Source organism: Cryptomeria japonica, chromosome 7, assembly GCF_030272615.1.
Source record: "Cryptomeria japonica chromosome 7, Sugi_1.0, whole genome shotgun sequence".
NCBI classification, from domain to species: domain Eukaryota; kingdom Viridiplantae; phylum Streptophyta; class Pinopsida; order Cupressales; family Cupressaceae; genus Cryptomeria; species Cryptomeria japonica.
Window position 1 is genome coordinate 278,487,754 of NC_081411.1, and position 72,089 is coordinate 278,559,842.

The following is a 72,089-nucleotide window of genomic DNA, read 5'->3' on the forward strand; positions in this document are numbered from 1 at the left end:
CTACAATGGTGATCCTGTATCAGACTCTCGAGGTTAATTGAAAAGTGAGTCCCATCACTTGATCTGGTTTGACAATCTGTTAGTAGGTACTTGCAACTGTCTCAGGGTTTGGGGATCTGACTACAGCTTCTGGTTGTGTCTCCTCGATGATCTATCGGTCCACTCTCCAGCCTGCCTCAATTGATGATCTGTTCAAGTCTCCACCCACTAACTGCCTCAAGCTCAAGCTCTAGGATTTACGGTCTACCTACGAACCTTGCTCTGCCTCACGTTTAGCGATCTGAATAAGTCCACAAGTTGCCTCAATATTCTCTCCAACCAACTGGTGCACAAACAACACTCTATCCAACAATAGGTTCACAAACCAACTCTGATACCACTTGATGTAGTCAAAGCAAGGAGATCCAATGAAGGATAGCCCAACCTTGCAGCTAAACACATAAATCATTCAAAACATACCGGTAACCAGTAACTATTGGTATTTTGGATATGTTGATATGGTTTTGTCATTGATGTCAACACTTATCAACACTTATCAGGACTTGGAGATCTTTGGTTATGTTCACTAGCATGTTCAGTGACTTATGCACAACCACCAGTATTTGGTTCACCGACAGGTTGTATTGTTCACCGACACTTGGAATGACTTGAAGATTACTTGGTTATGTCGAAGACATTGTTTGGACACTTTGTTTTGGTGATTTGTTCATTGGTTTATTCGGGTTTGCATATTTGTTATTACCAGCAAATAGGTCCAAGTTATGCATCGACAAGCATATCTATTCCAGATCCAAACGATACGTCATGAAGATGATTTGTTTTTATTGTAAATGCATTGAGCTAACATCATGCATCACATATTGATTCATTTGTAATTGATTTTATTGTAATATCCTTAGTGAGTCGACCTACTCATTTGGTCTTAGGTTATGGTATAAATGTAAGATCTCATTTGTGAGATTGATATAGGATTGGGAAAAGGATTATAAAAAGGCATATGTGAATATAAGAAGAGCTATACATGCAGACATCATTCAAGATTGAAGGAAGGTTTGAAGAAGGAATATCAGAGCTAAACCGGTACTGAATCCAACATATGAAGATGCTATTTTGAGCAGTACATTATCATTGGATTTAACCATCCAATTGTAGTCAGTGTGACTCCCATTTTGTGATTGAGCAGTGAGCTCTAGGCAGTTGGCCTTTCTGCATGTGCAGACTCCATATTGTACATACATACTATCTATAGTAGTATCATCTGATTGTGGGTAAGGTTTCCCATCGTGGTTTTTCCCCTTACAGGGTTTCCATGTACAAATATTTGTCTTATGTGTTGTGGATGTTATTGCTTTTCTGTTTCATGCATTAAACTTTACCGCTACTGCAATTAAATGTTAAAAATGTCTACTAGCATAAAGTTTGGTTATGTTAGTTTTGGTTTGAATTTATTGGACAACTGATTCACCTCCCCGCTCTTAGCTGTCTCTGGGACCTAACAGTAACAAGATACCAAAAACAACATAAAGAACAACCGATAACATACCAAAATACATAACCGGTAAATAATTTGAATAAATCTTATTACAGTCTGGAGGGTTACAAATGTCATATGCTGGAACACAGTCCAGGATACAAATAATGCTTACAATACAAACATCAGATCCATAGATCATCCACATATTAAATCGGCTTCTGGGAACAGTCTGTCGGTTCTACCCTAATCCAAACCTTAGTCTTCCGGCCTCAGTCCTACTGGTTCAGAATCTCGTTGGATCTACATATTTGCTCAATCTCATAACTTTGTCTTCTATCTTTTGACCTCCCTCAAATGATTCACAAGCTTCCATTTATACCATCCGCAAATAATTACAACTCAATAAATTCTGCCCAAAGACCAATTGGTTCATGAAATATGCAATGGTAACATGTCCACTCAAATCACTAAGAACAATCTCTAAACACAAAACAATGTGCAGACCTCCAGAAATATCAGCCAAGAGCCAAAGCAACACCTCTAACGATCTGCAAGTCACAGATATCAACTGCAACTCGATCCAACCTCGCTAAACACATTTCCAGACCAACCGGTAAGGACATATCAACCAGGCCAATACCAGAATCCACATCTCACCAGAAACAAGGCCAAATGTTATGAAACGCGAACATGGAAAACATTGTAAACATAAGGGAATAAACCCAAAACCATAATACTAAACACTCAAACAGGAATAAATGCCACGATCTCAAACAATTCCACTGGTAACTGCTCAACCGGTGCTCCTACATCAGAAACAAAGATTTGAATCCTCTGATACTTTGACACCGGGTCAGAAGGGATTGCTGGGCATCATGATAAAATAGGAAATGAAGTTGATGTGAGCTTCTGATTATCACTAGATGAAAATTGACTCCTCTTCAAGTATTGCAACATCGGGTAAAATAGGAACACGATTATCCCAACACAAGGTTTTGATATATCAAGGCTTTACTGATAAGGTTTAACTGATAAAAGGAAAGGAAAAGAAAATGATAAGACAAATTAATTTATTTTAATTTTTGGATAGGGGATGGTATCTTTGAAAAACAACATGGAGGCTAACATTTTGTAAAAAGAGTATGTCCATACATTAAAAGTCTAACCTCTATACAAATATTATAAAACTCAATACGCAAGCTCATTCACTCCTTTGCATCATATTTAAAGTTAAAACTTTGTGCATTGTTTTAGAAACCCTTGTCACCAATACTTGGAGCAAGCATTTGTATTTGATTTATCATGTTCTATTTATACCTATAGAGAAAACCCAACTCTCCTTATATAAAAAGAGCATTTTTTTAAGGTAAAAATGGTATGTAGAAAAGCAAGTTGAAACCGCTCCATTGCACTCTTCAAACATATATATTTTACTTTCTTCAGAATATAGAGTTCAATGTCATAAAGAATAGTTTTAATCATTTTTATATGTAAACTATGAATGGTAACAAAATAACAAGTTTCAAATTATTAGCAATGTTTTTTTTGGGATAAAAGGTGAGAGTTCACCTAAACGAAAATATATTAGTTATTAATTATATGAAATGATGTATAATTATTGTGGTGAGAAATTCAAGTGAGTAGATAATTTATTTATAAACATTAAAGAGAAGAAGCCAAACAAAAAGAACTAAATTATAAATTATACAGAGTTACTAGAGGAAGAAGTAAAATTGATAAAAGGTTTTGAAGGAGTCATTGGTTCCTAAGAGGAAATGGAAGCAATAAAAATATTAAGGGGTCGAGGAGGAGCATTCCTATACAAGAATATAAGCATTGTGAATACCTCTAAGATCTTTAATGATATATTCTCCCCAGATAGGTACTATATGTATGCAAAGCATGCATGGATATGAATTTATAGTTGTTAGTTAGTCTGATCTATAGATCATTGTAAGAACATGACACTACATCACACTCTTTCAATATTTCACCAAAGACTAGTGTAGTGCAGAAACCAAAGACCAACAAACACTGGGCACTGAACGTCACATGAAGAGGCAAGCCCTCATACACAAAGGCAGAGGTTTCATGACATATCATAAACCATGGGGAGCAATACTGAACCCAAAAGGAAATATTTGTATCATTTACCAGTCCAACAACTTCTAAGATCTGTATAACCTAGCAGGTTGTAATGAGTTGTCACCAATCCAAATCATGCTGAGTAGAGAACTCAAAGGAATGATGGGTGTTGTGTCATCTCATCTCCAAAGGCAAGTGCAACAACTCACTGATTGTTTCTGGAGAGATCCCTTATATTCTATGACTAATAGTCCTCAACATGACAAGCTGAGTTCACAATCCAAGTAATATGATAAAACCAAAACTACTTGCATAGAAATCCCCCAAAATAGGAAAGGAAGATCATCAAGGGCATACAAGGACAATGCTAATGTAATAGGATGAGTGACGTATGTATTACACATAAATTTATAAAATGGTTGCATCTATAGATCAGTAAGATTATTTTGATCCCCATCCATAGTTGTAGCCTTGTCTGTAGAGCTCCATTTTCTATCCAATAGAGAAGACAATGGCCTTGATTTTTCACCACCACATCAATTAACATATTTCTTGTTGTTGAATTCTCCTCTGCAAAAAAATAGGCATTTACCAACAATCTATTTATGTGTGGCCACCTCCATGCATATCTATAACTAGTCTTTTCATGAAAAGGTTATAGTTGGCAGGTTTTATGGCACTTTAGTTACAACATATTTGGAATTCTCAATGAAAAATCTATTGGCATGCACTTATGTGTCTTATTTTGATACCCTTTGCATCTAAAATGTTATGAAGCCCAAGGGGTTGAGCTTAGTTGGTTAAAGCATTGAGTTCTTAATGTGGAGACCCAAGTTCAACTCCCATGAGGGGCACCTTTATGTAGACTCTTGGTCTTCCTAAGTGGATTTCTAAGTTGTGACCCTTGGTCTTCCACTTGTTGTTAGTTTGCTCGAAAGGAGCTGATATTTGTAATAAGTTGGATGCTCGAATGAGCTGATATGTAATGATTATATGATATCTAATCCAAAAAAAAAAAATGTTATGAAACCCATTGCCTCCTCCTCTAGTAGGTACACAGTTTAATGCCAGTTCTTCCATCTTCCAAATTCTCTGAAGTTTGTTTTAGAGCACAAATAGAGAAAAAGATTCAGTTAATTAGTCTTATCAAGCCACTTTTGCATAACCTTTAAGACTTCCATAGAAAAGCCATCACCAAATAGAACTTTGATGATGTACACCACCCAAAGAAGGATCTCTGCTCAAAATCTCCCAAGAGAATGGTCTGAACGAAGATATTCCCACCTCCAAGCTGGGAAAATGAATTTGGAAGATCACACATTGTATTGTAGCATCCCTAGAAATTAAATCAAGTGGATCACATAATCTACACACTTGGACAAATAAAGACAAAATTAAACATAAGTTAGAAGAGAAAATCACCCCAACATAGGCGAAATGGCTACCAAAATCACAATAGGCTATTCCTCAGCATGCTAGTTTTAAGAAATATGTTTGACAATAAAATGGGCCTATTGACTAATGTTTTAACACACTCATCAAGAGGTAGGTAGAAAATGAATGCACATACCACCTCTCCTAAAAATAAATCTATCTCAAAGGACTAAAAACTCCAAGGTCTTTGTAGTTGAGTCATGACCATGTTGAGTAACTCGGTGGTTGATGTAGCTATACCTATAAGGGGCCTATTGATTCAAATATTTTTGATTTATCTGCATAAGTTAGAAAACAAAACTAACCAGCGAGAAACAAATAGCAAAAGGGAAATGAAAATGCAAGAGGATGATAAACATTCAACACACATTCAATCCAATAATATCAACTAAACCTAGAGGAAATTGGAACATTCATACATTAGCATGCAAATATGAAACTAGATTCAATGGAAGGAAATACCAAACCACATTAACATTAATCACTCTAAACATATGTAGATTAAAGCAATGCAAACACAACTCTCTCTAGATTCAAGAAGTTGAATTGAATAGAATGAACATTAAACTACATCATATGATGGAAAACAACTAAAGTAAACATGAGATTGTATTAAAATTCATAAATTTGTCTTCGAATGAGGATAATTATTCAACACATTTGTCACATTAAATGTGTGATCTTTGTTTCATCAAATTGTTCCCAGCTATACTAACATGAAAATGTAAAGGGAAGAAATCTAGAATAACCTTCACCTAAGTTACAAAAGTTTTCCAACTCCTAAAATCTCTATAAATCTAAGCTCCTAATTAAAAAAAGTCTATTTTCAGAATGGCTAACCCCTTACAATGGGCATAGAGCTCCATTTTATATAAAATTTTCCTAAAATACCCCTTTTGGAAACATCATATCAATCCCTAAATTTGTGCATGCAAACATAAAGTTTCCTTTTGCAACTCAAAATCAACTTTAGTCATTCATGGAAACTTCTCTCTATAATAGTAGCTTTCTAATTTTAACATTGAGTCTGTCTCCAGTTCGACTCTAGTTCAACATTCATTCCATCTTGGGATCAACTTGGACTCCAATCTTGGCAACATTACATTTGAACTCTAGTTTTACTTTTCACTCCCATTTGAATTAATTTTGAATCTACATATTAAAATTAATAACAAATCAATTCCAAATTATCGAAAATATACCTATTCATTTGATAAGTTCACGAATCTAAAATAAAATACATTTTTTTTCCTTAATGTGAACTTAATCAAAACTATTTAGACCCCTATGTAAATATCATTAATAATTTGTCTAAATCATTATAAGATATAGATAAAGTTTACTAAATTTTAAATAAATCAAAATTTAATAATACTCCTTTTATCGACTTTCATGTTTGGTAATTCTCCTTTGGCCTACAAAAAATACCTAAAAGAACGAATACTTTATAAATCAAAACATTAAATTTACAAATCAATCCATTTAAGGCCATTAACATACTTTCACAATAAAAATTATTATAACTCAAAGTAAAATTGGTTCTTCTTATGATATGTTGGTAAAGTTGTGGTTGTGTTATTGTGGCCACTAAGATTCAAACCACCCACTAGACCATTGCTAAAATGTTATTAAAAAAAAAAATTAAATTATAATAACTTTAACCATTAGATGAACAAAAGTATATATTTTTTTAAAACCATTGGATTATAGTGACATTAAAAGACTAACATTTCATTAAGCCAGTCATATTTCCCATATCTTTCCTTCCTCATAGAATTTTGATCTTTAATTAAGCTTAAGATATTTTAACTATTGGGTTGGAGGCATAGGACTCATAATTCCATATTCAGTCCTCCTTTTCATATTTTGCCTTTACTTCGGTTTTCCAAGAATGATGAATGACATGGTTTTCATTTAGGATCTATGTGTCCTCCAGAGTTCGAAACTCCGAAGTGACTCCTACATATTTGTTGGCTCACAAAATTTTAGGCTTCTCTTCTTTATTTCTTTACCCTACTACTAGCATATATAACTTAAATTTTAATTTAATCTATATAAAATCCATCGAGAGATATCCTTCTCGAGGCGTCTATTTGACTTTAGGGTGTAAAAGTCATTAAAAATAGGTGCCTTGAGAAGGATATCTCTCAGCGTATTTTATATAGATTAAATTAAAATTTAAGGTATATATGCTAGTGGCAATCGTGTGGTGCCACATGGAAAACATTTAAATAAATCAATATATAATTATATATTCGAGATATATGAAATTTAATATATCTATTTAGACTGTTTTTTATAATATATATGTGTTGCAAGATCAAAGCAAATACTAAAATCTAATATATATTAAACTTTTCTTTAATGATAATATAAAAATTTAAATCATGGTTAGGGTTAGCTTTATGGTTCGGGATAGGATTTAGGATTAGGATTACAATCATAGTTAGGGTTTACATCATTGTTAGGATTAGGATTAGTTTTAGGGTTATGGTTATGGTTAGGTTTAAGGTTATAATAATGGTTATTGTTAGGTTTTGTATTTGCATCTTGATTACGGTTAGGGTTAGTCTTAGGGTTTGGGTTAAAGTTAGGTTTAGGGTTATAATTATGGTTATTTTTAGGGTTTGGATTTACATATTGATTAGAGTTAGGATTACAGTTAGCATTACAATTTATTTAGGGTTTTATTACGTTTAAGGATAAATCATTGTGTGAGGGTTATGATTATATAATAAAGCTTGATTTTAATTAGGGTTATTGTTAGGACAAGGAAAGGTGATGGTGAGGGTTAAATATTAAATTAGTATTAGGATTCAATAAGGGTTAGGGTTCATATTACGGTTATATTAAGGTTGGAGTTGTAGGTAGGGTTTAATTCTATGGTTAGAGTTAACTTTAGGGCTAGGTTAGGGTTAGCATTCAATTAGAGGGATTAGAGTTAAGGGTTAAGGTTATAGTTAATTAGAGTTAGGGTTCAATTATGATTAGAGTTTGACTGTGGTAAGGGTATAATCTTGTTTAGGGTTAGGATTAAAGTTCAATTAGGATAAGGGTTTGGTGTATATTAGGGTTAGGGTTAGATTAGATTAGAGTTCAATTACTATTAGAGTTTGATTAAGGTTACGATTAAGTTTAGGCTAGGATTTAGTTATGGTTAGATTAGGGTTAAAGTTTTAGGTAGGACTTAATTGTAGGGTTATATTTAAATTTAGGGTTACATTATGGTTAGATTTCAATTATGTTTAGATTAAGGTTGAAGTTTAGGATTAGATTATGGTTTAGGGTTCAATTAGTTCTAGATTAGGGATACTATCAAGGTTAGGGTTTGATTATGGTAAGGTTTTAATTATAGTTAGGGTCCATATAAGAGTTCAACTAGGGTTAGAATTAGCCTTACAATTCAATAAAATTAGGTTTACAATTAAATTAGGATTAGAGTTTAATTAGGGTTAGGGTTTGGGCTAGAATTCAATTAGGATCATGGTTCAATAAGTGTTAGGGTTCATATTAGGTAAGGGTTCAATTAGAATTAGGGTTAGGGTTAGGATTTGCATCATGCTTAGGGTTAATATTAGGATTATTGTTAGGGTTAGGGCTTAAGATTGAGGTTAGGGTTAGGATCATTGCTTGGGTTAGGGTTTAGGGTCTAGGTTATAATTAGATTTAGGATTATAATTATGGTTAGGGTTAGGGTTAGGATATACATCATGGTTAGGATTATTGATAGGGTTAGGGTGACATCATGGTTAGGGTTACTTGTAGGGTTATTTTTAAGGAAATGGCTATCCAACCCTTAGGATGCACCAAGATATTAATATGAGCTTCATATATATTATTAATACATTTTAATAAATGTTTGGTGTATCCTAAGGGTTGTACAACCTTTCCCTATTTTTAGGGTTAGGGTTTAGGGTTATTATTAGGTTAGGTTGGGGTTAGGTTTAGGATTATTATTAGGTTAGGTTAGGGTGAGGCTTAGGATTATGATTAGGCTAATGGTTTAGAGTTATAGTTAGGAGTATGGTAAATTTTATGGTTTACATCATGGTTTGGGTTAAGGTTAGAATTATAGCTAGGGTTATGGTTTACATCATGGTTAGGATTAGGGTTAAGGGTTAGTGTTAGGATTAATTTTAGTGTTTACATCACAGTTAGGGTTAGGGTTATGGCTAGGATTTAGACCATGGTTAGGGTTATTATTAGGATTATAAATATGGTTAGGATCTAGGATTATTGTTAGGTGTAGGGTTCAAATCATGGTTAGGTTTAGGGTTATGGTTTAGGATAGGGTTTAGGATTAGGAATACAATCATACTTAGGGTTTACATCATTGTTAGGATTAGGGTTAGTTTTAGGGTTTGGGTAATGGTAAGGTTTAAGGTTATAATTATTGTTATTGTTAGGTTTTGTGTTTACATCTTGATTAGGGTCAGGGTCAGTCTTAGGGTTTGGGTTAAATTTAGGTTTAGGGTTATAATTCTGGTTATTTTTAGGATTTGGATTTACATATTGATTAGAGTTAGGATTAGGGTTAGTATTACAATTTATTTAGGGTTTAATTACGTTTAAGGATAAATAATGGTGTGAAAGTTAGGATTATATAATAAAGCTTGATTTTAAGGTCAAAGTTAAGGTTTAAATAGGGTTATTGTTAGGATAAGAAAAGGGGAGGGTGAGGGTTATTATTAAGTTAGGATTAGGATTCAATAAGGGTTAGGGTTCATATTAGGGTTATATTAAGGTTGGAGTTGTTGGTAGGGTTTAAATCTATGGTTAGAGTTAACTTTAGGGTGAGGTTAGGGTTATGACTCAATTAGAGGGATTAGAGTTAAGGGTTAAGGTTATAGTTAATTAGAGTTAGGGTTCAATTATGGTTAGGGTTTGATTGTGGTAAGGGTATAATCCTATTTAGGGTTAGGATTAAAGTTCAATTAGGATCAAGGTTTGGTGTATATTAGGGTGAGGGTTAGATTAAGATTAGAGTTGGATTAGGGTTAGGATTAAGTTTAGGCTAGGATTTAGTTATGGTTAGATTAGGGATCAAGTTGTAGGTAGGGCTTAATTGTAGGGTTATATTTAAATTTAGGGTTAGGTTATGGTTAGGTTTCAATTATGTTTATATTAAGGTTGAACTTTAGGATTAAGTTATGGTTTAGGGTTCAATTAGGTCTAGATTAGGGATATTGTCAAGGTTAGGGTGTGATTATGGTAAGGTTTTAATTATATTTAGGGTCCATATAAGAGCTTAGTTAGGGTTAGAATTAGCCTTACAATTCAATTACATTAGGGTTATAGTTAAATTATGATTAAAGTTTAATTAGGGTTAGGGTTTGGGCTAGAATTCAATTAGGATCAGGGTTCAATAAGTGTTAGGGTTCATATTAGGTTAGGGTTCAATTAGGGTTAGATTAACGTTGAAGTTGTAGGTAGGGTTTAATTCTCTACTTAGATTTATGGTTAGGGTTTGAATTCAATTAAGGTTATATTTAATTTTAGGGTTGGGTTATGGATTACGGTTTAATTAGGTCTAGATTATGGATATTGTCAAGGTTAGTGTTTCATTATGGTAGAGTTTTAAATATAGTTAGGGTTCATATTAGAGTTCAATTAGGGTTATAATTAGGCTTATAATTCAATAAAATTAGGGTTAGGGTTCATATTAGATTTCATTTAGGGTTAGAATTAGGCTTATGATTGAATAACATTAGGGTTGGGGATAAATTAGGACTAAAGTACAATTAGGGTTAAGGTTTGTGCTAGAATTTAGTTAATATTAGGGAACAATAAGGGTTAAGGTTCAATTAAGGCTACATCAAAGTTTAATTCCATGGTTAGAGTTGAGTTTAGGGTTGGATTAGGGGTTTAGGGTTGGATTAGGGTTGGTACTCCATTAGATGGTTTAGGGTTAATGTTATAGTAAATTATAGTTTAGGGTTAAGGTTAGGATATAATTAGGCTACTATTACAAGATAATGCATTCATAACATGAATTATCATTTTTTTATAAAATATTAAAACAAAGGTTGATTATTATGTACTTTTCTTATGAATAATTTTCTTTATTTCAATATTTTTATGAAATAAAATAACCTCAAAATTTTCTATAATAAATTAAAGAAATTTTAAAATATCTTAAACTTTATTTTAATTCAAAATTAACATAAATTTAAAATAGTTTAAATTTTCTTTAAATTAAAATTATCTTACTTGTAACCATTATCCTAAACCTAAAAATTAAATCCCAAGTATATCCATAATACAACCCTAATTCTAATTGTAATTGTAGTCACATAAATCTGTCCACTTAATTAAAATGAATATTTAGTATTTATTTGATTATTTAACCATCAATCTAAAATTAATTAAATTAATATATTTAATTAATTCATCTTAACCCTCTTCTCTTATTAATTAAATAAATTATTCAATTTATTTGATTTAATTCACTTAACCAAATTCAGACCATTAATTAAATAAATAAATCATATATATTTAATTAAATCTTCTCTCACATTTAAATAAATTAATATTTATTTAAATTCCCCCAAAATCCCACCTCTCACATTTAAATAAATTAACATTTATTTAAATCACCTTTATCCTCCACCCACTTGTATTTTCCTACAAATGCAGGCTGCACAACTATTTTAAATAAATCATTTATTTAAATCACCTTTATCCTCCACCCACTTGCATTTTCCTACAAATGCAAGTTGCACAACTATTTTAAATAAATTATTTAAAATCCTATTTATCCTCACCCACTTGAAACCTTTAATGGTTTCCCTTAAAGTCTTCAAACTTAATGGCTTTAAAGTCTTCAAACTTGATGGTTTCCTTCTATAGTCTTCTTAAGCCTTTAATGGCTTCCCTTAAAGTCTTCAAACTTAATGGCTTCCCTTAAAGTCTTCTTAAGACTTTAATTGCTTCCCTTAAAGTCTTCAAGCCTTTAATGGTTTCCCTCAAAGTCTTCAAGCATTTTAATGCTTTATCTTCCTTTTTCTCATTTAAATAAATTAATATTTATTTGAATATTTATCCAAATGCAAATTACACCATTTAATTGAAATAAATGATTTCATTTTAATTGAAAATACCAAAATTCCTTCCACTTGCATTTTCCTACAAAATCCACTTGCATGCCTAAACCCCTTCTAGATTCTTCTAAACCTTTCCTAATTAACCTAATCCATCCCCTAAATATTGTCACATTCCTAAGCAAATTGGAGTCACTTCTCAAAGACTCCAAAGTCTTTGAAAAACAATTAATGCTTTGTGTGTTCAACAAATTAACCTCTAAAGTCTTCCAAACCACTTATGGCTCTTACATGACCATTAATGGTTAATTCCACTTGCACCCATGGTTAAGGACTTTGACCCCTAATTTAACCCTCATGTAACCCATGTGTCTCTTCAAAGCATTTATTTCTTTGACTAGGGTAACCATCATGTCCCTTCAAGCATTTAATGCTCCTTATCTATCCTCTCAAGCCTCCTCATGGTGACACTTGTCAACATGGGATTGGGTTGAATGTCTCACATAGATTGAATATCTTTCAATCCTAACCCTTGTTAAGATTACTCAATCTTAACCCTTCATTTCCCCATTTCTTCTATAAATAGAACCCTTCTCCTCAAGCAAAAAAGGAAGCATTAGAGTATTGTTGTTATACTGGTATTAGCATAGAGCTTTTTCATAGCATCACTATCTACACTTGCATAGCATTTGCTTATCATATTCAACCATCTTGAATCTCCATATGGCATCCATGGCTAGTGCTAAAAGCTGAGAGCTACACTCATGTGGAACTTGGAGAGGAGAGGAACAAGGGAGGAGCAACTATGAGCATCTTGATTAGCTATTTTATTCTATGTTTATATGCTTTCTATTTCATGCTTAATATCTCTCTTGATATGCCTGTTTAGGATAATCTTCTGTTGCTAACACTAACGTTTGTTTTTTGTGCTCTTGTGTGTGTTGCCATCAAACAGATTTTCTAATCCTTTTTGTAGAGCATCAGTAATTAAACTAAAATATTAATTGAGTGCTTAAACCCTAAGCTTAATTAAATCAAAAACTTAATTGATTGTTTAAACTTTATGAAATAATTTGAAACATTTAATAATTTTTTAAAAATTATTTGAATGATAATAAAAACAACAAAACCTAAATCAATACATATTTTATTAATAAATATATTTGATAATTGTTAAATAAATCAAGAGCTCGTTTAAGATTAAATTTAAAACAAAAAAATACATATAAATTAAAATTTTCCAAAATACTTTATTGAAATATAAGTAAAATTTCTATTTTATTTTCTCTTTTTACATGCAAGTCATTTCAAATACTAAAATCAAACAAAATTCTATTTTTTTTAATTTTTAAATAAATCATCATTTTAGAATAAATTTAAAAGAAAAATCTATTTATAAATAGAATCTTTCTATATTTTCTATATATATATATGAAAATTTCTATTTTATTCTCCTTTTGCATGAAAATCAGTTCAAATTATAATATTAAAATAATTTCTTTTTTATAATTTTTAAATGAACTAATAATTAATTTTAAAATAAATCTGATTTTGCAATTGATTTTTTAGATTTATAATTATCAAATAGAAAAAATAAAAACACTATAATTTGATTAAAACCTCATTAAAAATTTTCATATTAGATATAGATAGGAGAAATCAAACATAGCATGTAGTTTTGATTTGATTAAATTTGTTAAAATACTAACAAATTTACACATAAATTAAGCATAGAAAATTTATTGCAATTTTAATGTAATGTCAGTTGCTATAAGGTTGTAAAAAGATGCATAAAAATGAAGGCTAAAAATTCATTGCAAACTTATATGAAAATATTGTCTCCTTGTGTGCATGAAAATACTTGTTGCTTGCACAAAGTTGTATAAATATTCATAAATTTGAAAAAAAAATTAAAATGAGGCATTGTTTGTTGCAAGCAAAGAAGTACATTTATAGAGAAATTTAATTCATTCCATTGTTACCATCATCATTTTTTCCCAAGCATGAATCTATTGCTGTCATGTCCAAAACAGAGTACAAAGTCTAACAAAGCAAGGCAAACAGTATGGATAGTAAACAAAATTATTAGAAAAGACATGCATCCACAACACCATAAAATGTAAACCTAAAATATCTTGCTTCCAATACTACCATTGATAAGCACACCTGAGCAAAGCCAATATAGCCATTGATAAGCACAATTGAGCAAAGAAAATAATTTCCAAAACAAATTATAGTATATTATTAATAAGGGTTTTGTTTGTTGAACAAATCAATGAAAAATGCAGGGAAAAATGAAAATGAAATATATAAAGAGAGTTGAGAATGAAATATATAAAGAGAGTAGCTGGTAAAGAGGGAGCAAAGGCCATGAAAGAATTGGAGTGGTCTAACCTTAATTGAACTAAGAAATTTCGGCATTATATTAGTTTGAATCTAAATTTGATGCAGGTTCACATTCACGAGTTTGGAAAAAGAAAACTACATGATTCATTTTTTCTCCCATCACCTGCGATGACTTCCTTCTCGGATTTGCAGAGCACACCAGCCCACATTTTTTTTAAATGTCTTTAATTCATTTCTGGTTCTCACAGATTCTAATTTTTTTGTAAGAGTTCATCCATGATGAACTTGGTTCAGATTCTACAGAATTTGAGTCAAATAACAACACCTAGTGCAATCTTAGGCTGGATCAACCTGGAATCCAAATTGGGTTCGAATTAGACCCGGATTCTAGCCTGCAAGTAGAGAAGCAATAATAGAGCATCGAAGGGACAATGCAGAAAGTAATAAAAAATAGTCATTTCGGGCAAATATAGGTGCCAAATCAGTCAAGAATTTCTCTAGAATATTTCCCAATGCCAATCAAATACAGAGTATTGGATTATCAAAATTTAATAATAGCTGATATGAAGTGAATACAAATAGGAACAACAACCTAATTTATATATTTATAGAGTGATCTTCATTCTTAACTCTGCAACAATAGATATTGCAATTCACTACTAAATTTACAGAAATCCAATAAATGTACTTACCACATCTCTTAGTTGGTCACAAATTGCAGCTACATTAAGGAAAACAATAGAGGTATCCAAGCTGCATTAAACCTTTCTACAAAATCTAATAATAAATATCGATATTTGAACCAATAATATACTTTACCAAACATTCTTGGTTTTTAAGGCAAGCTAGTCATGAATTTTATCGAATCTCACTCATTTAGCTCAAAATCACTCCACAAACACAAAATAATAACCCCATTTTTCTCTGAGCAATTCGAAAGCAATAACTCCAGTTCAACATAAATGTGTAGAAATCCCAATGTTCGAGTTGATCTATATATCTCAATCCAAATAGTAAATTAGTATATCAAAATAACAAAACTAAATGGGGTACTCAAGGAGTCGAGCTTGGATGAGGTGTAATGACCTGAATTTTAAGCCACAAGATAATGAACATCATCAGAATGCCCATCATCAACCTCTGCATCATTAGCAGAAGGGAATTTGGCACTATACCACGACATACAATTCTATGCTACAACATATTCAAACCATCACCCATTTTTAAGTAGTATCAAAGGATGAGACTAGCAAATGATCTAAATATTCTCGATATAAAGAAAACAACTCTTACACTTCCCACATGCAAGATGTAATACCCCTACCCTAGTCAGCTTTGTAAAACCGGGTTTGACCTTGGTTGACTTTTTATGTGGCAATCTTGAATGGTTGAATTACCATGAGGTAATGTTGTAGTTAGATATTATGATTATTGTGCATATTTGTTAATGTGCTTTCACATCGATTCTTATGTAAGTTTAAATTGTCCTCTTGATTCTTGTTATTAATCTCGAGCTAACATCTTCATTATATATATATATATATATATATATATATATATATATATATATATATATATATATATATATATATATATATATATGCTTGTGTGACTCTTGGTTGCAGGAGATTGCAGGTACAGTACTGCCTAGGTGCGAGGTTCGTCTTCACCTGGATTCACAGGGTTGAGTATACCTCTTTCGTCCTTAGAATTTGGGTTAGATGGTTGTAAAACCCTCAGTTTACCCTAGTCATTCTCAAGTAAGTGTCGTTTGTGATCCGTCGGTTTCCCTTTTTATTTGGGTTTGCAGGTCGGGTAATTGGTTGGCTTACTTGGTTTGCATGCTTGGCGTGTGGTAAATGGAGTATTTAACCCTAAGTATTTGTTTTGATTTAATTTGTTCATTTACGCATTAGTAATTGAGGAATTAAAATAAATAGGTTTCTTTTATGTGATTAATCATTAATTAAAAAATCACTCTATTTATGTTTGTAGCGAGTTTAATTTAATGGTTAATTTTAAATAATGAATTTATTCAGTTTATGCATTTTAAAAAGGAAAGATTTAGATTTATTCGAAATAGAAATAATTTAATCTCTTTTGCTTTTTGGAATAGAAAGATTAATTTTAATTATTTAAGAAAATCAATTTTGATTAGAAAAGTGAGTTTTATTCATATTTATTTTATATAGTGTGTAAGATTGATTTTGAGAATTTAATTTAATTAAAAATATTTTACCCTCATTAATATTGTGAAATGCAACTATTAGCTTTGTTAATTAAAAATTAAATGAGGGAGAAAAGCATTTCTTTTAATTAACTAAATTTATAATCTCAATGCATAAACAATTCAACTATGAGATAATTCCATAAACTTAATTAATTAATTAATTAAATTAAGTTGCAAGCTGCATGATATTAGAAATATATTTTTATTTAAATTTTAGTGGAAAAATAAATTAGATTAATTATATTTATTGTGCCTAGAATTTTAAATAAATAAATAAAAGAATAAATTAAAAAAAAAATGAATAAAAGAATTAATTGGAATTAAAGTATTGTTTTAATTCTTTATTTAAAAAATTAATTAATTTGCATGAGAAAAAAAAAGAAAGAATAATGATATTTCAATTATTGCATGTTAGCTTATCTTTTGTTATAAAATTAGAAAATAAAATAAAATTACTTTTATTCTGAATTTAAGTTTTTGAGAAAAAGCCATTGAACCTAGAATTTTAGTTTAAATAGGGAATAGGTCTTTATTTTAGGGACATAGGAAACAGATCAGGAATTTAGGTGAAGAAATTTATTGGAAGCTTATTGAAAAGATTAGGGCTCTTCTACAGATTTCTTCCAGGAAAGCTATACCAGGTTGGGTGGCTTCTTTGATTTGTTGGTTTTTAAGAAAATAATTCTATTTTTCTCTGAATGGTGTGTGTGTAAATTATTTGTCAGATCCAAAACCCTCTTTTGGTTAATTCAGGTTTTGATTTAAAATTTTTGCCTGATGTTAATTTTCTAGTTAATGGGAGTAATTTAATTTTGAGAAAATTAGGGAAATTATTATGGAAAAATTATTCTCTCTTGTTGATTTGTTCTGATAATCCTTTAAATAAATCTCTGTGAATTTAATTGATTTCTTTATAAATAAATTTAACTGTGAATTAAATTTATTGGATTATCTAATTAAAAAAAACGTAATTGGAATAAAATTATGTGAATGAATTTTATTGAGTTGGGAACTTTATTTCTATGTAAATTCTGTCGAAGGGTTTTTTTTTTATGAATTTGGAATTTATTTTCATGTTTTAAAAAAAAATAAAAATAAAATAAATAATAATATGTAACTTTGGGTAGGGAGCTACCTACGGTAGCATCCGCTATTGGCAGTAGTACATAGTACTACCGACGGTAGCAATGCTACCGGTGGTAGCAAGGGCTACCGGCGGTAGCAAGGGCTACCATGCCAGGGCCGAAATATTAATTTTTTTTTTTATTATTATTCTTTTACCCTGTGCGTACTACGACGTGGTTATTTTGGGTTTTGTGCCCAGGGGTTGGGTAATCAGAATAATTTATGATATATATATATATATATATATATATATGTATGTATGTATGTATGTATGTATGTATGTATGTATTAGATGTGTTTTCATTAGGGTGGGTATTATATTATTTTATTGTTATTTAAATACAGGTTATGAGTTGATATATATATTTGTAATATAATTATAAGTATATTATATATATATGATGTATATATATAGGTATGCATACAATTATATTATAGTTATAAAATCAGTTTATAGTTTGAATGTTTCAGAAAAGCTTATAATTTTTTTTTATAATTGATAATTATGTTAAAATACATTAGAATAATTATTCCTATGAGATCTTATTTGACTTATTGGACAAATGGCAAATTGATTTCTTTGTATTAAATACTTGTACTTTCTTATTGTCTGGAAAATCTTTGATTGCAAGTTATTTATGCTTTTGGCTGTTTTAAGAAAAGATTGCCTGTATTAGGATCTTGTGTAAATGGTATTTGCAGTCAAGCTTAATTTCATTGCAATTCTGGTTGAGTTGTCATTGTGTCCTATGTTGATATTTTTGTTTGGACCCTGTCGTTCGGATGGTTTGGGGTACCTATTTATGTCTTCAGTTTCTAGTTTGGTTGTTGCCTTGTGATGGTGTTTTAACTGGTCCCGTCCTTTATGCGGGTGTCGAGTGTTGATTTGTGGTTGACCATAGCGGGTCAAATCTCTAGTTAGAGTATTGTTGGGTAGTGGACCTTGTATTAGGTTTTAATATGTTTAGTTGGATCCATTTCTTTGTAGGGATCATTTATGTAATTATTGACCGATGTGGTCGGTTGTTTATTGGTATGATTTGCCTCGATGGCAGGAATGTAAATGATGTGGAACTTATGTACCCTAAACTTATTTAATATCAGAGGGGTCTTGTAGTTGAGTAGACCCAGAGATGTAGCCCTCTAGGGGTGAACTCTGAGATCATTTTGGTGTTATGTGTTGCTTTTGTTCTTATGTTTCATGTTTTAGTGTTAGCATGTATGGATGACATTTTGATAGAATGTGTAAGTGGTTTAGATGAAATTAATTGTAAATGTATGTATGCAGTCATCTTTTAAATGCAGTAAATTGGAACATGAAAGATTTTAGATTAGAATAATGAAATGTATTTAGTTATTGTTAAGGAAATTAAGTATGCATGGAAAGATCTCGTTGGTTTATGATGAAATTCAAGTGTGTTATTAAATTGGATGCATGATTCAAATTTTAATGAAAATTATGAACGTAAGGTATGAATAAATTTTAATGGATGAACCTTATCATGTGATCTATATTTTTTCTTATTGAAAGAAAATTATCCTTGTTTAAGAATTATCTTGTTATTAAGACAATTGGTTTATTGGATTGATTAGCATGAGTTAAGTTAATTGTGTAATAAAGTAATCACGTTGGGAAATTCTTTAGGTGTTAGTTGTTGTCTTCCGTTGTGTAATTTGAAATTTGATATCTTGTTGTATCTTAATGTTGTGTTTAACTTTAAAAAAAAATTGTTGCACTCTATTCTTGTGTTTTAGCTTAATCCCTTCGGGGTTTCCTAGCGGGGCATTACACAAGATGCCCAACTTATGGACTGTAACCTGTATTTCGATGTGCTATTGAAACGGCTGGTCGTTGGCCTATCATTACCATTGTAGTTATGTACAAAAATACTATCTATCATTATGGACACACAATGGGAGGGCTCTTCGAATTCCATATGTTGTGATTATAACTGTCCTTTCTTTTTTGTTTTACAGATGTGCTGACATTGTATAGGACGCCTCTTGGCATAAATAGACTCACATTCACATTTTCCTATTCTCCACAGATCCACATTCTACACTTGGAAATTTTGAAATTCTCCCAATTGTGCAATGATTATTTATTTTAATCTTTTATTTTTTTAATTTTTAGATGATTATTTAATTTTTTTTAATATATTTTACTAAATATTTGATTTTTTTGGTATTTTTAAAGGTTTTTCAATTTTCTTTTATTTTAAAAAAAATTTAATTTTTAGGATTTTCAACATTTTATGATTTTTGGAGATTTTTGTTAGAATTTTCTAACCTATGCTAACCTATGACTAACCAAGGAAATGACAACATAGAGACAATAACAAACAAGAATGTGAATAGATGGTGAAGATGATGCATGTGTGCGAGAACGACGACAAGGCAAACAAATGCAAACGTGGGACTTAAGAGTTTGGGGAACTGGGACCTCCAAGAACTAAGTTTCCAAAACTGTTGGGATCTAGAAGTCTGAAATCCCAAAGGCAACAAAGGGGAAAAAAACTTGGAATTTTAGGCTTTTGGGATTCCGAGGAGTGAGGAAGCCCACAGTCACCACAAACCCAAAAACCCGAAAGTCCAAAATTTTAGAAGAGTAACAAACACAGAGAAAAACCTAGGAATCCAGGATTTCAGAGTTCCTGGTGTCGTGTATTTATGTGGTATACCTGTTATACCTGTATCTGTAACACAAAACACTCAATAAATCATTACAAGCATGGTTAGAAGATTTAATCAATGAAAGATAAAAACCATAGCTAATCAACTTATTGCCTCCTAGGAAATGCGAGTATGAATTTTGCTCTCAGATCTGATTAGGCAAATTCCAGTGACTTGACTACATCTAGATGGAGGATTTGAATGATTAAGATTCATGATCTAGCAAGAATAGCATGATTAAGCTATATGAGTTCATGATTGATCTAGCATGATTACGCTAAAATGAAGATACAAGTAAGCTAAAATTGAGCATGATAACATTGCTTGAAATAAACTAGAAGCTAGATGCCTATAGTAACAATGCAAATGAGATGATAAAAAATGATATGAAATTGGGACCCTTTGTGCTCCAAAATGAGGTCTATTTATAGGATTTCCAAAGGCTTGGGGTGAGGTGGTAGGAATTAACGGTCAAGATTGATCTGAAGATATCAATGGTTAAATTGGAGGAGGTTGGCAAAGGGGGTTGGAGTAAAGGGAACATCTGTCATCTCTATGGTGACAAGTGTCAAGAGGCTTCTAGAAGAGGTTGGATGGAAGAGAACACTTAGTGACAAGTGTCACAAAGGTTCTAGAAGATGTTGGATGAAAGGGAACATGGGGGTAGGTAGAATGGGTTAGGTTTAGGAATGGTTAGGTTAGGTGGTTAAAGCTAGGAGAATTTGAATTTAGAAATTCAATTAATAGAAAAATGGCTAATTAATCTCAACAACTCATTGATTTGATTTGTTTTAATTAATTAAAGGATTGGAATAATGATTTTGATGGGGAGAATTAATTAATTTGAATTAATTAATCAAAGGGATTATTGAGATGAACTTATTTAATAAATCCTTAGATTTATTAATAAGTAGATGAAAAGGGTTATTTAATCAAATTATTGATGAATGGAGGATTTTAATCGAATTGTTGATGAATTCAATTAAATTGGGGAGGGAGATTAATTAAATAATTGCTTATTTAATTAATTATCTTCAGACCATTTTTAGGTGTATACGTTTTGCCCCTCTTTGAAGCGAGGTGTGATGACGCATTGATTCAAAGAATAATCTCATTTTGATGATGATATTGGTTTGATAGGATGCCCCAACTCTTGATTGCTAAATATTGGTATGATGATGCCCCCTCAGGAGATCAACTGAGATAATTGATCTTTGGAGTTTTGTGAGATTGATATCCTGATAGATTTGATTTGATTTCTGCGACTGTGTTTGATGAAAATGCGAGTTCTTCGATTAGCTTGATTGCTTAGATCGATAAGATTGAAAAATATTAATTGATTAGATTCAGTCTGGTTTCAGGAAGGATTCATCCTGTATAAGACATGATCAGAGCATTTGGTTTCAGGAAGGATACATCCTGTATAAGACATGAATCAAAATCATATAGTCTGGTTTTAGGAAGGATTCATGTTGTATAAGACATGATAGAATCGATTAGGTTTGATTGATTTGATTTGATTTGATAAGATTGATTAGACAAAGAACTGACAGTTTTTTGATAGCAAGTTTGTAGAAAGATTCAAATATGCTGATGTTGATTCTGTTGAGAGAGATAACATAAGATTTTTGCTGGGTCGATAATATCTGAAGAGATATGAGTCATTCACTTGATTGCGTATACAGATGTGATGATACGTTGATGATTCTTGCGATAGATGTAACCTTGGATAAAAGGAGCATGCGGGATCCCATGCAAGAATGAAATGCACGCTAAAATGTAAATGAAAATGCAATGGAATGCAAAGCTACGACCGGACCAGTCACTGGATTATTTTGCATTTTTGTCATCATTGAGCTTTTGAAATGTGGGAAGTGAGTGCAAGCATCGATGGTATAATTAAACCATGATGACCTGAGCACTATTTTTCTGGATTTTGATATAGCAAGTTAGCACAAGCATCGAGGTATAATTGAACCAAGATGACCTGATTGTTGCTTGCATAAAATAGGCAGTATTAATCATTTTAATATGCAAATCGGAAATATCTTCAATGATACTCCAATGATCATGTCTCGAGACAAATTTGCACATATTAATGATTAATTTTCAGACAACAGATAAGAAAAATATCATGTTCCTTCCTTGTTCTTCTAGTCAAAGACATCCTGGAGTCACTCAGAAATCATGATAGCGAAAATCAATATAGAAAAGTTGAACAATCATGTTAAAATCATTATCCAAAAGATATTATCCACTGAAAAGTGTGTGATGTGCTTAGATTGACTTTGTGATAGCTTGATAGTTGATAGTTTGATCTCATGTTCAACATTGGATGTGTCTCAGTTTTCGCTTGATAAGAGTTGTCTAACTGTTGTTCTACTTGTTTGATTTAGCTAAAAATGATCAAGAGTTTGCCCCCAGTTAGGTGTAGGATTTTGCCCCAAGCCTAGAAACAAAGTTGTTATGATATATCCAATGATCCAAACCATGGCAAGAAGCCACCTGGGTTTCTTGCGTATGTACAAAGGCTTTATGATGGTCAGCACTGATGGAAAATGAATGAATGCTAGCGAAAAAATGCATGAACTAATAGATGGAAGAGCTAGTGGACAGATAGCGCCTGTTTGCCAGGTTTTCACCGTCTATTTTTATTGCACTTTTTTTTGATATTTTATTTATTTATTTATTTTTTTTGCTTTTTTCACTATTTTTTATTTTTTCAAACATAAAACTTTTTCAGATGCATGTTATTGATAGGTTCTTCGAGCTGATCTCCATCCTGTGTTGATAGCTGATATGCTCCTAACCCAAATATGGTTGTGACCACAAATGGACCTAACCAATTTGGTTCAAAATTTCCTTTCTTTTCTCGATCTGCCTGGTTGCGTGGATTTTCCTTTAGCACCAGGTCTCCCACTTGAAAGAGTCTCGGTTTAACTTTGTGATTATAGCTCCGACACATTCTTTGCTAATATACCTTTAGATGATCAAAGGGATTTTGTCTTTGTTCATGGATCAGTTCTAACTCTTGCAGTCTAGATACTTTTTGTTCTTCATCTAGAATAAGACCTTTTAGTGATACACGTAGAGAAAGTATCTCTACTTCGATTGGCAATATGGATTCTGATCCATATACAAGAGAGAAAGGTGTGGCACTTGTCGGTGAGTGGATACTAGTACGGTAGGCCCATAAAGCAGGGTTCAGTTGAATATGCTAATCTTTTCCAGCATTGTTTACTGTCTTTTTAAGGATTTTTAGAATAGTTTTGTTAGATGCTTCTGCCTACCCATTCCCCTGTGGATAGTAGGGGGTGGAGAATCTATGTTGGATTTTGAACTTCTCACATAGCTCTTGTACATCCTGGTTCTTGAATGGTCGTCCATTATCAGTGATAATGGTTATTGGTATTCCATAGTGATAGATGATGTACTTCAAGATAAATGCAGCAATTTGTTTTCTTGTGATGTTTGTGAGAGGTACAGCCTCAATCCATTTTGTAAAATATTCTGTAGCTACAAGGATGAATTTGTGTCCATTGGATGATGAAGGATTTATCTTTCCTACCAGATCAAGACCCCACTGACAAAAAGGCCAAGATGTTGCTAAAGCATGAAGTTCTTGTGCTGGCGCTTGAATCAAATTCCCATGGATCTGACATTGTTTGCACATTCTTGCTATCTTAAAAGAATATCGTTCCATAGTCGACCAATAATAGCACAAGCGTATGAGTTTTTTAGAAAGGGTAAGACCAATTGAATGAGTGCCACAAATGCTGTTATAGACTTCATGTAAGGCTTTCTCAGATTCTTCTTGTTCGAGACATCGTAAGAGAGTACTGTCTAGACCTCATTTATACAGGGTATCCGCGACGAGAGTAAAATGAGAGGATTGGCAAATAAAGTTTATCTTTTGGTTCTTTGATAAGTTAGGAGGTAGGATGTTGTCTTTTAGATATGTGTAAATTTGGCCATAGCGGGATGAATCATGCCCGACAAGGTGACAGATAGTTTGGGAATTGGGACAATTATGAGTAGGGTAAAACAATTCTTCCACCAAGAATTCATAACGCTATTTATTTTCCTATGTCTGAAGGAGAGAAGCAAGTGTATCCATGGCATCTGCTGTTTTGTTGTCATTTCTTGGAATCTGCTAAAAAGTTATTTCTACAAAGCACTTCTTGATATCATCCACCATCTTTTTGCAAGGCATTAATTTTTCATCATTTGTTTGATAGTCATCATTGATTTGATTGATGACGAGCAGAGAGTCTCCAAAGACTTGAAGTTGTGTAATGTTCCATTCTATAGACATTTTGATACCTGTTACCAAAGATTTATATTCTGTTGTATTATTGGTGCATGGAAAGCTTAATTTGTATTCTTTTGGGATTGTATGACCTTATGGTGTGATGAATAGAATACCTGCTCCTAATCTGTGTTGTGTCTATGAACCATCAAAGAATAGTTGCCATGTTTTTGTGGTGACTGTTAGGATATCAACATCAAGAAACTCAATGTGCAAAGGATGATCATCTTGAAGTGGTGTCTCTGCTAGTTGGTCTACAATGACTTGTCCTTCGATAGCTTTTCTGTCAATATATTCAATATCAAACTCACTTAGAATCATGATCCATTTCGCTAGTCATCCTGTCAATGTGGCTTTACTGAGCAAATACTTCAGAGGATCGATTTTAGCTATTAACTTGATGGAGTGAGATAGTAGATAGTGTCATAATTTTTGAGAAGCAAAAACTATGGCCAAGCATGTTTTTTTTTTTTTGTTGATGAATAGTTGACCTCATATCCTACTAGTGTTCTGCTGATGTAGTAGATGGCTCATTCTTTTCCTTCATTGTCCTATTGTGCTATAAAAACTCCTAATGATGTTTCAATAGTTGATACATAGAGTAATAATGGTTTTCCTAGAATTGGTGAAATTAGAACAGGTGGTTGCATGAGATATGCCTTGATCTTGTTGAATGTTTCTCCACATTTATGGTCCCATTTGAAAGTAACATGTTTGTGCAATAGATGAGTAAATGGTTGACATTTATCTGCTAGTTGAGCCACAAATCTTCTGATTGACTGGAGTCTTCCTTGTAGTGATCTTAGTTGACTGATATTCTTAGGAGATGCCATTTCCATGATCGCTTTCACCTTAGTTGGATCCACTTCGATTCCTTGTGCTGAGACAATGTATCCCAATAGCTTTCTTGAAGTTATACCAAAAGCACATTTCTTAGGGTTTAGCCATAGCTTGTATTGTTCTAACCTGTCAAATATCTTTTCTAGTATTTCTATATGTTCTTCTCTGTTATATGATTTAGCCAAGATGTCATCTACATAGTCTTCCATGAATGTATGCATCATGTCATGAAATATAGTTGTCATAGCTCTTTGATATGTAGCACCGACATTCTTTAGTCCAAAAGGCATGACGTTCTAGCAAAAAGTACCCCATGGACATGTGAAAGTTGTCTTTTTTCTTGATCTTCGGGTGCTATTTTGATCTGATTATATCTAGAGAAACCATCCATTAGAGGAATCAGGGAGTGTCCAGCAGTTAAATCTACAATGATATCGATGTTAGGCAAAGGAAAGTCATCCTTTGGACATGCGTTATTAAGATCTCTGAAGTCTATGCATATTTTGATGCTTTTATCTGGTTTTGAAATAGGAGCAATGTTGGATATCCATTGAGGATAAGCTATTGGTCTGATGAATCTGACATCCAATCATTTCTTTAGTTCTTCCTTGACAAGAAGAGCAATATGAGGATGCATCTTCTGTAATGTTTGTTTAACGGGTGTGGCTCTTGGATTAACATTTAATTGATTCATAACAAGCTTTAAATCTAACCCTGGCATGTCTGCATATGACCAGGCAAAATTGATTTTTCATCATTTCAAAAATTCCACATATTGTTGCATTTCTTTCTTAGATAAAGAAGTTGTTGGATGAAGAATCTTTGGTTGCTCTATTGTGCCAATGTTAATTGCCTCTATTGGTTCGATCAAAATGGATGATCTTTCTTGATAGTGCTCAGGTAAAGTGTCAAATCTCCCATCTTCTAGCACCTCGAGGAGGTTTTCACCATTAGATGCGTCCTTTATTTTTACTTTTTCTTGATCTAATGTTGCGGAGAGATGGTTTTCAGCATTAGACATGATATTGTTTTCTTTATTTTCACTTTTGTGACTAGGAGATTTGGCACCCACTTGACTGGAAGATGCATTGGTGACATTCCTGGTGGAAGTTGTTACGGGTTTGATTGCGTTAAGATATATAGATATGGTATGGTCATTTGGAAAGGTATCAATAGCAGTGTGTCCTTCATTTTCCCAATCAATAAGCTCAGGGTGTATTAGAGGTAAGGGATCTTTAGGTTGGGATGTTTCGAGGGTGTTTAGGGTCATGATTGATGTATCAAAGTTTTCAGTATGTATGTCGATGTCTAGAATGGTACTCTCATTAGAATGACCTTGCATAAGAAGTTCCTGATCGTCCTTGTTTAAGCCCCTATTAGCCAAGTGTGATTCTAATTCAAGTGAAGTAGTTCCTGACATTTGTTTTGCATACGTGTGAACTACATCAACTCCTACATCTTCTTCAAAACAATTTTATTTAACTAATTCTTCAGAGTGATAGGAATCCCATTCCCATTCATTAGAGTTTGTATCACTTGCAGCCTATAATATACAGATTTGGTTATATAGCATTTCTTCTACTTTTCTGGTTACATCTTTCCTTCTTTCATATTCCAATTCTTCAGGACTGAGATTGAGTTCTGTCAATCTTGCTATGAATTCTCCTTGATTAGTACTAGTTTCATGTCTATTTTGATTGGGATTTGATGCTACTTGAGAGATATCTGTAATTGGTTTCTCTTGGTGATTTGAGGATTGCTTCTTTTGCCACTTCATGTTTTCTTGTGTTTTTTGCTTAGCTAATTCTTCTTCTCTTTCAATTGCCAGTTGTTCTTGTCTGTTTGCATATTCCTCTTGTTGTTGACTAAAATATGTGTCTTCTGGTAGAGTGACATATCCTATACCTATTTTGTCTATAGTTTGTCGAATATGAGGCTGAATAGGTTCTGAGATACCTTCTTTTCTTTTTCCTATAGGGCCTGTTCCAATGTATCCCATCCTTCAAAGGATGTTGAATCCTTTTCCATATTTTTCTGTAGGTATTCTGACATTGTTAACCTTTTGATGAACTTCTTCATCTTTGTATAGCCATTGCAGCACATCTTTGTCTTTTGTCTCCTCTGATAAGGTTCCAACACTAATGAATGCTCCATCAAATATTAGAAGATGTTTCACAATTGGTTGTTGTTTAGAGTTTGATGGTTTTCCAAAGGATTTAGGAGAAAGTGGTAATTGTGATATTGAGTATTCTTCGTTCCCTCAATCTTTTAGCTGCATTTTCTTTTTCCATGCTTGATATAATAGATGCAAATGATTGTTCCTTGGATTGGGTGTTTGATGTTGTTGCCTCCCTATTATATGGAACAATTACTTCTTGACCCATTTTTAAATTGCTACAGTATTAGAATGGATTTGCATCTGCAGAGATTGTGATTTCTTGCCTCTCGTAGGGAAATTTGACACGTCGATGATATGTGGATGGTACAACTTGTAAGTCATGTATCCATGGTCTCCCTAGGAGTACATTATATGATAAGTCCAAGTCTAGAACTTGTCACGTTGTGTCTTTTTGTAGAGGTTCCACTCTGATAGGTAGCATCACAATTCCCTTGGAGGAACGTTCTTCTTCATCATAGGCTTTTATAGTGATCCTTTTCCAAACATCAACTGCATCTTTTGAATATCCTAAGGCACAAACAAGACTTAATGAAAAAATATTTAGGCTAGCTCCCCCATCTATTAGAACACGCTTGACTTGTGTTTTGTGGATAAGGACTTCGATGTGCAAGGGAGCATTGTGGGGGTGTTGTAAAGACATATCATCTTCTTCAGTAAATGAAAGGCAATGCGAGGTGGTAAGGTGTCCCACCATGGTCTGGAATTGGTCGATATCAAGATCTTTGGATACAGTGGTATCTACTAATGCTCGTTCAAGAATTTCTTTATGTGCGGGTGAAATTTTTAAAAGTTCCAGGATGGAGATTTGCGTGGGTGTTTTTTGTAGTTTCTCCAATAGATTGTAGTGTTTTGTTATAGTGGATGATGCGTTCGTTGTAGGACCCAGCAAAACAACTTTGGCTTTGCTTCTTGTTATAGCATGAGCATGTTCTTGATTTTGTTTTTCTTTAACTACAATCACATTCACCATATTGTCATATGTATGAGTGTAGTTTACCTTTGCTCTACCCTTACCATTGTTTGCTGTTGATGATTCACCTTTCTCATAGTTTGGAAGCGGAGTCTTAAAGGCAGTATGAGATTCATTTATTGTATGTCCATCCACAGTTATTACTCCATTATCAATCAAATCTTGTATGACATGTTTCAATTTCTGACAATTATCTATGAGATGTCCTTTGTTTCAATGGAAATCACAATATTGATGATCATTCCACCATGGTGGTTTTATTTGAGGTTCATAGTTCCTTTCTTTTGGTAAAGAAATCAGTTTGTTTGCGATAAGTGTTTTTAATGCTGACCCCAGGGGTTCACCAATGTCTATAAATTCTCTTCGAAAGAAAGTTTTGATAGTTGCTCTTTGGTGATTGTTGTTTTGTTGTGCCGCTGCTGAGTGAGTAGATAGATTGAAAACCAGTTGTTTTGGTTTTACATTATTGTTATCTACTATTCCATCATTAACTACATTTTGATTTCTATTCCAAAACTTTGGCTTGTCATTGTGATTGTTATTATTGTTGTTGTTAGGAGGATAGACTCCTTCTTTGTACATTTTCAATTCAACTCTCTTTATCATGGCTTCTTCCATTCTGATTCCATTATCCACCATTTTTCCAAAACTTTGATTTCCTTGCATTTTTAAGTAATTACTCATTTGATCATTTAAGTTGTCAATGAATATATCCATTTTTTCGTATTCTGGCATGATACGAGGATACTGTAAAGCTAGGCATCTCCATCGTTGTAAGAATATCATGAAGGGTTCTCCACTCTTTTGTTTTGCATTACACGAGTCTAGCATGGTTACTTCATGTTGTATGTTGTAAGAGTATTGTGAACGAAACTTATCCACCAACTCTGAAAATGATCTGATTCCAAGTGGAAGTTTGGAGAACCATTCCATAGCTAGTCGAGTTAAGCTTTTCGAAAATAGTCTCATTAAGTAGGTATCCTCGTGTGCAAACTCCATTCTCATGGTGCAAAATTTTCTTATATGATCTTGAGGGTCAGTGCTTTCATCATATTTTTCATATCTAGGAGTTTCAAAACCTATAGGAAACAGTATCATGTTTAGGTTTATGTCGAATGGATAAGGACAAATTTCTTGAAGTGAATATCGTCTAACATTTCCTCTTTGCATATCTTGAATTTGTGTTTGTATTGTTTGTAGTTGTTGTGTGAGAGTCATGATAGGATTATCAACATGATTTGTTCTCACATAACCTTGATTTTGCATTCTAGGAGAATCTCAATCTCTTCTTGGTTCATCCCTAGTTCTTCTTGTATCTTCATTGAATTGAATGTTATTCAAGATTTCTACTTCATCTTTTTTAGGGATGTAAGTTTCTTCATTGGTTCTAGTGTTACAAGGAATTGACATGTCATTCATTTTGAGACCAAAGATTTCCTTATATTGTTCTTTATTAGGAGGATCACTTTTCTTTTGTGTCAATTTGTTTACATCAAAGTCTTGAGGGAGTGTAGCACCAGATTTGGCTAACATTAGAAAATATTTTTCTTTTTCTTCCTCCAATAGTTTTTGCATAAATTTGTCGAATTGAGGATCCTTTTGATGTCTCTGATGTTTTGTTCTGTTATTTCTCCTTCAACTTGTATTTCACCTTCATGTTCCATGATTATAGTTGTTTCTAATGTTTTGGTTTCGGTCTCTGTGATTTTTCATCTTTGAGCTCTAGTTAGAATGGGCATACACATGATGATTTAAGCATAGAATAACTTATAACAAGTGTTTATGAATACTGCAAATTGATCAAGCAGACTGACAGACCTGAAAAAGTCATGCAAAGAGACAGCTCTGGACTAATAAAAATACAGACTCGTATGACACTTCTTTCTGAATAGTACGACAAAAGATATAGTACCATACGATAAATCAACAATTTTCTTTGAACAAGCATAATTTCGTACGACAAAACTTTATGAAGAATATGACAAAGTAGTTTCCTCGTACGGCATAGAATATGACAGTGAAAAATGTGTTTGTTTTGCTGAATTTGATTTGTGAATTTTGGTGTTTTGCTTGTGTCTTCCAATTTTTAGATGTCCAATTTCTCAATTTTAGGGATGAATACACAACAAACACATGATGTGATAAGTGACTCAAAGCATGCTAAACCCTAAGGAAGTTGGCTAAGAATGAAAACCTTTGCTTGCTGACTTAGATACACACCCAATAGCTGATTAGAATATGGCTACTGAGCATCATGCAATGGATTCTCAACGTTGTATTATCCAACTCCAAATGCTAATGGGGGCATGATATGGCAAGTGTCTTGGGAGAGTTACTATCTCTCTTGCACAAGATTATCACCCTTTTGGAGGTGAATCGGGTAGTTTCTAATTTAACTGGAGCTAGTAAGGGATCCATTCGGCGCGCTGGGGTATAAACTCAATTAAGAGGTCTCCCAGCCTTGAAAACCAAGGTTTGATATACCCGAAGGTATGAAGGAGATCTATTCCCGAGCACTTCTATTTCTTTGATTTTCATCAAAAACACATTCATTTTGTAGTGGGTTGGATTACTTGGCATTAGCCGTTCCCACTTAGGTAGTTTCCCTCTTACCGGCCTTAATGGCTAAGAGTTATTACTCCTCGAGAGGGCAAGCTTGCTAAAGAAATGCACTAATGAAGCAAAAGATGAGTCTAGCTTTCTGATCACCTAAGAAAGGTGAGAGCATACTCACCTATGATCACAATCACATAAGACATGTTTGTTCATTTTTCTTAGTAAAATTGAAGTGTGCTTAAAAATCTTAAAGAATACACAAAATTTTGTTGAATTCTTAGGCAACCTGCAAAAATTCGTTAGTAGTCATGATTTGTGTTTTGAATTTTATCTTTGACAATCGTATTTTCTTTGACAAGCGTCCTGCAAAACTTGTTAGGCTGCAACAAAATCTCATAACCAGTCAGGGTTAGTGTTAGAAAATCTCAGATTAAAACAAAAAAAAACCTTAACTTGCAGTTTATTAAAAAAATGACATAGCCAGAGACTCATATGACACAAATTTCTAGTTAGTATGACACAAATTTAGATTTCACACAGAGACCAAAATTAACTTGTACGACACAAAAATGAGCTAGAACAATTAGGAAATTCTAAAGCAGAAACTCGTACGACAAGGATTTAGCTATCATATGACAATGAAAAGGAGCTCGTATGACACAGGATCAACTATTCACAATGAGTAAAATAGTGTTGTATGTGAGAGGAATCACCTCGTACGAGTCAGGATGGTCTGTCATCCCGAGCTGAAAGGAAGTTCGTATGAGCTGGAAAAGAAACTTGTACGAATTTTTGAAACAGAGCCGGACAGAGATGAAATTTGCTGAAGATTAAGAGGCCGAAAATGATGATTTTGGGCCCCATGATGGGCACCAAAATGTCTTGTATGTGTGTGGTGTACTTGTTATACCTGTATCTATAGCACAAAACAATCAATAAATCAGTACAAGCATGGTTAGAAGATTTAATCAATGAAAGATAAAAACCATAGCTAATCGACTTATTGCCTCCTAGGAAATGCGAGTATGAATTTTGCTCTTAGATCTAATTAGGCGAGTTCATGATTGATCTAGCATGATTAAGCTAAAATGAAGATACAAGTAAGCTAAAATTGAGCATGATAACATTGCTTGAAATAAACTAGAAGCTAGATGCCTATAGTAACAATGCAAATGAGATGATAAAAAATGATATGAAATTGGGACCCTTTGTTCTCCAAAATGAGGTCTATTTATAGGATTTCCCATTGCTTGGGGTGAGGTGGCAAGAATTAACGGTCAAGATTGATCTGAAGATATCAATGGTTAAATTGGAGGAGGTTGGAAAAGGGGGTTGGATTAAAGGGAACATCTATCATCTCTATGGTGACAAGTGTCAAGAGGCTTCTAGAAGAGGTTGTATGGAAGAGAACACTTAATGACAAGTGTCACAAAGGTTCTAGAAGATGTTGGATGGAAGGGAACATGGGGGTAGGTAGAATGGGTTAGGTTTAGGAATGGTTAGGTTAGGTGGTTAAAGTTAGGAGAATTTGAATTTAGAAATTCAATTAATAGAAAAATGGCTAATTAATCTCAACAACTCATTGATTTGATTTGTTTTAATTAATTAGAGGATTGGAATAATGATTTTGATGGGGAGAATTAATTAATCAAAAGGATTATTGAGATAAACTTATTTAATAAATCCTTAGATTTATTAATAAGTAGATTAAAAGGGGTATTTAATCAAATTGTTGATGAATGGAGGATTTTAATCGAATTGTTGATGAATTCAATTAAATTAGTGAGGGAGATTAATTAAATAATTGCTTATTTAATTAATTATCTTCGGACCATTTTTAGGTGTATACACTTGGAAAACATGGAAAAGAAAATGGGCAAGGACACAAAGGAAGACCAAAAGTTTAGGATCTGAAGGAGAAATTCAAGACCTTGGAGTTTCAGGGCTCTAGACACACAAACCAAGGGAAACCAAATGAAAAAACAAACAAAGCAAACAAAGAGGAAACAAATGAAACTGAACTGAAGAAGAAAAGGGCCACTAGCTCGGAAAGCAAAAAGTTGGGGTGTGTTATGCAAGGCATAACAAATGATGACCCTCCTAGGAAAATCCTTGGAAACACATATTTTCAAGCACTCAACCCTTCAAGAACCTAGAATTTCTAGTTTACGCTCATGCAAGTGAACTCAAAGAAGACTAATCATAATCCATTCTAAACACAAGAAAGAGACCCAAGTTACAACTGAAAACCCATGTGTGTGCAAACGATTTATTAACCATCCTTTGAGTTTCATTATGACCAAGAAAGGAAGACCCTATCCAGCCTACGTAGGTGAAGGGAGTGGTTTCCAACATGCAATGATGTCCTGGGCATAACTCTGTTGCCAGCTAGGCATCTATAGCCCTGAGAGAGATACCTTTAATTCACCTCAAGTATTGCTCCACTCCTAGCCAAGTATCTAGATAGCCCCGATGGAGGTACTTGAATGACCCTTGTGAATAGAGATTTTGATAATTCCTTCTTTCTCTTTTTTTTTGGTTTTCTTTTTGACAATTGTATTCCTTTTCTCAGTTTTTTCTCAATTTTCAGGCAATAAAGCTTGAAACTGGATTGGGAACCATAGTGGACATTGTGAAGAAAACATAAATCTTTATATTTTTCACCTTAGATAGAGGTTACTATACCTGCTATAAAATAACCTATGGATTTCTTAAGATTTATAGTTCATGATAGGTTTTCAAATGCTCCCTAGAAACTCAAAAATGCACTAAGTCAAGATACATGCTAGAACCTTCAAGATTGAAAAGTATGAAAGTAAACTAATGCTTCTAAGGCAAGTGACTGATCAAGTATCTAGAAATAAGTATAGAAAACTCTCAACTAGGTCACTTTTCATTATACCCTTCATGCAACAATCCAACTTTCACATTAGAATAGGGAGCTCCAAACATGAAATAGGAGTGAGGAGACAAGAACAATCCACACACAAGAGAACAACAACACGAAGTGAAAAGAAAGAAAAAAGGAAGGAGGAAGAGGAAATAAGACAAACAAGAACCAAAAAACAAGAAATGAACGAAGACACAACACTAACACACAACAAGGACAAAAGATAGGAAAGACCAAACAAACAAGGAAAACAAAAGAAAACAAAAAAAAAAAACTCAACTACTCCTACCTAGCTAGCCTAGACTAACACAACCAACTTAAGAATCGATCTTAACAAAAAGGGACAAAAAAAAATTTAGCCACTTCTTGATTGATTTTTCATTATGTTCAATAGTAACAACCTAGTAGGGCAACTCCTAAGTCTAGCAAATTCATTTTTGTATTAAAAAATGTAAAATTACACCAATTTCAATTCTTTTTTAGAGCACAAAAATTTAAAGATCAACAATTGTCGGTTTTTATTTTGACAGTGATTTACCCAAAAATAGGTTCTAATTTCCCCCACCTTGTATTCAAATGCAAAGTAATCAACTTATGGAGGGAAAATGAAGGAAGCCACCTGATTTGATCGCATCGTACAAACATGCTCATGTATATTGAATTCATACTTATGAGGTCCCAACTCGAGGTACAACTTGTCGCCCTTCTCAGATTTACACATGCCAAGAAAAACAACATTAAAGAGGGACAAAACTAATAGATCTAGCCACAAATCAACAAGGATAGGGATGATAATACTTATTAGATTTCTTGGATTTGTCCATTTGATACCCTCTTTTAAATTGAATTATAAAAATGCTAAAATTAGGGTAAATGTGCCGAAAACACAGTAATAGTGAGCTACAGTTGTTGGATCAAGCCACAAACCTGGATCTAAGGAATCTAAATGTATTCAATTTTTTTCTTAGAAGGAGCTCCTAAAATTTTAGGATCAGGATGGGTGTCGCTCTGGTCCACCGCACTTTTCATTGTCCAAATGAGAACCTATTCATCTCTATAAATAAAGCCAATTCTAAAGATCACAACTCCATGCCTGCTCCTGCACATGCTAGAGAGGGAAATAGGTTGGGAATCAGGGATTTGCCTAAGTCAAACCTCGATTTAGGAACGAAATACTGCAAATACTAAAATAAGCAATGGAAAGGTATACCTCGGATATTCAATTGTTGATAATGATGCTTTACTTCTTGAATGTAATCACATATGTTGTATGAAATGACATGAATATGACAAAACCCTAATCACACACACAAATGCTTGCATATGAATGATGTAATGTTGCTCCATAATGATTGAATGAAGAATATGAAGCCTTGAAGACCTCTAAAAATTATTGATGATGAATGCTTCAATACTTGAATTATCGATTGCTTGTAGATGGAGACTTATTATGAAATTTGTAAGGTTGTTAAGTAGGAAAACAACTTCCTACACAAATGTTGAGAGGAGGGTAATGCAAAAAATTTAATAGATCGTTACAACAGTTACATAAACTTAATAGAAATAAAAAAAATATCATGCATACCACAACACACCAACACAATGATTTACGTGGGGAAAAACCTTTTAGGAGAAAAACTCCACACTCCAAAAGCAACTCAATATATTATTCAACAATCAACAATAGATTACAATATACTTGCAAAGAAATCTCTTCATAGGAGTACCACTAATCAGAGACTTAGAGGTAACTCAATAGCCATAAGACTCTTACACACAACCTCTATCTCACGCACCTCATATATAGGAGATACAATACAAGAAATCATCAAATGGTATTGCAAAACCATGGGCTAAAACCACCCAATAAAGTAGAGCCGACCTTATCTCCATTCTAGATTCCCTATGATCTGTCAAAACACACATCAACATGTGCTCCTCCCTTTTACAACTCATTTATGTGTTTGATGCAATTTATATTTCCTATTTTAGGAGTCCAAACTTCTAGAGGCGATAACCTATGAACCGTGTGTTCGATTGATGAACCATTTGAAGTTCCAGAAAGCTAGAGAAGTTCTCTATCATCTCGTAAATGGCCTTGTCATTTATGCCCACTTTTTAGGGTGTTTTGGAGCCTCTAAATTACTCAAAATTAATTTAAAACCTTTCATCACACCCTCCAAAAATAAAAACTTTAGTAGCTTAAAAATTAGCTATGACCTTGTGATAACAATTTGCTGACATGCTCATGTAGCCAACTAGAAGCTTCGGGGATAATTTCACACCATTTTATGCTTAAACTAAAACTTAATATAAATAGTAACCTCATGTATATGCAAGGTTGAGACACCATTTTCCCAACATTCTCCCACTTGTCGAACACCTTGCAAGAGAAAAGGGAGTCAACACAATAATTTAATTGCTAAGGGTCATGAGGCCCCTAGACTCCGAACACCATCTGAACTTCTATGTGCTCACAACATTAGTTAAGGAATTTGCAACATTCATAAAAGTTTCTAACTTAAATAGCTTCATCCTGCCATCCTCGACCATATATTTGACAAAATTATACTAAACATCAATATGTTTGGTCCAGACATGAAATATCGGGGTTTTAGCTAGGTAGATCGCACTCTGACTGTCATAATAAACTATCACCGCACCTTATTTTAGTCCAATGTCTAAACATAGTCTCTTAAGCCAAATGGCTTCTTTACAAGTGTGAGTAGCTACAATATACTCTACTTCTACAGTGGATAAAGCAACCACAACCTGTCGCTTACTCATCCAACTAATTGCACCACCAAATAAAGTAAACACATAGGTACTGGTGGATCTTCTGCTATCAATATCACCCACTCAGTTTGAATCCACATAACCATGAATATCAAAGGAAATCACATCTCCAACTAAATTACCATGATAACACAAATAATACTCTAAGGTACCCTTCAAATATCTTGAGACTCTTTTGACTGCATCCCAACAAAATCTACCAGTATTAGACATATATCTGGAAAGAACTCCCACTGCTTGGGTAATGTCTAGTCTAGTACAGACCATAGCATAAATCAAACATCCAACTACACTCTGGTAATGCACTCTACTCATGTCTACCATCTCTGATGGAGATGTAGGACAATTTAAAACATATAATTTCATTCCAACTGCAAAGGAACACATAATGGTCTACAATCCTGCATGTTGAAATAGATACTTTGGCCTAGCCATATCTTTCTGTTCACTCCATCTCTTCTATTTTCCATCCCAAGAATGGGGTAAAAGCACAATGTTGTGTCACACTTTTATAAAGGCATCGACCAACAAAACTAAAACTATTTAACTTCGACTATAGAAAAGTGACATTTCTAAATTGAATTTTGAAATGATGTAAACTGATCAAATGTAGAAATATTAATGGAATTTATGTTTGTTATTTTTTAAATTTTTAGGAAAAAAATTGATATATTTTTTATACTTTTGAAGACAGATATTTCATTGCTGAAAAATGCTGAAATCAGGGGTTCGAGTCGATGCCACACAAGAAAATGAAAATGACTTATTTTTTTCTGATTTTTTTTCCAAGTAGAGAACATATATATGCAGTGTTAAATAATTTTTTTAAAAAATTTTGATGTATATTTTTCTCATTATAATATTTTGAAGTCCAACATAGTTAAATTTGACAGGTTTTGGTCGGCGCCACCTCTTGACTAGTAAATTTATCATTAACCAAAAACAAAAAATACCATTTTCGAGAAGATTCTCTCATCTAGTGAAAAATTATTTCTTTTAATTTTATTCAATATTTATTTTTAATTTCGAATCAGCCTCTTTTTTTACTTTAAAAAGCTACTCACAATGTTTAATTAATAAAAAATATTCAAAATGATCAAAATAGTAAAAATATTATATGACCAGATTCATGACTTCGAGATCTGCAAAAGGGTATTTTTTGTTTTTTGAAAAAAAAAAATTCAAATTGATGAAAAATTAACCAGAAGTTGAATTTGGCAAAAATACACAAAAAGTGGCCTTTTTGGTGCCACATGGCAGGCCACATGGGATAGTTCAGCCGAACTACCCCTAGTTTCAATATTTCAAAAAAAAATGATTTTTTTTATGGTGGCTTTTCAACTAAGGGAGTTCGTTCGAATTCCTCGTGCCATTTCGGTGCCATGTGGCACCACGCAGCCGAGGAGTAGGCCGACCGAACTGAGTTTGTTTGGTCAAACTCAGTTCAACCAGACTACCCTTCGTTGGTCCAAAGTGTTACACAACTCCATGCTTTTGCCCAATGTGTTTCATTGCACCAAGATCTTTCATTTCAAATTTAGCAACAAGTTGAGACTTCAATTCTAAATGAATAGCATATCATCGACATATAATGCAATATACAAGAAATGATCACCATCATATTTATAATAAACACAATGATCTGATTTAGAACGTTCAAATCCCAGACTCAACACATGTATCAAATTTTTTGTACCACACCCTAGGACTTTTTTTGAGGTTGTACAAATATTTCTTCAATTTATAGACCAAATTACTTTTACCTTTCACCACATAGTGCTTTGGCTGTGTCATATAGATATCCTCCTCCAAATCACCATGAAGGAAAGTAGTTTTTACATCCATTTGGTCAACCTCTAAATCATAAGAAGTAGCAATAGAAAGAAAAAATCTAATGGATGTCATTTTTGCAATAGGAGAAAATATCTCACCATAATCAACACCCTTAACTCGAGAGTGGCCTTTTGCAACCAACCTTGATTTATACTTCCAAATGCTTCCACTTGAACCAATCTTTTTTTTGAACACCCATTTGCAACTAAGAGGCTTCCGTCCTTCGGGCATTGGTACAAGATCCCATGTATCACTTTTTCAAAGCTATCATTTGTTCTTCTATAGAAATCTACTTCTATAGATCTAGGTTCATCCACATTAGTATTCAAAGCAAAAATACATCTCCAATAATCAGGTGAATACCTTTCAGGTGGTTGTCTATGTCTTATAGACCTTTGAACAAGATAAGTTGGAGGTACTTCCTCCTCTTCTGAACATTCAAAGCTAGATGAGCTCTCCTCAACTTCTTGCCTATCAAGTGGCCTTAATTGAACTCTTTCAAGCATAGAAGGGAATTGAATCACATCTTCCTATTCAATTTGTTCTGGTTGCAATGTAACAAAAGGAGACTTAATTTCTCTAAAAATAACACTTCTACTATGAATTACCCTTTGTGCAACAAGGTCCCAAAGCTTATATCCTTTCACACCATAACCATAACCGATGAAGATACATTTCATTGCCTTGTTTTGCAACTTTTTTTGCTACTCCTTTGGCACATGTACATATGCATTGCAACGAAAAACTCTAAGATGTCTCAATGAAGGCTTGTGACCTAACCATACTTCCATAGGTGTTTTATTAATAAGAGCTAATGTAGGAAACTTGTTAATCAAGTAGCAAGCAGAGGCAATGCCGGCATTGAAAAGTGTGTGGGTTGTAGTCTGCACCAAACCTAAAGATTGGCAGTTTCCAAAATAAGTTGGCGGAAGAGGTGGATTAACATGTCCCCTGCAATCAGCTAACTCTGAGAAATAAATGACCTCTTCCTGTGGTACCTCTCGAGCTCTCATTACGCATCTCCAAAAGTGAGCAGCTACTGCAACAAAAGAGGTTGAAGCTCTGGTTTGTTGTTTCAACTCTTGTATCATCTCTTACGTGAAACAAAACATGGAATGTATCATATCTGTCATTTTTGGAAGAGGGTCATCATGTTTTCCCACGATGATGTATGATGCACGTAGTTATTTAATATGAATTATTTTCTATTGATGATACAATGTGGTGATATGAATGATGATTTACGCTTAATGGTATCATATTCATAGATGATGGATATATGATGTAGGTATGTGTAGTGATGTAATGATTATTAGGTCATAGTATAATGGATAGATTAGATGACACATATGAATGATGTTAGTATAGATGGTGATTAAGTTTTCAATATGAAATACAGATGATGATAGATAATCAAATAGTTAACTGGCTAATCACTATACACTCTAAAGCATGATTAATTTTTAATATCTTGTAAAAATATATAAGGTGGATTTAGAGTATGAGTTATTGGATTGTGAATACAAGATATTATGATGTATGTCATGAGCAGTTATTTTAATATAACATGAAATGTAATACACTAGAACAAAGAGGCTAAGGTGATGATGTGTCTCATATATATAGGACGATTCACTAAAAAAATAAAAGGATGCCTCAACACATTACAATGTATTCGATGACCTTGTTGGGAATAACAATGAGATAACCAAGAAACAAGGAAGATAAAACAAGAAAGATGCCTCAGGGTACATTAGTTAAGATCTATCTTGATATAATGATTAGTAAAATGTTTTTTAAACATTCATTAAAGAATAACATAACCTCCTCATCTCATATGATCACAAAATTAGTCCAAATTTGAGCTCCATAGAAACTCATCATATATATGTATGGCAAAAAAAAAATTCACTTGATGATGATCTATTAGCACATTCTCCATTTCTCCTCATCTCCTTGCCGATATTCCCTCTACTTCATTTTTTCTTATGTTTGAGGGTGAGATCCAGAATACTTTTACTCCTCACCTCTATTTATTTACTTACAACCCCATTTTCCCCTTACTAGCCTAAGTCTTTATGCTATTTCACATCTTTTCAACTCATTCCTCCATTTCTCAACCTTTTATCCATTTTTCTTATGTTTATATTAGATGAAAATGCTTATTCTATGGATTCTTGATTTCTTCTTATTCATTCTTCTATTGTTAGGGTAAAAGCACAAAACCGTGTCACATTTTAGGCCAACTTATTAGCACAGTGAATTAAGTAATTCTAACTAAAAATTGATTTTATTCAAACATATGGTCTATAGAGATTCATTATAGCTATCTTATATGTGGGCCACAACTTTTCCAATTGGAATTATCTACTAAATATATATTTTATACCACTTTGGGTCTAATTACCAGATTTTTTTGTTTGTTTAAAAAACTCGATATTTAAACAACTCCTACTCTTATAAATAATATTTTTTTTGAAATGTAAAAATACCCTTTTATAGATATATAAGTGAAATTTCCAAAATATATACCTTTTAATATTTTATTTAATTTTTATATTTTAAATTTTATTTTTATTGAAAGTAGGCAATCAACACTAAAATGTAAGGTTGATTATATTGTAAAGGAAAAATACTAAATAAATGCACTAGAGAAAAGAGGATATATCAAGATGATATAATTAAGAAAGAAGGTGATGCCAAATGAAAATAGTTATATTTCATATGCACAAGTTTTCAAATTTATTGAAAAATATATATACATAAAAAATAGTTAAAAATATATTTTTGCACTAAAGTTTCAAGTTATCAATACACAAAAAAAATTGAAGAAAAAAAGTAAAATTTATTATATAAAGTGTGACGCTTCATGTAACTTCAATTTCAACATTTTGTCAGCAACTAAATTATTTTTATTTATTTTGGCAAAAGTGGTAAGCCACTGATATATATATTAATAAGAAAACTGATTCAAGAGCTCAATAGGGAAAGAACCAAGAAGAAAACCCTATATCCTTGCTCAGATACAATGAAAAAGAGGAAATGAGGCAAATGAGAAGAAGCCACTAGATCCAGAGAGATAGATAGGAACTGCCCATAGAATGAGTCTCTTAGGGGCCAAAATTAGAGTAACCGGTCGGGGCGAGACCAAAGGAAGACATAAATAACCGATCCCCTTGATCAGTTACCATGGTGACTGGGAAGCGTGACTCTGAATGTCAGAGAATTGAAGAGTTGTGACAACCATTTTCCGATTATGTTGTACTGGTGCTTTGATACCGGTATGAAGTCCTCATGACCGGTTCATAAAAAGAGAAGCCTCCAATTCCGGTGCCAGTCGACAAGCAAAAAAGATGATTCCTCTACCGGTGCTGAAATACCAGTGGAAATAAAAATAAGAGCCAACACTGGAAAGCAAGGGGCAGACAAAACATAGTGTCATACTGGTTACCATTGGATTTTCCTCTCATAAAAAAGGAGCAAATCCTGGATAGTAAAAAACAAAGTCAGAATGACTTTACCCATTCATGGCAGCGTCTTCCTGGGTCTGATTTGAGGGGGCATCGAAAGCGGGCAGAAAGGAGGTAGTCCATCTCGTGACTTCATCCTGCACCGGTAAGTTGAGGTCAGGAACCCTATCTGTGCTCCAACCCCTTTCCACGGGTTGTGATATTTTCAAATAGGGGTCAACGTTTTCTATTTCCAGGATTTCCATTAGAGCCCCAACTTTAATTTTGACTCTATGGACGATGTGGTTGTCCAATTGTCTGCTGAATTGATGTAGGTCGTTCTTCACATGGCAAAAATTTTGCCTTTCAAGGGCATACATTATTCGGTCATAGAGAACCATGTAAGCGTGGCTAGATTGAATAAAGTGACATGAAAAGAGGCCCCCAAGGAGAGCCGACCCTTGCCATTGATTATATTTTGCCAAAGCTTTAGGGAATGAGGCCGAGGAGAGCACATCTTGTCTTACCAACTTGAAGAATACTAATTCTAGCAGAGGAATAGATTGCAAGAGATCCAAAGCATTTGACAGAAAGGAACTGAGAAGTTGATGGGGATACAAAATCCTTTTAGCTTGCGGGGATAACATCTCCTCACTGATGAAGTCTTTGACAACCCTTCTCAATTGTGGATTGTGTAACAGAAAAAGATGGTCAAGGTCCCTATCATTGATGTGTCTGTGAAAAGCCACCAAAGTATCTGGAATTTGCACTAAGACCCGGTCGTTCCATGACATATACTCCCAATGAATTTGTCTGCATCCTCTGCAAGAAATGTTTTCCATGTTGCAAAGCACTGTGATACTTCAAAAATTTAAAATTACAAAAAATTCTTGCTGAGAACTGTGTGTGTAAGGGCGGGCTGGTTCCATTTATAAACGAAAATCACCATCTCAAAGTGCAATAAATGATCAAATTTTAGGATCGTGTTTACGATTCTTGCATTAATTTTGTGCCCATAATATAGTCGAGGGGATGTGTGAGAGGCCTAATTCAGTTTTCCCTATGTGAAGTGACATATTGAGAATCCCCAAGTACTTCGCACTAAAGTTCCATACATACCATCTACAAAATGCATTTAAGAGCATAAATGCAAGTGTCCTGACAGCCTTCTTGTTCACTGACACCGGTTATATGCTAACATGTGAGTATTTAATAGGAAGCTTGTGATAAGAGGATTGTACTTTCCTTTTCTACTAATTCGAGCAATTTGGGAAATGAAGACAGTTTAGTGGGAATTGCGATCGACTCCATGGAGATGCCATCGTAGCCCATATTTGCTAACATGTCAGCAACTAAGTTTCCCTCTCTTAGTGTGTGACTGATGGAGTAGTCCAAGAAAGTGTCGAGAAGATCCAAGGTGTGCTTCAGAACATAAGATAGTTGCGATGTTTTAGATCTTTTTGAGGTAATTGAGTTGATAATGACTAAAGAATCCCCTTCTATGTGCATATTGGAGAGGCCACACTTCCTTGCTAACACTAGACTGGCTAGTAAGGCATTTGCTTCCGCCAAGTTATTCGTACTCGGAGGGATTGGTGAAGCTTGGAAAGCCCGCATTTTACCAAAATGGTCTTGAATGCAAACTCCAATTCCCGATTTCCTTGGATTTCCATAAGAAGAGTCGTCAAAGTTGATTTTAAAAAAAATTGGAGCTGGGGGTGTCCATTTAATGGATTACCTATCTTTCACATGGACTGAAGACCAGTTCAGGGGAATCCCTATTGGAAAAATAATACCATGCCAAGATTTTGCAATTGCCTTATCCAACCGGGTAAATGACTGGATGTCCTTGGAATTTGTAAGAGAAGAGTTAATGATTTCTGCAATTGAATTTTCCAATTTGATCAAAACTTGATCCAGAGAAGAGGATGTTTTTCTGAAGATTCTTTTGTTCCTCTCCCACCAGATTGCCCAAATGATGTGAGCAGGAGCACATTTCCAAATACCTAAGAAGGTTGATGTAGAAAATAAAAGAGGCCAAGAGTTAAACATATCCCATAGTGATTTCGAAAAGGGCAACATGACTTGGAGTTTATTCATGATGAAGAACCAACATTGGGAGGTGAAAGAATAGTGTAAAAATAAATGATCAACTGATTCTTCCTCTAAGTCACAAAATACACAATTAAAAGCTTGTGTAATGCCTAGTTTTGCTAATCTCTCTACTGTTAAGATTCTTTTATTCAATGTTAGTCATGCAAAACAACCTGCGTTTGGTAAAACAATGTTATTCCAACAGAAATAGTATGCCCGAATACTTACCTTACTACTGCAACCCTGTTGTAAGGCATTATAACCCTCTTTGATTGAGTATTGCCCTGATTTTGAAGCTGCCCAAAATAACACATCATCTCTGTTAGACATGATAACTAATCTATTCAATAAAATATTGGCCAATGAGGAAGATTGCTAGAAGGATATTTGGAGAAGAGTAGGATCTTTCCAGATTATTTTCCATGAAAATATTTCTACCGCAAACACATAGTCACTCAATTTTGTACCCCAATGGGCTATAGCTGTATTCATAATGTCTTCCATGTTATCCAATTTAGAAATAGGAGGATGGCCACACCATGAGTCTATCCAGAAGTTAGCACTGAGACCATTGTTGATTTACCATGAAACATACTTCAATATTAGATTCCTTGAATCCATCATGAAATTCCAAATAGTAGACCCCTTTGCAGGGTCTAAAAGTGTCAATACTCTTGATGGTTGAGTGTTGTCCAAATATTTAGCTTGCATAATCTAGCACCATTTGGAGACCGGGTTAGTGTACATTTTCCAAATCAGTTTCCCTCCAAAGGCCTTGTTGCGGAGCTTCAAATTGTGAAGTCCCACTCCCCCTTGGGATTTTTGGCATGACATATTTTCTAGAGAGGTTAAGGGGATTTTCCTTTCATTTGTCATATTACTGTTCCATAGAAAATCTCTAATGAGTTTCTGCAATTGTTGGATGACGGATGAGGGAGCCTTGAGGATAGACATGTAATAGTTCGGTATTGCTGTTAGCACTGATTTGATAAGCAGGATTCTACTTGATAGTGAAAGCCACCTTACTTTCCAGACTGAGATTAGTGCCTGAATTCTACCAATGACAATAGACCAATAGGATGGTTTGTTTGATCCCATAAAAAAGGGGATGCCAAGGTAGGAGGATGGAAATTGGTCCATTGAGAAGCCCAAAGTCTTGCATATTCTTAATGATAAGATTGAAGATGTGTTAAAAATGAAAATCTTAGACTTGGCAGCATTAATTTTTTGACCCAAAGCAGAAGAATAAATATCTAGTGTTTGCCTGTTGAGCATGGCTTCTTTTAGAGAAGACTTACCAAAAAAAATGTGTCATCAGCAAAAAGAGAGTGAGTTACTATTATTGAGGTACCTGGAAGGGTGACCCCAAGCCAAAGCCCTTTTGAAGATTGAAAATTGATGTATCTGCTCAAGGTATCTGCCATAAGAATGAAGAGAAAGGATGACAAAGGGTCGCCTTGTCTAATTCCCTGTGTACCCTGAAAAAACCCTGAGGGATGACCATTTATTAGAATAGAAAAATGCACACTTGAGATACAATTTTTGATCCATTTGCACCATTTGTCTGAGAAGCCAAATTTTGATAACACTTGAAAAAAGAAACTCCCACTTAACCCGGTCATATGCTTTCATCATATCAAGTTTGATAACAAAGTTTTCTTGTTGGCTCTCATGGATAGAGTGTAAAACCTCATGTGCTACTAGAGCTCCTTCCATAGTCTCTCTACCCAGTATAAAACCCCCTGGTTCTTGTGAGATGATTTTAGGTACAAGGGAGTGCATTCTAAGGTAAATAGTCTTAGATACAATCTTATATATTGTATTACAAAGAGAAATGGGTCTGAACTCTACAAATGAAGAAGGGGAGGGTGTTTTTGGGATGAGAACAATATTTGTTGCATTAAATTTTTTTAGCATAGCTCCCCTTTTCCTAGATTCTTCCATAACCTCTAATAGGTCAAAACCAATCACATCCCAACAATTTTGAAAAAAGAGGGTGATGAATCCATCCAGGCCTAGGGCTTTATCTAGGGAGAGGGAAAATACCACTTTGTGGACTTCTTTCAAAGTGAAGGGGGCCAGAAGGGCCCTGTTGTCTTGGTCAGAGATTAGAGGTGGAATAGATTGCAGTAGAAGCTCAGTATTGTCCTTCCAAAAAGGATCTAAATTAGAATGTGGTGGGGCTAGGAGATTCTTAAAAAACTTTACTCCTTGTTCTTGGATATCTGCTAAATTTTTAATCAATTCCCTTGAGTCCTCATGCTTGATTGAGAATATAACATTAGATGCTTTTCTTTGTTTTGTGGAAGCATGAAAGAATTTTGTGTTCTTATCTCCCTGTTTCAGCCAAAGTTCTCTTGATTTCTGTCTCCAGTATTCTTCTTCTCTCTTACAAACCTCTTCCCACTCACTTTGAAGACCCTTTTGTGTAGAGTGCAAGAGCTGGTCCAAACCCTTGGAGATTATGATTTGGTTAACTTCTTCCAGTTGTTGAGCAATGATTTTTTTTGAGCAAAAACATTCTTAAAAATCTTTCTATTCCATTCCTTAGCATGGATCTTAATAAATTGAAGTTTCTTAAAAAAATGGAACATCTTTGTTCCACTACAAGAAAGGGAAGATACCCACCATTGTCTTAATAAGGCCTAAAAATGTGGGTGTCTAATCCACATGTGCTCAAACTTGAAGGAAGAGCCATAAACCGGCATAGGGTTCTGTTTTTGCCATTCCATGATAATTTGGACTGGAAAGTGATCTGATTTAGAAATGGGGAGAATGTCTGAATTATAACTGACCTGATTAAGGCACCATTCCAAAGGAATGAAAAACCTATCGAGTCTCTTTGCAATCTGAAGGAAACCTGGTCTCCTGTTAGTCCAAGTGAAGAGACCATTATTGGGGATCACATCCAGTAAATTGTTTTCTATGGTGAAACTTAAAAAATCCTACATAGATCATGGGGATGGGAATATTCCTCCTTGTTTTTCCTTATGAGACAAGATTACATTAAAATCTCCTCCAATGATGAAATTCTATGCTTCCTCTTGTTGGAGTAACAAAGTCAGTTTGTCCCATAGGCCTTTCTTTTCCAGAGTGGGGATGGGCCATAAACATTAAATACCATAAAGGTCATGTCATAACACACCGCTTTCAACATTCGCCAGTTAAGATCTTGATCTAATAAGTGAACTTGGACTTTTTTAGGATACCATAATGTAAGCGAATCGCCCAAGGCCCCAACACCTTGCATGTGGGCCAATCCAAATTGTGTGCATTTGGCCACTATTTTGTGATACATTTCCTGTGATAACTTCATTTATTGAAATAAAAAAATGTCTGCCTTTGAAGAATCAAGGTGAGATTTGATTCTCCCTCTTTTGTCAGAGGCATTAATGCCCCTAACATTCCAATAAATCATTTTCATTGTGAAGAAGGAGTGCCTTTTGCACTCCTTGTAATCATTTTTGATACTTTAAATTTTCTGTCTAAGGTACTCTGCACACTTGCCTCTATTTCTTCTTGAATTTTCATAGAGTTTGGTTTTCTGCCTCTCTTTTTTGGGGTTGAAAATCCATCTAATTTCAAACTAGGGCTCTATTCAACCGATAAGGATTGTGCATAGTCAGTTTTTTTTTCCTCACCATCTTGTGAAGGGGTTTCCACTTCTTCCTGCCTAGTTTCCAAGGGGGGTTCCCCTTTATCTGAGATGTCAGTAGATGAACAATAGCACCTTGTTTCTCGTAAGGGACACATTACATTTTTCATAATAACACCTTGCTCTTTTAAAATTTCCTCAATCATAGTGGCAACTAAAGTGGACAAGATATTGTCTGCTAGTTCCTGGATATGGCCCTCCTTACTTGAGGAAGCTATCCCTAAAATTGATAAATTCTGCATTAAATTTTGGATATCAATTGGGGATTCATTGAACATCAGGTCCTGAACTATAGCTTCTCTATCATTAGTTTCTTTGTCACATAATTGGACAAGAATTCATGAAGTGGCCTAGTTGATGCTGATATTTGTAGATGGCCTCAACATTATCCAATGTGATGTCTTGAAGCGACATACCCCATTTTGATGAAATGGTTAAGTGCTTTGGCAGGGTCTTATTTGAGGTAAGGTGAAGACAGACCCTAACATCTCTCTGGATTGTTTCAAAGGGTATAAGGTCGTGAGCGACAAAGATGCGTAGTTGGTTGGCCATGGTCTCTACAATATCTAGGTCTCTGTATTCCAAAGGCAAACCAGGAAAGGAGATCCTGTGGGGATAAAATATGCAAAGATTAGCATTTGGTTTGAAGTTTGGAATCCAGGGTAAGGTAAAAAGAACAACCCCATAACAAAACCAGCCTTTGTTTTTGTGAAATGCGTCTCTATCTTCTGATGAAGAAAATAGGGCTATAAAAAATCCTGAATGGCTGTCAATGAAGAAAATATCACGAAGACCCAACCAATGGTTGTTTGCCCATGTAAGCAAAGTTTGGAATGGGATTGAAGAACTAAACTTACCAATGAGAGCTAATTTCCAGAGAAAAGAGACCGACTGGGAGAGAACATGGTCAGGAAAGGATATCTTGACAGTGGAGATGTCCTCAACCGGAGCCCAAGCCAGAATGGGGAAAGAGGAGTTCGTCTCTTTAAACTTTGCCAGTTTTCTTTTCGATACCGAGTGCGCTCGTTTCGGCTTTCCATGATCTCCTTGTTGATTGGCTCCAGTTTTCCCGTCGACAAGGCAGGCCTTTAAAGAAGGCTAGTGAGGGACGAAAGGAGATGCTTTGCAGATGTCAAAAATCAGTTGTTTCTTATGGTGTTTTGTTTAGAATGGATTTGGAAATGGAGGCTTTTTGGTAGGGTTTTGAAATTTTTTTTCCTACCCAAATGAATTTTGAATTTTTTTCTCCCCCAAATGAATTTTGAATTTTTTTTCCCGCTCGAATGAAGGTGGATGGTGGCTTGGGTGTCCGCTAAGGATCTTACGAGCCCCATGGTTGAGAGAAGCTCCTTGGATACAGGTGTTAGAGTTCAAATGATTGTGGGGGTTACCATCTGCTTTGTGGGGATGGGAATGAAATGAGTGAGCCAGATGAGAAAGAGGACTATTCAAAAAAGTATCAGAGCTATCTGGCTGATCTTGAAGACATGCAAAATGATTTAACCATCGGTTTCATGAGGGTAAATCTGAAACCAGTTTGATAAAAGGTTTATCCCTGAAGATTTTGATGAAGGGGTTGATGTCAAATTTTAGATAATGACTGAAACGAGGGGCATCCTTTGAATGTCCTTGGCGAGCCTGATAGGGGACACTGAAACCTTGCCACCATCTACTGTTCCCTGCAACCCTACTTTGAGGCCTTGCCCCACCCTGCCATGTTACACTATCATCTTGCCACCATCTTCCATTCCTTGGAACCCTGTTCTGAACCCTAAGAAGATTCAGACCTCCTCCCACCCTGTTCTGAAACCCAAAAGTATTCGAACCTCCACCCATTCTAAGGCCTTGTCTCGCTCTATTTAAATTATTGTGTTTACTTTACAAGAATGTATATTCAAATAATTTTTAAATTTTTTTAAAAAATACAAACATAAAATATAGAAAAAAAAAATAATTAGTTAACATCATTTCAAAATTCAAAACATATATTTCTTTCTATTGATTCAATTTAATAAGTTGAATTAGCATTGACCATTTTCTTTATAAAAGTGTGACACAACTTTGTGTTTTTATCTGTTTAAATTAAAATGCCACTTAACTCATCAATTTCCATAGATGGTAGATCTTTCAAAATTTCAATTGTGGAAACAACGTTATCAAATTTTGAAGGAAAAATTAATATTTTCTCAATCACATTATTATTGCTTACATCATCTCCTAGAAATCCCATCTGATTTATCAGCCCTTCAACTTTTGCTAAAAACTCATTAACTAATTCATTTTGAATCATTTTAACATTTAAAAAAATATTCCTTAATGTTTACAACTTAGTTGTATGAGCACCTTGATATGCATTTACAAGAGTATTCAATGTCTATTTAGTATGCACAACACCACATTCTAAGAAAAATTGATTGACTTAGTGCACCTTGAATTAGAAATAAAGTTACATAGTCTTTGTTTATTTTGTTTAAGTTCTCTTTGTTGTTGATTAGTTGATGCATTTATGTCTTGAAGTTCTTCATACACATTACTAACAACATCCCAAATATCTTTAGATCTTAACAAAGTTTTCATTCTTATATTATAATAAGAAAAATTTGTCATATAAAAAATAGGAACCAATAACCTCAATGTACTAGCCAAAACTCAAAAAACTAAATGCATCAAATTACTTTTCCAAATAATTAACTTCTCACAACATTAAATTCCACAAACTTATTACAATAAATTTCCAAATCATGTGTGTGTGTGTGTGTAACAAATACCAAAAAATGAAATCTAAATTTTAGATTGGCTATTCTTTTAGCTGCAAAAAAAATTCATCTTTTGACTACATAGCAATGCCTCCAATCAAAAACCTCTTTCAAATTCTATCTTTGCAGATTCATCTTCCTTTCAAGCTGTGATTTCTTTGCTAAAAAATACTTAAAGAATTTCTCCTATATTCTTGTGCTCTGATACCAATTGATTCTATTAAGCATTTACAAGAAATAAATCAGATGATCCATAGATCATCGATACAAAAGCTAAAAGTAAAGACTCCAAAAATAATTCATTTGAATATGAGGATAAAAGGTTTGTTTATATGTATGCTCTTTAGAAAATTAAATTTAATAATCAATTCCTCAAACACTTGTTGCTTCTCTTGTGGGAACAACACAAAGCTCAACATATCGCTGTCCAAAACACATTTATTTTCTCCCATGGACTCATTGATGCCTTCTTCCTTGGACCTCTTAGAATAAACAACCAGAATTGTGTGTAACTTTTGCTCCACCTCTATACACTTAGTGGATAATTTTGTTGAGAATTTCTCTTTGTCCATCAATTGTTCGTTGGCATTCTTTAGCTTGACTTGAATCTCAAATTCTCTCAAGAGAGCATTCTACAGATCTTCTTCAAGAGCCAATAATTTAGCCTTTGAACTACTATGATTATTTTCCAGAGCTATTACAATATTTTCAAGCAATTCATATATCTTCAAGGCTACTAATATTTACTTTTCATCCATTTAAACTTTCCATCAGTTCTTTTTCCCTTAGGCTTGACATAGTCTCAACCTCTAAAATTCTTGCTAAGGAATCCTCCATAAAAATTTGTAGATTCATGAGGAATAGATTCTCCTCCTTTAGCCTCATAATTTTGTCCTCTTGGTAGCTTTCGATATTATATGTCTCATCTTCTTCAAAATCACCTTTACTCACCTTTACGTCTTCTTCTTTAGTCGAATCCTCATTTTTCTAGGCATCTTGATGCAAGAGCATCCCCGGTCTATGAGCAATCTTGCATACCCCAACAATATTCCTTTCAGTTTAGTTCTTGTTCAGTTTAGTGTGTAGTTTTTTGTGTTCCTCCCAGTAGGTGTCGATAGTTGCTTGCTTTTCATTGCAGATCCTATTTTTGGTTTTCAGGCTGGTTCATGTGATTAGTTCCAAATTTTCAGTCAATTTGGATTCTTTTCCGGCTAGTTATCACTCCCGTTTTGATTGTTTCTAGGTTTCAAGACAGTTCTTGAGCTTACCAGTTGGTTTTCCTTCATTTTCGGAGCATTTTCTTGGTGTGTGGATCCATTTGGGGTCTTGTTCAATATTCTTTGGCATGTGGACAACCTTCTTGTTGATCCACACTTCTTGGTTGTTATTTTCGAGAGGAATTTCTTTCATTCTTAGGGCTGACCTAGTTACACGTTTCATTTTTCCTGCATTGGTAAATGTAATTTTTTGTGGCCAACCTAGATATGTTATGGAGGGTATATATAGGGTATTATGTAATCTTTTGTAGGGGATAGACAGTAGAAATCAAAATAAGGATTTAGATTTGTGATTAGAGATCTGACTGACTCTGAGAGTTCCAGATGGATTGTATCTGGCTTGTAGCCTGCATGTAACTGGTTGATTACCAGATGTTTTATGATGAATGTATGATGATAACCGGTTGGTTGCCAGAGGATCTAAGACAATAATATGATTTGTTTCTATAATATTTCTATGTTTTATTGTTTCTTTTGCTGTGTTACTCTTGCTGCATAAGTGAATTAGTTCCCTTTTGAGGGTTTACTGGTTATGGCAGCATCAATTGGTATCGGAGCTGGTTATGAACCAATTGGTGGAAGAGTTGTTTGTGAACCTTGAGGTATTCCTTTGGGTGGACAGATCACAAATTGGAGGCAGGTTGCACGTGTGTTCAATGAATCACCGAGTGAGAGGCAATTGAAACCGATAGTCAGATCACCAAGTTGAGGCAGTTCACCGAGGTGAAAGAAGAGATGCCACCTAGAAGGATGAACCCCTGAAGGGTAGAGAAAATGATGGAGGATTTCAAGAATGAGATGAGGAACGGAATCCAGAATGCACTGGCTGGTTTATAGAGGAATCTAGAATCTGAGGATGAGAATGAAGAAGATGGTGAAGAGCTTGAGGAGGAAGAGGCTGAAGGACTAGAAGGCGGAAGAGAGGAAATATTCTTGAGAGCAGTGGCACAAGTGAGTAAAGTTCATAAAATCAAGGTTTCAAAATTTTATAGAATGCTGAACCCGGAGGATCTGATTGATTGGATCAGGGAGTTGGAGGATTACTTTGAGTTTGAGGATGTCAAGGACCCGCAGAGAGTCTGGTTGGCATAGACTAAGTTGAAAGAACATGCTTCCTTATGGTGGAAAGAATTGTAGAGAGATAGAGTGGAGAATGGTGAAATGAAGATCACCCGGTGGAGACAAATGGTTGCAAGATTGAAGGCCAAGTTCATACTGGGAGACTATGAGTTGAAATTATTCAAGAGATTGAAGAACCTGAAACAAAGAAACATGACTATGAAAGAGTATACTGAGGAATTTCACAAGGTGATGATTAGATCTGGACATAGAGAGATGGATAGAGGAAAGGTGGTGAGGTACATAAATGGACTTGCATTTAACATTCAGGATTAGATGAGTATGTTGAGGGTTTTGTTGGCATTTTTGATGGTGTTGTGATTGTCATTGATGGACACACACTTTCTTGATGTATGAGTTATGCTCAACCGGTATTATATATCATAGTCTTTAGACTATCGGTGTTTTGCAGAAGATGTCTACCGGTCACAAATTGACTGAAGACCAAAGCGATATGAAGACCCAAGCGGTATGAAGAACCCAAGTGGTTCGAGGATCTCAAGTAGTACAATGGAACAAAGTGGTAGTTAACACTTTGATTTACCAGTCTTCATTTTTGTCAACCGGTAATCGGTAAATTGTATGAACCGGTATTACTCTCTGATGAGTTACCAACCAGTATTCTTTGTGATGAGTTATCATCCACTGACACTTTGGTAGTGATTTTGTAACGTGTTACCAAATGTGTATAGATGCACTGAACCTAGGAACTTGTAATCTAATCCTATTGGACCAACATGAAATCAGTCTCCTTTATAAGGACATCATGTCTAGGGTTTTAATATAGGATGTTGAGGGTTTTTGAATGTGTGATCATAGAAGAGAAAGATCTGTGTGAAGAGTTGGAGTGTGTAGATATTGAAGACTAAAGTAATGCTGAAATGTATTAATAGTGAGCTATCAAGGATCTAACCAAGCATACCATGTTAGTAACTAGATCACTCACTTGTTGATTACTCACATCTTCGACAAGTCTGGAACACTTAACCGGGTAGGCCTAGCAAAGCCTTTGCAAATCCTCTAACAAGGTGGTTCACAACTATGGATCTGAAATCCTCTCACAAGGTAGTCTTTAACAAGACTTATCTCCTAACAGAGATCTAGATTCCTAATAGGATCTGTTCTGGTGAAGAACACTGTATGACCTTAACCAGTCTGGTTTCTATTATGCAGATAGTTACTTGTGAGTTTGTGCTCACCGTGGTTTTTCCCATTTGGGTTTCCACATCAAAACATCTTGTGTTGTGTTGATTGTGCTCTTGTGGGTGAATGTTTTGTTTGCTATTTGGTTTGCATTTATCTTAACCAGTTTATTAGTGAATCTGTTGTACCGGTTATTTGCTAAATTGTTTAAGAGTTTGTGTTCAACATTTTTTGGTATACTAATTAACCCCCCCTCGTAGTATTCATCAATTGGTATCAGAGCCAACCTTTCTATAAGTCTAACCACTTGGAAGGAGATATGGGGTAATACACTATGAGGGAACTTACTCATCATCTCACTCAGACTGAGAGAGCCTATGATGAACTCAAAGTCAAGTATAAAGCCTCTTTGTCTAAAAGAAGAGAGCATGCTGAGAAATTGATGGAACTTACTGAAAATTGTTCTTCTGATGAAGCGGACATGGATGCCCTAGTTGAAGAAGTTGAAAAACTAAATGAATCCAATGCCAACCTGAGAAAGGAGTTGGAAGGACTGACTATCAGAATGTGTCAGGAGCTTGAGAACAAAAGGAAAGTTGAAGATCTAGTAAAAGATAAAGATCTTGAGATCTCCAAGCTAAAGCAAGAGATTAGTACCCTTACCACTCATCTCCAAGAGAGTAAATTGGAAAAAGAAGAAATGCAAGGTGAACTAAACATGGCTATTTTTGAGAATGCAACCTTGAAGGAATCCAATGCTGCTATTTCCAAGGAACTCACTGAGTCAAAAGAGATACTTGCCAAATTCAATCAGAGTGCTGCTAAGCTAGAGCAAAAGCTTGAATTGGCAAAACCGGTAAAGAATACCACTGGACTTGGTTTCTCTAGGTATGAGAAAGGTGAGACCTTTGGAACAAAAGATGAAGCATCAAAGAAGCAACCAACATCAAAGGATAAAGGTAAGCAAAAATTTAAACCTATTTTCTTTAATTGTCTCAAAGAAGGACATACTACTAATGTGTGTAGAAGCAAGGCCTACAACAATTTTCCTTATTTTCTAAACAATAAGTCTAGATCTAATAGATTCAATGGAAACTACTATGCATGCAACAAGTTTGGGCATAGAGAATTTGAATGCGGGTCTGTTTTGCACAACACTGGGAGATACCCTCCAAGGACTCAAGAAGTTATCCTGGAACTCTCTGTGAACTAGAATCCTAACCGGTATAATACCTATGACCATCGATCAGGTGGGTATCAAGCGAAAAATGGTTGGAGAGCAACCTATTTAATTTTCCATGGTAGTGATCACACTGCTACAACATGTAGAAGGAAGAATGGTAGTATGAATAATGGACCATGGAGAACACCTGGAATGGTATGCTATCATTGCAACAAATTGGGACACACTGCTAGAACCTACAGAATGAGAAAGAACCTATCAGATGATATACCGATCACTCCAGAAGGGAAGATTGATGTTGAAATCATTCAAGCAGGAATGAATAAAACATGGAAAAAGAAATCTGAATAAGTCTCACAAGATGAACTGGTTTCTGCAACTAGTGTGGAAGTCTCTGAACCGACAAACTGAGCTTTAGAAAAGCTTAGGGGGAACATATCGGTGAAATATTTGAACCCCCGATTTATATCGGTAAAGACCTTAACCAGTATATGTTACTTGTCAATTGGTAGAAGATTTTGAAGTGGTAAAAGGTAATATTAGGGTTTGTACCCTAGCGATGGAGCATTTATTATGGTAGGTGAAAAAAAATTGTTTAAAAGGGATTTTCAATGTCATTTTCACTTATCAGTTTACGAGTGAAGAATTTTTCAAGAGTAGAGCGACAAAGAGCAATTCAGCTTTTGATTCAGACAAAATTCAAAATCTCGTAGAAGAATTCAGATATCATTTTCAATCAATCAAGTGAAGAACACCAAGCGGTAATCCAGCAACCGAAGTGGTGTGAGTGACATTGAAAAACCCTAAATTTTGAAGTGTGAAGGTATTTCTCAAAAATTTTGTCTATCATTTAATCATGGCTTCTGCATCGCACTCTAGTTCTAGTGCACCTGTAGACTCAGTGGATTTTATTCAAAAGAAGATGAAATACAATGCCCTATCCTAGATACTCGCTAGAGTCGTAGTTGAGGAAGATATTTCAGGTTATATTGATTGTAAATTGGAAGACCTAGGATCCCTAGTAAGCCATTCCTAGCTAGGTCTATTCTATGGGGATGACAAGAAAATCAAACCAAAATGTAGTATCCTAAAGAGGAAGAAACGTCATAATGTTGTTTATTTTCTTGAAGAGTTCACTGAAGATCACATCCGCATCATCCCGAGCAGAGTACATGGTGACAAAATGTATCTTGAGAGGATGCATGACATTACACTGGAATAAATTCATGCCATCACCGATTTCTATAACATTGGTGAGGTGCCAGCCCTAAGGAAGGTCATCAAGGCTAAAATGACTAGGCTCATTGGTTCTCTGAGAGACCAATAGGGAATGAACGTCAACACCATCAAAGATGATTTGGTTAAGTATGCTTGAATGGTGATTGGCTACTAGACATTTTATGCCAATAGAATAAACTCTGTCCCTACTGCTGCAGTGAATGTTGCTTATAGAATTATTAAGGAAGATGCCTCTTTTGATTTATGTACCTATTTTGTAAAAACAACTGCTAATGAACCTAAATTCCATCAAATAGGACAATGCTCTAAGGTTTAGGTTTGGACAACTTTTGATCAGCCTATTTTTCTACTTTCAAGGCTATTTTCCTAGAGTAGGTGATATTTAATGGTCTGCTGACCAATCTGTCACTAAGAAAACTAGGGAAAGTCTCCAAGCAGTAGGAACTAGATATCCTGAGGTTTTGAATAAATATTTTGATGAATTCAAGTGGAAAATGAGCTAGAGGATGAGGATATCTAGGGACACTATAAAGTAATATGAAGATGACATCTACTTTATCATTAAGGTAGATGAACGCATAATGGAAGTGGTAGAACCAAGAAAGGAAGAAGTAGAACCTATGAGGTATGAAGTGATTTATGACATGTTGGATGGGTATGCCTCTACCCTGCTTGCCTTACCTCTAAACGCTAAGAAAAAGTGCACCAGCACCTATCTAGAAAGGGTAACACCGGTTGAAGAGCCTACATAGAAAAAGGGCAAGGAAGTGCCATCGGTATCAACATCGGTTACCTCAGCCAGTCCCAAAGTGACCAAGCGGTCACCTGCCAAGAAGAAACCTGAGGCTACTCCCGCTAAAGTATTTGAACGAAAGCAAAAAAATAAGAAAAGCTCACTGGAATCAGAGGATACTGAACTGGAGGTACAACCAAAGAAGACAAGGCAAACAAGAAAAAAGGCAAAATCTATCGGTAATGTACCTGCAACTGCAGCACCGATAAATATAGACATTTCCTCTTACAAACCTTTGACACATTATCAAAGAACTATTAAGAATATTAAAAGAAAATTGCTTGATGATTTGAAGGAGCATTTTGATGATTTTACTGAAAGTGAGAAAGAAGAAGTAGATCAGGAAGTCACTAATTATTTATGTGTTTATGACCAGTCACCATCAGAAATTAGATCAGTTACACTGGATTCTTTATACAATTCTTTAGATAATAAATGGCGCATTACCATTGAGAGAGAATAGGAGATCAGAGAGAAGATTTTTGCAGAATAATTCCTTGATGCCTCAAACTTAGAATTATTTGAAATCATGGATAGGTATAAAGGCCTTTTCTTCAAGAGAAGAAGAAGACTCTTGCTACTAGAAGGGAAAGCCTCTGAAGTGGTGAAAGACACACATTCACATGTTAAATTGGTTGTCAAAATGCACCAAGTCGCTGAAGCCAATAGAAAGGCTGAACAGGAACCTGACCTATCCACCGGGAAACTGGATGAGACATTTGATGGTCAAGGAGAAAGAGTGACAGAGCAAAATGATCACATTGATGTGGATGCATTGGATGTTGAGGATGTCACCCCTAATATGGAAAATGTTGAAAAAGATAAACAGGAAAAAGAAAAAGAAGAGGAAGAAAAGAAGAGAAAAGAGAAAGAAGAAAAAGATAGACAAGAAGAGGAGAAGAAGAAACAAGATGATAAGAAGAGAAAAGAGCAAGAGGAGAAAAAGAAATAGGAAGAGAAGAAGAGGAAAGAAGAGGAGAAGAGGAAAAAAGAGGAGAAGAGGAAATGAGAAGAGGAGAAGAGAAAAAAAGAAGAAAAGAGGAAACAAGAAGAGGAGAAGAGGAAACAAGAAGAAGACAAGAAACATGAAGTAGAAAGAAAGAAGGAGGAAGAGAAGAAAAAGCATGTAGAGGAGAAATAGGAAAAAAAAGAAGAAAAGAAAAGAGCAGTGGAGGAGAAGGAAGCAGAGAAAGCCAAACAAGCGAAGACTCCCAAGGAAACCAGTGGTCAAGCCAAACCGATTGACATTGCTAGTCCTATTGATCTCCAATATGCAGATGAATTAGAGCTGCTTTAAAGCACAAAGCTTGCATAGGAGAGATTGGAAACATTGAGGAGGAAGAAGGAACAGGATGTCATTCAAACTGTGGTCGACACCCTTACCAGTTTGATTCCCGGTACTAACCTCCCAAGTACCGATTCCTCTCTGTCCAAGTTGAAACTCCTTTGTATTGTAGTAGAGGACCAAGTACAATTCTTGGAAGATGTTGCTATAGCTAGTGCAAAGAAGAATCATGAAAAGGCACTAACACTGCCTTAGTCAAGAAACTGAATGAGCTCCGGTCTCAACTTTTGAAGCAATAGAAGGATATAAGTGTTGCTTGGATGAGGGAAAATTACTTTTGAGTAAAATAAGCCAACCCCATCTATTTTGTGATGATGTGCTCATGCAAAAAGATAAACTCCAATCAGAGTTGTAGGCATACATAAGCAACTTCAAGATGCCATATGACTCCTTCACTACATATGGGCAAACTATTCATCGTTATTAGCTCTAGACTACTAGTATAGATTTAGAGATTGGCAAGCGGTCTAGAGATCTGAAGGAACTTCAACTGGTTTTATTGCCAAGACTGCAGATTCTTTAGAAGTGTTTTCTCAATCTAGAAGCCATCACGGTAACTCAAGAAATGAGTACCATTGATGCTATGGAGGACCTGGTGTTCCAAATGCAAACAGAAAGTGAGGTTGCTACCTCATTACTTGAGTCATGGTCATTAGCCATGAAAAATTTTATGCAGGATTTTAAATCTGTTTTTGATAAGTTTCATTCCTTATTGTCATAAACATTTACTCAATTTTTAATGATAATGAGAAACATGGGTTATATTGCATTACTTTGTCATTGTTGGCAAAGGGGGAGTAGTATTTAAAATTTTGGTGAATGTTATGTATACTTTCATGTTACCTCTTTAAGGGAGTAGTATATATTGATAGTTTTGATACTTAATATAAGTATAGATCCAATAGCCAACAAGATGAGAGAGGGGGCGGGTGAATCATACAAGCTTAATCATCCATAAAAACATCAAATTCAACCTCGGTAACATATATATCAGTCATATAACCAAAAAATGTCAAAAATGCAAACTCAAAAGCATATGAACAATATAAACCTCATAACACTAGATTTAACGTGGAAACCCAAATAGGGAAAAACCATTGTGGGATTTCGGACCCACTAAGAAATATACTCTTCTAGAGTATGCTCGGTTAAAAGAAAATCCTATTAAAGATTACAAACACATTGCTAGATGTGACCCGGTTAAGGGATTTCCCTCAGATCTGTTAGGATCTTCACTTTGTTAGAAGTGACCTTGTCAAATGATTTCAAACACTCAATTAGAATGTCACCTTGTTAGAGGATTTACATATAAGACTATTAAGTCCACTCGGTTAAGAGATTTCCTATCACTTTCACAAAATAACAGTAATACAATCTATCTGCAACTTCACATCTAATATGCTAAAGCAGATTTCTATTTGTTCAATACAATCTAGACATAGAACTAATCTTGTCTATCTACTGGGCATTAATACTCTGTTATTCTAACAGGTCTTCAAGCTTCTATGCTCAGTAATCACTATGTAGCATCCCTGTGCATACACTTGCCCGCATACATTGTTTATCAACAGTTTCCTATTTATAAATAATCTTCTAACCGCTTAATCTCCTTGATCACATTTCCCATGATCAATCATAGCCATCAGATCTTCAATCTTGTCTAGGTTCATTGTATCTTTCGATCTGAAAATGTTTTACCCTGCCTTGGAACTTGCACATTCACCTTGGAACTTGTGTTAGGGTAATGCGGTTCAATATGAGCTATAGATCTTCCTGCCGACTTTCCATTGCCTTAGATTCATTAAGAAACTTCTTCCATGGCTTACCAATCTTTGATCTGCTCCAGCTCATCAGCATCATTCATTAAATATCACATGTAAACATTTAGTGCATTCTATTATAGCTCGGTTACAACTTGGTGAATACTAAACTTCACTCGGTAGACATTCTGTCTTCATTAACGGACAACGATAACCTTAGGGTTTACCGACTAGGTTCCTTAGGGTTTATCGACTAGGTTCTTTTCTTGATAACATAGTATAGTATTAACCTTTACATTTTACAACATATGTATGATGTTAAAACAATCTAAAACATCAAGATCTCATCATTGTCTAACTCGTTAGTAGTTTCCCATTGAATAACTTATCCCCTTATTCATCATATTCTTTCTTGTGTCTTTACCGACTTCTTTATATTCTTCATATCATACTTCTCAAGATGTGGCAACATCATACTGAATTAGAAAATCAATTTCTTGACATTAATGAAAAAATAATAATATCAAGATAGTAAAACATCTTTAATCAGTTATGTCCATAATCATCAACAACCTTCTCAATATCATTATAGAAATGTCAAGAATCTTTCATTGTCTATTATAATGTAATATTGCCAACAATCTGCCCCTTTGGCATTGATGGAAAAACCAATTGATTTGACCTTTAAAAGATTCGGATTGCTGTGATTCTGAAATGTTGAAATGCTCTCCCCCATACATCAAACTTCTCTTCTATTTTCAATCTTTATTTCAGTATGTAGTCTTCTCTCAGTCTTCTCCCATATATTCTCAATCTTCTCCCCCTTTGGTAGGTCTTCTCCTCCTTAGGTAGGTCTTCTCCTCCTTAGGTCTTCTCTCCCTTATGTAGGGCTTCTCCCTCTTGGTAGGTCTTCTTCCCTTTGGTAGGTCCTCTCCTCCTTTGACAACAATGCCAAAAAGAAAAGAACTAAAACATATTTTGTTTATGTAAGAAGTTATTTCCTGCTGTTGTGTATCAACTGAGTCTCGGTCAGAGCATTTGTCTTCAATTCATGTTCCCTGTATCATTCTCTGTATTATTAATTCTAGTATTAATTCTAGTACACTTTCAAAAAAGCATTCTAAAGTGTATCACTCCAGCATCAACTCCCCAAAAGATATTCAATAGAGTCATCGAAGTGATGCTTTCACCAAATTCGGTCAGTGAGTAAAAGATAGGGGTAGGACCCCTAACTTACTTCTGAGATATTCAAAAGTGTCTTTTGGTAGTGGCTTGGTGAAGATATCTGCTATTTGCTCCTTTGTGCTAACATATTCCAACACCGCTTTCTTCTCTTGAGCTTCTTCTCTAAGATAATGATATTTGATAGATAGGTACTTTGTCTTAGAGTGCATAACAGGATTCTTTGAAATATCAATGGCACTAGTATTGTCACAGAATATAGTTACTGGCTCGGTAACTTTCTCATTTATACCTTCCAATAGTTGTTTGATCCATGCAATGTTGGTACAATTCAATGCTGCGGCAACATATTCAGCTTTGGCTGTTGACTGAGAAACACATCCTTGTTTCTTGCTAAGCCAACTCACTAGTCTTTCTCCTAAAAAGAAAGCTCCTCCACTTGTGCTTTTTCTGTCATCAATGTTGCTTGCCTAATCAGCATCAGTATAAACTTTTAAATCAAAATCATTTCCTTTCTGATATATTAAGCCATAATCTTTAGTGCCTTTTAAGTATCTGAAAATTCTTTTGATTGCTGTCATGTGTGTTTCCTTAGGATCTGCAGAGAATCTTACAACATTACCTACTGCATGTGTTATATCTGGCCTGCTGTGAACAACATATTGTAGTTTTCCAATCATGGATTGGTAGAGTGTCTCATCAACAGATGCAGATTCATCATTCTTTGATAGTTTGCAGTTGGTAGTCATAGGAGTACTTACTGGTTTTGAATCCTCCATTCCAAATTTCTTCAAGATTTCCTTTATGTACTTGGATTGAGTAATGAAAATCTCATTTTTCATTTGCAGTATCTGTAAACCTATAAAATACTTTATCTCACCGATTAATGACATCTCAAATTCTTTTCTCATTTCATTTCCAAAGAACTTGCATAAAGAGTCATTTTCATCATTCTTCATGTACATGTTGTTGTTCTCGCTTGTCCTTATAAAACCAATCTTAATCAAATAAGAGTTCAATCTCTCATACCATGCTCTAGGTGCTTGTTTCAGACCATATAAAGCTTTGTTCAATTTACATACCTAATCTTTATTATTGTCTTCAACAAATCCTTCAGGTTGTTCAATGAAAACTTCTTCTTCTAATATTCAATTCAGAAATGTAGATTTGACATCCATTTGATATACCTTGAAGTTCTTGAAAGCAGCATATGCCAGCAATGTTCTTACTCCTTCAAGTCTAGCAACAGGTGCAAAAGTCTCACCATAATCAATTCCTTCTTCTTGGGCATAACCTTTGCAAACTAATCTTGCTTTGTTTCGAATGACTTCACCTTTTTCATTTAGCTTGTTTCTGAAGATCCACTTTGTACCGATTACATTTTTGTCCTTCGGTCTTGGGACCAATGTCCATGTGTCATTCTTCTTGATTTGATTGATAACTCAATGATGAACCACTAGTACCAAACCGGTACTGAAAGGGGGGGGGTGAATCAGTACAAACACAAATACTCCAAATGACTAATAAACAGGGATACCGGTAAAATAGAGTGCAACTGGTAACATCCAGTATAGCTCAATCAGTCATGAACTGGTCACTCGATAAGCTTTTCTCTTAGCTCAATACCACAATATCATTATATTGTCATGCATAAACTAGTAAACTTAACCATCAAATCTTCACAACAGTGAGTTCAATATTTTTTATAGATAGGCATAAAACATAGAACCTTCATGTGCATAACAGATAAAACAAAGCATTACAAGACAAAAATATTTCACATGACACCCATATTTTCCATGTGGAAACCCAACTGGGAAAAACCATGGTTGGGATGAATACCCACAAGCTGCTTTTTGAACTCTTTAGAAGTCCGCTTTGTTAGGAGCCTTGTCCAGTTAAGGACATTACAATAGGTTCTGGTAGGAACCGATCCTGTTAAGGGTTAAACTCGGTAGGGTCACCTTGTTAGAGGATTTTAAGAACTCAATAGCTGAAAGGATCTCCTAAGCTTCTCTAGCTTCTCAGAACTCATTAGTGTTGAGTTATCCGGTTAAGGGATTTGAAACAAGCCGGTTAAGACTACTCGATTTAAGGGATTTTGAATAAAGCCAGTTAAGGCTACCCTGTTAGGGGATTTTACAACTGTTGAAGTGGTTAGAGATCAATAGGTATTACAATGATCTGTTAACAACACTCAATGCTAATGCTGATCCGTTTAGGCTCCACTTTTCCTTTTGCACATTCACTTTGCAGGTATCTCTTCTCTCCTTTGGTTTGGCAAGAATCACGTATCACTTTCCTTGGATACACACTCACAACTTTTGCCAACAACCTCAGATAGAAACCCAACATTGACCTTATAGGAAACATACAGGTCGGTAGAAAAAACCCTAAACCCTAAACCTATTAGGTTGAGCAATTCAAATGGTTTGATCCTGACCGTTGAATCATACTGCATTAAATGCACCAGTCTTGAATCGATCTCAAGACATTCTCCATCATCCATTATCCACCATTTTCATGGTGGCTGATAACCCATCACGCGTTATCACCGTTTGACAAACTTTGCACATTCCCGAGGTAGATAGGAATAGTCATCTTCATGCAAGATCCTTCATGCACACAGAGCTTACGTGGCAATGCGATCTGTCCTCCATCATACTGCTATCTCATCACACAAAGATCACCAATTGAGTCACACAAACTTGAGGTACTCCAACCAGAAACCCCGAAGTAGAAGCTGCCTACCAACTGGTAGTCATACAGTGCTTGCATGTGTCGGTTCCCATAACTTTATGCTGGTTTACCTTGAACAAATATGCTGCTTCACTTTGGCATATAAACCAGTTCACACATATGATAGTTCCTCTCTCTTCACTTATCACGTGTGTCGATTCACACTATGTCCCATATTGACATCAATGACAATCATACAATATCATTATGTCTTCATGTCGGTTCACATAAGGCTCATGCCGGTTCACATAATGCCAACAATCTCCCCCTTTGGCATTGATGGCAATATACAAAAGATATCTTCTCTGCTTCACATCTTCTCCCCATTTGCTGCAGATATCTTTTCGCTTCACTCCTTCTCCCCCTTTGACAACAATGCCGAAGTGAAGGTACAAACATCTCTTTTTCATCATGCTGCTCCCCCTGAGGAGTAGCATCCTTCAACACACCAATCAACCAAAACTTTGTCTTTCCAGTACCTGACTGATGTGGAACAATCACTTTTAGTTCACCTCCTGAAGGGGAAATACCCCTAATTTACCTCTCAAATGCACAAATGTTGTCTTTGGGAGAGGCTTGGTGAATATGTCTGCTAACTGCTCCTTACTAGACACATGCTCCAATGCAATCTCTTTATTCTGAACCTTTTCCCTCAAGAAATGATACTTAAGCTCAAAATGCTTGGTTCTAGAATGTAAAACCGGATTCTTTGATATATTGATAGCACTTGTGTTATCATAGAATATACTAACCGATTCAGATACAGGGATCTTGAAGCCTTCCAATACATGCTTCATCTAGATTGTCTGAGTGTAGTTCATGAAAGCTGCAACATACTCCACTTCTGCTGTAGAGTGAGAGATACAACTCTACTTTTTACTCATCCATGAGACCAGTCTACCACCGAGAAAGAATGCACCACCGGTTGTGCTCTTCCGGTCATCCACATTACCGGCCCAATCAGCATCTATGAATACTTTCATATTGAGATTATTGTTGTATGGGTACCACAATCCATAGTCAACTGTTCCCTTCAAATACCTAAGAATCCGCTTGACTGCACTCAAGTGAGATTCTCTTGGACTCTTCTAGAACCTTGCAGTGATGCCAACGACATGTGCAATATCCGGTCTACTATGCACTACTTAATGCAACTTACCAATCATTGATCGGTATTCCTTCTCATCAACCAGTGCAAAATCATCCTCCTTTGTCAATTTGCAACCGGTCACCATTGGTGTACCAACCAGTTTGCTATCTTCCATGCCAAAAGTCTTCAACACCTCTTTGACATATTTGGACTGAGTGATGAAGATTCCATCTTCCAGCTGCTGGATCTACAGTCCAATGAAGAACTTAATCTCCCCTATAAGTGACATCTCAAACTCTTTCTTCATCTTATCAACAAACTCTTTCTTCATCTTATCAACAAACTCGTGACTCATCTTGTCATCTCCACCAAAGATGATGTCATCAACAAAAACTTCACAGATCAGTATTTGATCTCCTTTAGACTTCAAGTAGATATTGTTATCTTCACTTGTTCTCTCAAACCCAATCTTCACAAGATGGGAATGTAGGTGCTCATACCATGCCCTAGGTGCTTGCTTTAGACCATCTAATGCTTTATGTAGCCTACATACCATATCACTGTCTTCAGATAGGGCAAACCCATCTGGTTGTTCAATGTACACTTCCTCTTCAAGTACACCATTTAGGAATGCAGATTTTACATCCATTTGATATACCTTGAACCTCTTAAAAGCTGCATATGCAAGAAGCATACGAACTCCTTCCAATCTGGCTATAGGAGAAAATGTTTCCCCATAGTCTTCACCTTCTTCTTGAGCATATCCTTTGCATACCAATCTGGCTTTATTTCTAATCACTGTGCCATCCTCATTCAACTTATTTCTAAATACCCATTTGGTGCCAATGACATTTTTATGCTCTGGTCTAGGTACCAAGGACCATGTACCATTTTTCTCTATCTGGTCAAGTTCTTCTTCCATTGCCTTGATCTAGTCTTCATCTTTATGAGCCTCTTTGAATGACTTAGGCTCAAATTTAGGGATCATACATGAGTTTTCTCTGATCTTTCTTCTAGTAAGGATTCCTGCATCCTTATCACCTATGATCTGCTTAGGATCATGATTCAACTTGACATACCGAGGAATGGTCTTAACTGGTTCTTCTTGCTTTTCTTCTTCATCCTCATCTTCATCAGTATTAGCATTCACTGGTTCAGGAACAGTGTTACTGGTACTTGGTTGACTGACAACCAGTTCCTAGAAAGTTACAACCGATTCATTTACAACTTGCTCACTACCAGTTTTCTCAATCTTCTCAAAGGATTCATCAACTCTTACATTGATGCTTTTCATAATTCTTTGAGTCCTATTGTTGTAGCACTTGAAAGCTTTACTCTTGGTGGAATATCCTAGAAATATTCCTTCATCACATTTAGCTTCGAATTTGCCCTAATGTTCACTCCTCTTGATGTAACATTTTCTACCAAATACCTTAAAGTAGTCAACCATAGGTGTCTTACTAGTCCAATACTCATAAGGAGTTTGTCCTTACCCTTTTTGATGAGTACCTGGTTCATAGTGTAGACTGCAGTGCTCACCACTTCTCTCCAAAAGGTGTGAGCTACCTTTCCTTGAATCAACATGGTTCTAGCTGCTTCAACCATAGTCTGGTTATTCCTCTCTGCTAGGTCATTCTACTGTGGAGTCCAGGGGGCAGACAGCTGTCTCTTGATGCCAAATTCCTCACAATACTTGTTGAATTCACTGGAAGTGAATTCCCCTCCTTGATCAGTTCTGAGACATTTGATCCTTTTACCGCTTTCCTTCTCCACTAATGCTCTAAAAGCTTTGAATTTCCCAAAAGCTTTAGACTTTTCTTTCAAGAATCTGACCCACATCATTCTTGAGTAGTCATCAGTGAGAATCATGAAGTACCTATCACCCTGCACACTTCTAGTTTTCATAGGACCACATAAATAAGTATGCACAAGATCAAGCAAGTTGTTAGTAGCGAAAAATTTACCTTTAAAGGTTGAGGAAGACATTTTCCCCAATTGACATTCTTTACACAAGGTATTATCCGGTTTTCTCAGCACCGGCAACCCTCTAACTGCCTTGATCTTACTAGCCTTCACAATGTTATCAAAGTTCACATGGCAGAATCTCCTATGCCATATCCAGCTATCATCAAGCTTAGCCATAAGACATGTACTTATATTTGCATTTAGATGAAATAGGTTACCTTTAGTCTGCATGCCGGTGGCTACCAATTTACCATCTTTACCTTTGATTCTGCAAACTTCATTCTTGAATTGTAGAGTGATACCACTGTCATTTAGCTGGGCAACACTTAGAAGGTTGTGTTTGAGACCATCAACCCAGTACATATTGTTAGCACTACTCTTTCCATTCAAAGAGATGGACCCTCTGCCTTTGACCATGCATGGTGTATCATTGCCAAAGCGAACCACACCACCATCATACTCCTCTAAGGATAGAAACTTGCTCTGGTCACTAGTCATATGGTGAGAATAACCACTGTCAATGATCCCCTCATTAGAATCATCAAACCGAGAGACAAGAGTCTTCTTGTCTGCCACATCTTCCTTTACAACAACAAACACAATGTCTTCATTCTCTTCATCTTTTGATTCCTCATCTGTGACACCTTCATCAACTACCACAAAACAATTTCTCCAGTTTCCTCCTTTGAATTTCTTGAACCTTTCAAGTTCATCCTTGTTGTCACTATTAGGACAATTCATAGCAATATGTCCTATCCAGTTATAGGAGAAACATTTCAAAGGAAGCTTACCTTTGTATTTACCAGTCCCTTTTGGAAATCTCCTGGCAAGAAGAGCTTCAAATTCCATCAGAAACTCTTCATCCTTCATTTCTCTATTCTAATTAGGTTCCCCACTAGTGCTAGCCTCTTTTCCTTTTCTGGATGGTATAGCAGAAGCTTTAAAAGCTGATTCTAACTTTTGAACACTACCATCAAAGCTATTCAGCTCATAGGCTATCAACTTGGCTATGATGGAGTCCAAGGATGCCTTAGACTTGCCTATTGATCTCAGCTCCTGAATAGCAGCAACCCTTATTGCATAGACCTACAACAGGGATCTCAGGACTTTGCTTACCATAGTGGAATCTTCTATTTTGCCACCTGCTGTCTTTATTTCTCCAACCACTGTTTTGATTTTTATTCCATACTACTGAATGGTCTCTCCTTCAACCATCCGCATGTCTTCAAAGTTTCCTCTCAGGTTCTCTTCCTTAGGTTGTTTTACATGCTCATCACCACCATAGATATTTTCAAGAGCATCCCATACCTCTTTGGGATTTGCCTTGTCCTAAAAATCAATGAACTCAATGTCAGATAGACTATTAATGAGGGCTTCCATGACTTGCCCATTTTCTTGTATCTCTCTCTTTTGGTCATCAGTGAGAGTACCGGTAGGAAAAACATATACATTTTCAACATAACTTTAGTGTTGAACACCCATGCTTTTGATGAATATCTTCATCATGTCTTTCCATATACCAAAATTTTCCCTGTTAAACTTTGGACCTTCCCTCTTCATCATTTGACTAGGATCTTTTCCTCAAGCGGTTAGGCTTACAACATAGAGGACCTGGAGGTGCTCTGATACCAATTGATAACTCAATGATGAAACACTAGTACCAAACTGGTACTGAGAGGGGGGGGGGTGAATCAATACAAACACAAATACAGTTGAAAGCCAGTTTGATAGCAAATACTCCAAATGACTAATAAACAAGGATACTGGTAAAATAGAGTGCAACCAATAACATCCAGTATAGCTCAATCAGTCATGAACCAGTCACTCGATAAGCTTTTCTCTTAGCTCAATACCACAATATCATTATATTCTCATGCATAAACTAGTAAACTTAACCATCAGATCTTCACAACAGTGAGTTCAATATGTTTTATAGATAGGCATAAAACATAGAACCTTCATGTGCATAACAGATAAAACAAAGCATTACAAGACAAAAACATTTCACATGACACACATATTTTCCACGTGGAAACCCAACTGGGAAAAACCACGGTGGGGATGAATACCCACAAGCTGCTTTTTGAACTCTTTAGAAGTCCGCTTTGTTAGGAGCCTTGTCCGGTTAAGGATATTACAATAGGTTCTGGTAGGAACTGATCCTATTAAGGATCACCCAGTTAAGGGATACCCTGTTAAGGGTTAAACCCGGTAGGGTCACCTTGTTAGAGGATTTAAAGAAATCAATAGTTGAAAGGATCTCCTAAGCTTCTCTAGCTTTTCAGAACTCATTAGCCTTGAGTTACCTGGTTAAGGGATTTGAAACAAGCCGGTTAAGACTACCCGATTTAAGGGATTTTGAATCAAGCCAGTTAAGGCTACCTTATTAGGGGATTTTACAACTGTTGAAGTGGTTAGAGATCAATAGGTATTATAATGATCTATTAACAACACTCAATGCTAATGCAAATCTGTTTAGGCTCCTCTTTTCCTTCTGCACATTCACTTTGCAGGTATCTCTTCTCTCCTTTGGTCTAGCAAGAATCACGTATCACTTTCCTTGGATACACACTCACAACTTTTGCCAACAACCTCAGATAGAAACCCAACATCGACCTTATAGGAAACATACAGGTCGGTAGCAAAAACCCTAAACCCTAAACTTGTTAGGTTGAGCAATTCAAATGGTTCGATCCTGACCGTTGAATCATACTGCATTAAATGCACCAGTCTTGAATTGATCTCAAGACATTCTCCATCATCCATTATCCACCATTTTCATGGCGGCTGATAACCCATCACGCGTTATCACCGTTTGATAGACTTCGCACATTCTCGAGGTAGATAAGATTAGTCATCTTCATGCAAGATCCTTCACACACACAAAGCTTATGTGGCAACGTGATCTGTCCTCCATCATGCTGCTAACTCATCACACAAAGATCACCGATTGAGTCACACAGACTTGAGGTACTCCAACCGGAAACCCCGAAGTAGAAGCTTCCTACAAACCGGTAGTCATAAATTGCTTCCATGTGCTAGTTCGCATAACTTCATGCCGTTTTACCTTGAACAAATATGCCACTTCACTTTGGCATATAAACCGGTTCACACATATGTCGGTTCCTCTCTCTTCACTTATCACGTGTGCTGGTTCACACTATGTCCCATATTGACATCAATGACAATCATACAGTATCATTATGTCTTCATGCCAGTTAACATAAGGCTCATGCCAGTTCACATAATGCCAACATTGATCAATCTCTTCTGTCATAGCATTTATCCAATCTTCATTGTTAAATGCCTCTTTCACTATTCTCAGTTCAAATTCAGATATCAAGCATGTGTTCTGTCTCAGTTTGTTCCTTGTCATCACTGGATCATCCTTATCTCCTATAATCTGACTTGGTGCATGGTGTCTTCTGACATACTTGGCTAATACAGGCTTGGTAGGCTCTGTATGATCTTCTTCATCACTCGGTAACTGGATATATTCTTCATTTTCGCCAACAGTTATCTCGGTAGGACTTCTCGGTTGCACATAGACAAATTCATCATAGTCTTCTGGTTCTTTGGAATTCCCTTCATCAGTTCTTTCTGCAAATTCATCAATTTTCACATTTGCACTTTCTACTATTTTGTTAGATGATTTGATCAAACATTTAAATGCTTTGCTTCTAGAAGAATATCCTAGAAATGTTCCTTCTTCACTTTTCTGATCAAACTTTCCATTTCTATCATCTTTATGAACATAGCATCTACTTCCAAAGATCTTAAAATAACTTACATTAGGTTTCTTGCCATACCAGATTTCATAAGGTGTCTTCAAAGTACCTTTCTTCAATTGAACTCGGTTCAAGGTGTAAACAGCTATGCTTATTGCTTCTCTCCAAAATGTTTGTGGAGCCTTCTTCTCAATCATCAGCGTTCTAGCACAATCCACAATAGATCTGTTTCTTCTTTCAGCTATTCCATTCTACTGTGGAGTTCTCAGTACAGAGACTTGTCTTTTTATACCATGATCATTGCAAAATAGGTTGAACTCATCAGATGTGAACTCTCCTCCTCTATCTGATCTAAGACATTTCAGTTGTCTTCCTGTTTCATTTTCAACTCTAGCCTTGTACCATTTAAACATTTGAAAAGCTTCTGATTTTTCTTTTAAAAATATTACTGACATCATCCTTGAATAATCATCCACAAATAAAATGAAATACTTATCACCATAATAACTTTGAACTTTCATAGGACCACAAAGATCAGTGTGCACAAGATCTAAAATTCCCTTAGAAGTGTAGGACTTACTTGTAAAGCTTGATCTTGTCATTTTACCCATCTGGCATCCTTGGCACATAGCATTCTCAGGTTTTTCAAGACTCGATAGACCTCTTACTTTGTGCTTCTTACTTATTTTGATCAGATTATCAAAATTAACATGACAAAACCTTTTATGCCATAACCAGGTATGATCAATCTTTGCATGCAAACATTTATTGTGAGTTGAGTCAAGGTGAAAT